General features: G+C 39.4%; 1 protein-coding gene and 1 non-coding gene across 2 annotated transcripts; one reads left to right on the top strand and one right to left on the bottom strand.

The window, feature by feature from the left end:
- Positions 1–18483: 18483 nt before the first annotated feature.
- Positions 18484–18590, bottom strand: LOC140818913 (small nucleolar RNA R71). The gene has a single exon (XR_012115141.1). It is a non-coding gene; the product is annotated as a small nucleolar RNA R71 (small nucleolar RNA).
- A 14723-nt stretch (positions 18591–33313) lies between these two features.
- LOC140817957 (serine/threonine-protein phosphatase 7 long form homolog) lies at positions 33314–34265 on the top strand. The gene is made up of 3 exons (XM_073177749.1): positions 33314–33423; positions 33472–34072; positions 34149–34265. Exons 1-3 carry the CDS (start codon positions 33314–33316, stop codon positions 34263–34265), a joined length of 828 nt encoding a protein of 275 aa, XP_073033850.1.
- The last annotated feature ends 37824 nt before the right edge of the window (positions 34266–72089 follow it).

Genomic DNA, 72089 nt, shown 5'->3' with positions numbered 1-72089 from the left:
TTGGGGCGACCAGGATGATCATAGGCGTCATCGTGAGCATCGTCATCGTCGGGATGGTCCTAGGCGTTTTGATTTGCATCGTTTTATTCAGATGGGGCCTAAGCCTCTAGTCGGTGGAGAGACTCCCGATGATGCTGAGGACTGGTTAGAGCGCATGGAGAGTTGTTTCCGTGCATTTCAGTGCACCGAGGAGCAGAAGATAGAGACCCTTAGCTTTCTTCTCGAGGGCCGTGCGCGCAAGTGGTGGCGATCGACTTCTGCGCCGATAGTCCAGTCCCAGGGTAGGGTGACTTGGGCCGATTTCCGTGCAGCTTTCATGCAGCTGTATTTTCCTCCAGCCCTTCGCCAGGCGAAGACGATTGAGCTCCTGAATCTTAAGCAGGGGAGTATGTCTGTTGATGAGTATCAGCAGAAATTCTTCGAGTTGTTACCCTTCGCTCCTCATATCAGTGGCAGTTCTGAGGCCAAGTATGACCATTTTCTCCAGGGTCTTAACCAGGAGATCTTTGACCGAGTCACTGTCTGTGATAATCCTACTTCTTATGATGGGTTAGTGAACCGGTGTCGCCAGGCAGAGATCAGTCTCCAGCGTGGTAGGGCTATTCTTTCTTCTAGACCTCCGAGTACTTTGAGGCCTCGATCTCAGTCGTTCAAGAAATCTGGTTCGTCTTCTTCTGGATCTGGATCTCGATCTAGCGGTGTTTTCCGTTTTGGTAAGAAGAAGGAATCTTGTGCGCATTGTGGGAAGAACCATCCATCGGAGCAATGCCGAGCAGCCGCAGGAGCTTGTTATCAGTGCGGAGAGATGGGGCATATTAAGAAGAATTGTCCTCAGTTGCGAGGTGGAGCAGGATCCAGTTCTGGATCTCAGACGACTGTTCAGCAGAGGAGGCAGGGTCAGGCAGTGGGTAGTTCGAATCTTCGACCTCGTGCCCAAGGTCAGGTGTTTGCGCTGAACCAGGATCAGGCTGCAGATGAGACCGGGAGAGTCATAGCAGGTACTTTTTGTTTATGCGGTATTCCTGCTTTTGTTCTTATAGATACCGGAGCATCTCATTCATTCATTTCTGCACGATTTGTTAAGCGTCATAAGTTACCGTATGTTTCTCTAGACGTTATTCTTTCTGTTTCTACCCCGATGGGTCATTCGGTTTTAGCCAAGCGTCTAGTGATGGGTTGTCCTTTAGATTTCGAGGGTAACAAATTGACTGCGAATCTTATGATTCTGGAGATGGAAGACTTTGATTGTATTTTGGGTATAGACATTTTGACTACCTACCGAGCTACTGTGGATTGTTACCAGAAGCTTGTTCAGTTCCGTACGACTGAGAGCTCTAGTTGGTTTTTCTATGGTGAGGGAGCGCGACCTCCGATGCCAGTGGTATCTGCTCTGAAAGCCTGTCGTGCTTTAGAGGCGGGCGGGGAAGGCTACCTCATCTATGCGATTGATACATCCACAGGTAGTGTTGGTATAGAGGATATTCCAGTGGTTTGTGAATTTCCTGATGTTTTTCCAGATGAGATTCCTGGTTTTCCTCCGGTTAGAGAGGTGGAATTTGGCATTGAGTTAATGCCAGGGACTGCACCGATTTCTCGTGCCCCCTATCGTCTTGCTCCGTCAGAGATGAGAGAATTGAAGCAGCAATTACAGGATCTTCTTGATAAAGGTTATATTCGTCCGAGTGTTTCACCTTGGGGAGCTCCAGTTTTGTTTGTCAAGAAGAAGGATGGATCGATGCGATTGTGTATTGATTATCGCCAGCTGAATCGTGTGACGATCAAAAACAAGTATCCATTACCTCGTATCGATGACTTGTTCGATCAGCTTCAGGGTACCTCTGTTTACTCCAAGATTGACTTGCGATCGGGTTATCATCAGATGAGAGTCAGAGATGATGATATTTCCAAGACTGCATTTCGTACTCGATACGGGCATTACGAGTTTCTAGTTATGCCATTCGGATTGACGAATGCGCCAGCGGTATTCATGGATCTGATGAACCGAGTCTTTCGTGATTTTCTAGATCAGTTCGTTGTGGTTTTCATCGACGATATCTTGATTTATTCTCACAGTGTGGAGGAGCATGTCCAGCACTTGAGGATTGTGTTGCAGATTCTTCGCGAGAAACAATTGTATGCTAAGCTGAGTAAGTGCGAGTTCTGGATTGATCGTGTAGTATTCCTTGGTCATGTGATTTCCAAGGAAGGAATTTCTGTGGATCCCAACAAGATTGAAGCAGTGCTGAATTGGTCACGTCCTACGACGGTGGCCGAGATCCGTAGTTTTCTAGGTCTGGCCGGGTATTATCGTCGCTTCATCGTGAATTTCTCCCAGGTAGCTAGACCTTTGACGCAACTTACTCGGAAGGATGTTCCATTTGAGTGGTCATCTGAGTGCGAAGATAGTTTCAGAGAGCTTCGTCGACTTCTGACTTCTGCACCTGTTTTGGCGTTACCGTCAGGATCTGATGGTTTCAGTGTTTACACCGATGCCTCTTTCCAAGGCTTAGGGTGTGTGTTGACACAGAATGGTCATGTGATCGCTTACGCTTCCAGGCAGCTGAAATCTCACGAGGAAAAGTACCCTATTCATGATCTAGAGTTGGCAGCTATAGTGTTCGCACTGAAGATCTGGCGTCATTACTTGTACGGGGTTAAGTTTGAAATCTTTACTGATCACAAGAGTCTGAAGTATCTGTTCACTCAGGCTGAGTTGAACATGAGACAACGTCGTTGGATGGATCTACTGAAAGATTATGACTGCGAGATCAAGTACCATCCAGGCTCTGCGAATCTCACAGCCGATGCTCTTAGTCGTAAGGTGAGAGCCTCTGCACTTCAGACCAGTGCTATGATTAGTACTATTCAAGATTGTTGTTCGTTGGGATTTAACTTCAAACATCGGAAAGGTATGGAGAGCATTCGTGTTGCTACCATTTTATCTGAGCCAGTTTTGTTCGCTCAGATTCGAGATGCTCAGATGTCTGATCTGAAGACTCAGAGATTAGCTCGGTTAGCGGGTGGAGATAGCGGTTTCCATTATCAGTCTAATGGTCTTCTATGTTTGTCTAATCGGGTTGTAGTACCAGAGGATGATAATTTGAGGGAAAAGATCTTGTCTCAGGCTCATCGAAGCAAGTTGAGTGTCCATCCAGGAAGCAATAAGATGTATAAAGACTTGAGGACACGATTTTGGTGGAAAGGGATGAAGCGCAGTGTTTATCAGTTTGTTTCCAAGTGTCTTGTTTGTCAGCAGGTTAAGGCAGAGCACCGTCGACCTGGAGGATTATTGTTGAATCTACCTATTCCTGAATGGAAGTGGGAGCATATCACGATGGATTTCATTACTCACTTGCCATTGTCTTCGAGGAATAGTGATGCTATTTGGGTAGTGGTGGATCGACTCACCAAGTCTGCTCATTTTCTGCCTTATAACTGTGACTTCACTTTCGATCGGATGGCTCGCTTGTACATTCAAGAGATTGTACGTTTGCATGGAGTGCCAGTCAGTATTGTTAGTGACAGGGATCCTCGTTTTACCTCACGATTTTGGGGTAGTTTCCAGTCAGCATTGGGCACTTCACTAAGTTTGAGTACGGCTTATCATCCAGAGACCGACGGTCAAATAGAGAGGACTATCCGTACACTTGAGGATATGTTGCGAGCTTGTGTTATGGATTTCGGACCCGCTTGGCAGGATCATTTGCCTTTGATTGAGTTCGCGTACAACAACAGCTATCATCGTAGTATTGGTATGGCACCATTTGAGGCGTTGTATGGGCGACGTTGTCGTACTCCATTATTCTGGGACGAAGTTGGGGAACGACATGTTGAGGGACCGGAGTTAGTCCAGCAGGCTATTGATATAGTTGCAGTAATCAAGAAACGGATTAAAATCGCTCAGGATCGACAGGCTAGTTATGCGAACACCAAGCGGCGACCTCTTTATTTTCAGCCAGGTGAGAAAGTGTTTCTCCGAGTTTCGCCTTTTCGCAGGATTTTGAGATTTGGTCTCAAGGGTAAGCTATCTCCGAGATTTATTGGTCCTTTTGAGATTCTGGAATGTGTGGGAGATTTGGCTTACAGGTTAGCATTACCTCCGTATCTGTCTGGGATTCATGACGTGTTTCACGTATCCCTTTTGCGACGATATGTGGCAGATGAATCACATATTTTACATCCATCTGAAGTTCAACTTGAATCGGATTTGTCTTACGTGGAGCGACCAGTTCAGATTCTCGATCGCAAAGATAAGGTGTTGCGGAATAAGATCATTCCTCTTGTCTTAGTTCAGTGGCAGCGTAGAGGCACTGAAGAAGCCACTTGGGAGCTAGAGAGTCGTATGCGTTCGGAGCATCCAGAGCTCTTTTGAGTTGTACTGTAGTTGTACTATGGATGTAAGCATGTTTTCCGTTGTAATCCAATTATCAGTTGTGTTTGGCAACAATTGAGATGTAATAACAATGTTGTTATTTCAGTTTTGTTCATCCTATAAACTTGATTTCGAGGACGAAATCTTTTAAGGGGGGGAGAATGTAGTAACCCGATTCCTAATTTGAGTTAATTATCGGATTAATTATATTTTCGGTGGGATCGGAAGGACCGAACAAGTGCGGATCGTCCGATGAGTTCGGATCGTCCGATGAGTTCGGATCGTCCGAGCCAGTGTCGGACCGTCCGGGACAGGTGGCTGGACACGTGGAAGGGTTCTGGACACGTGGTAAGGTTCGGATCATCCGATTGGGGTTCGGATCGTCCGAGACAGGTGGCTGTACTCGTGGAAGTCATGCAAGGATCGGATCGTCCGATCAGAGTTCGGACCGTCCGAAGTGTGCCGGATCGGAGCTTCCGAAATGGTTCGGATCGTCCGAACATTAGCTATAAATAGAGGCGCGAGGCTTCATTTGTGACTCGCCAATTCAGAGAGTTCCATAGCATTTCAGTCGTTTCTGTGAGATTCTAGTCTTTTTCCGAGGTTCGTGCACTAGCGGGGAGCTGCTGGTCTTGTAGCGGAGCTGTGCTCTAGTTGGGAGCTAGCGGCATCAGTGGGCTAGCGACGGACGAAGGTTTGGAATTGTATCAGTATTATCTCAGGATTATCTAGTTAAGTGTGGTAGATAAGTTTTAGTGATGGTTTTCACTTGATGCATAGGCTTGGACTAGACCTGTTGTCTGGTTATTCCAGTGGATTAGGATTGCTGTGATAGAGGTACGAAAGTACTATCCGAGATATCCTGGTTGAGTATACATTCTTATATGTGTTGCATGATTATGTGGTGCATTGATATATGTCATATGATGCATGCTATTATGTCACGTTTATTACTGCACGTTGCATTTCATGTTGAGCCGTATCTCCTTCGAGATAGCCTTTACTGTTGAGCTGTATCTCTTTCGAGATAAGCTATATATCTTGTGGGGCCGCTCAGCCCTGTCTTGTCTTGTGGACGCATGGACACCGAGAGTACACAGTGGCCGACGGGTCCGGAGGGCTTCGGTGATCCGGGACATTTTAGGTCCACGTCTGTTCTTGCAGTGGATGCAGTGACCCAGAGGTAGGACCGCGCGGCACTATCCACTTGGCGCCTCTAGACTGAGCATTTTGAGATCTTTTGTGATTCCTGTTTCTTGACTACCCTGGTATCATATCATAGCATGTGCATTTCATATAGGTTTGTATACTCATGCTTTTGTACTGGGCGTTCTTATCGCTCACGTCCTCGGTTTTGTTTATCTTGGACACCCCATTTCCACGGGGCAGGCCTCAGGTTGGATGGCTCAGGAGGAGGAGGAGGACGTTGAGTAGCCGGTGGAGTTATTTATTCAGTACTCTTTGATTCGATATGGTTGTACCGTATACTTTCTTTTCATTCTGAGTTGTTATGGATTTTCGATGGGGTTGTATAACTATCATTTGTTGACCTTTTCCGCTATTATCTCTGATTGTTATTAATTAAGTTAAGTTGCATGCTTAGTTCTTGATTAGTAGGTGATTCTGGAACGGGTCACTACATTGATTGTGGCTCCAACTAAGGTGTAAACACCTTAGCTCTTGACGGTAGACAATCTACAAGCTTCACCTTTCTTTTGGACTCCTTTCTTCCAATCAAGCCCACCACCAACTAGGTAGATCCACCTTACACTTGCACTAGAAAATGTATGGCATTTTTCTTTGAGAAGTGAGTGTTTTTCTCCAACAATTGAAGAACAAAATTAGAGAGAAAAATGGAGAGAAAAAATGCAAGGAATTTCGGCCATGTAGAGGTTGAAGGAATAGGAGGGAGACTTGTCTTGGTCCTTGAAAAAGTTGAGGCATTAAGTTGCATGCCATGCCTTGAAAACACAAAAAGTAGTCTCCCAACCCTTCACCTCCCATGCATGCATATTATATGGTTTTTAATCAAATTAAAAACTTTGGACTAAATTTTAATTATCTCAAACATATTTGAGACTAATTAAACATTATTTGAATTTACCCAAGTCCCACTAGTTAAATAATTATTTTAATTGAGCTCTACAAGACTCAATATTATTTAATTAATTCAACACTTGAATTAATTTAATTATTTGGACTCTACTAGGTCCACTAGTGTTTAATTAATTCAACACTTGAATTAATTTAATTTAGTCCATAATAATGTCTATGAAAATCACAATTTTCAAATACATTATTTATTTGGCCAAATTTTAATTTAGGAACACTTCCATAAATTAAATTTACATTTCTCTCATAGAAGTCATACTTCTATTTTTCTTTACACTTATAAACTCATTTATAAGTCGTTCAACACATTGAACTATTTTCTCCTTTATAGAAGTCATACTTCTAATTTTCCTTACGCTTATAAACTCCTTTATAAGCCGTTCAACACATTGAACTATTTTTACTTCTCAACGGGATCTAGAAAGCTAGTACTTGTGTGGCCCTCAATGGTTCATTGATACAACTAGCTGTGGGTTCACATCTCCATGTGATTCGGACTAAACATGTCCTTATATGAGCATACCCCAATTGCTCCATTCTTATTTATCAACACCTTGATAATAAGAACGTCAGAACTCAAGTCTGATAGTACCCAACCAATCATGTTAAACGCCTAGCAGCATCGCTTACATAATTCCCTAGGTATCAAATGATAGTGCCTGCAAGAACCATTCAATTATGGTTAGCGTACAGTACGGTCCCTTCAACTCATATACCCCGACCGATTCGACAACCATTGGTTTATCGAGAGTTGTCAATGAATCGATACTATGTGTCATGTCGTAGTTGCATCGATGGTGTAATCTATGAAACACCTTTCATAATTACAACCATACTCTGGCCAGAGATTTCAACCTACATACACATGATAACACATAGGATATCCATACCCGAAGGTAAGCGGTGAATCCCCGACTACAATGCATCGACTCCTATGTGTTTCGACAGAACACCCAACCTTGCCACCTGATGACCCCATGAGAGTCGGTAAACAAGTCAAAGTGTAATTCTAGCACATAGAGTCTCAATGTTGTCCCGGGTCATAAGGACTAATGGTGTACAACCATAAACCAGGACTTTTCCACTCGATAAGTGAGAACTACTTGGAAAGTCCTTTTATGGAGGGTTGTTCAGTGCACTCTACCAGGAGCACCTATCTGCATGCTCGGACATCACAATGTCCCCTACCAATGAAACATGGTACTCACATCGCAGATACTAGTCTCGAACTCGAGCGGCCTATATCCTTCTTAACGGCGGCTGAATCGACCAGGAACTGTTTAGAATATACAGTATTCCAAATATGAGTTTCATGATACTCATCATATGAGCATCTCATATTCTTTCTACTATTTGTATATTCAAGGGCTTTATCTATGCAACTAGCATGGGTATACAGATAAAGATGTGCCAAAATAATAATTTCAAATATTATTAAAATAAAGATTACTTATACATAGAGTTTCATTGTGAACACTCGGCCAACACTTGGCTCGACGTGCACCTACTCTAACACCTTTTTCCCTAAATGAGTTCTCTCGGTGGCCTTTCCCGTAAATGGGTTCTCTCTGAGGCCTTTTCCCCTGACAACATCCCCATAAAATTGTAAGTTCACCGCCCTCAACATAAACGGATCCCACAAAAATCATATATCATATGTCATAGTCAATTCACATCTCTCAAAATATATTTCCTTTTCTTTTAAAAATCATAAAATAACATAACTTTTCAAAAATAACATTTTAAATAGTAGAAATTGGCCAATTTTACCATAAATCTTAAAAATACATATTATCATCAAAATCATCATTTTAATCATAAAATATAATTTAACTTGATGATCCTTCGGGAAGTTGCCAAACGTTTACGTACTTTCCTAAATGTAAAATTACCGTTTTGCCCCTGTACGTAAAAATTCTCGGTTTTATCTTTTTATAACTTTTAAAGACATGGGATTATGATAAATAATTATTTAAGTTTAAATATAATTTTCCATAATTTTATGAAGCTTAAACTAGGCTTTTCAATCAATTATTTAATTAACGATTTGTGCGGCGATTAAATCCCGGATAAATCCAAAACTCATTATTTTGATCCCAAATTTTAAACATAACATTTTTAATATTTATTCTACCCTTCCAAGTCACGAGCCACCCCCGTGGACCCATAGATTCAATTTTAGTTATTAAAATCTCATTTTTGACCTTTCGAGGAGCACACCGAGCCATCTCCCAAAATATTCGAGCCAAGCCCGAGCCACCTTGAGCCAAACCCGAGCTAACCCATCTAGGCACCCTACTGACAAGCCCCAAGCCCATGAACCATCCTCTTGCCCTCGACAATGCCCCAATCCCTGAACCCAAGTGCATGCGTGTGTCTGTGTGTGTGAAGTCTCCTAGGTGCACTAGGATTCCTTACCTTACTAGGAACCTTACAGCCCCTGAAACATCTTAAAGAAAGAAACCACACTTACACTAGAAGAGATTCCGATAGTACAAAAATTTTCGGATATCTTTCTTGAAGAAATCCCTGCGAACTTCCCGATCGCGAAGTGGAATTTGAGATTAATTTAGTGTCCAATGCTACACCAATCTCAAAAGTACCGTACCGAATGGCTCCAGCAGAGTTGAAAAAACTCAAGGAGCAACTTCAAGAGTTGTTGGATAAGAAGCAGATACGACCAAGCACATCTCTATGGGGAGCTCCTGTTCTATTTGTAAAGAATAAGGACAGAAGCATGAGATTGTGTATCGATTACAGAGAACTGAATAAGATAACAATCAAGAATAAGTACCCACTCCCAAGGATAGATGACCTGTTTGACTAACTCAAGGGAGCTACAGTCTTTTCCAAGCTCGACTTAAGGTCAGGCTACCACCAACTAAAGGTCAAAATAGACGATGTTCCGAAGACAGCCTACAGAACAAGGTATGGACACTATGAGTTCATGGTGATGCCGTTAGGAAAACAAACACTCCGGCAGTATTCATGGACCTCATTAACAGGGTGCTCAGTTGGATGTCTTCCGCCACAAGTTCTGCAATAAGCCCTGGTATAACTCTGTCAGGAAGCACTAGAGCTAAAAGAACTGCTGCCAGACTTGTTAAACTGTTTTCCTCTGGCTTTCAACTGATCTTTCTTCCCGCTGCTGCTACTGCCACTCTCAAATCTGGGAGGGGGTTGGTGAGACGGAGTCGAAATTTTTTGCTGTGGTCTCGGTGCTGGGGCAACATACGAAGCTCATTTCTGCCTCATCAGACCCACTTCTGCTCCTTTGGCTCTATTCAGGGCATCAGCAAAATTATTTGGTCGCCTGGTATTCACCAATGTAAAAATCTCAGGATTCAACCCATTGATGAACTGATCAGCAACAGCTTCGTCATTTTCATCCACATGTGGAGCAAATCGTAGCAAGGTAGAGAACTTGGCTACATATTTTCTATATTCAACTGACCATGTCTCAAATTTTCAAACTCTTCACCCTTGTCTTTTCTGTACGACACTGAAAAGAATCTTTGGTAAAATTCAGTCTTAAAGGTATTCAAAGTAATAGTCGTACCTCGATGCTCCAACGCTCTCTTTGTCGTGATCTACCAATTTTTTGCAACATCATGCAATTGGTGCCCAATCAATCTGACTCGGCGCTCATCACTGTAATCCAAGGAATCAAACAACATTTCTATGTCATCTAACCAACTCTCACAGTCAACAGAAGTCTCTGTTCCTTTCACGGTTGGCGGTTTAAAAGACTGAAACCTCTTCAATAGCGTTTCCATCGGTGTTGCTGTAACATCCATCGGATTAGCTGAGGTACTGCCCTGTTCTGGGACTCTTCGAGGAGGCATATATGATTATCAAAAGGATTAGTAACCCAATACAACAAATCTATTTCTGTCCTCCTCCGATCATCTTACTGCTGATCAAGAATCGGTTCTGATTCATTCTAGCAACACATGTTTTCAATCAAATCAGATATTTAGATAAACATGCATTACAAAGCAGTAAAACATGCTTGCAATCAAAATCAAGGAAGAAAATTCAATCTACCCCGCTCACTAGCTTTTATCTCAGTCTAAGGAACCTACAGTTCTAGAACCTACTGCTCTGATACCACCTGCTGTGGAAATCCCGACGCTAATTCATTTCTTAATCATTCTTGAGAATAATTGGATCAATTAAATAAACTTGGGTCTAATTATTTTTTTAGATACAAGTGCAGAACATAATAAAATCAATCTGATACAAACATCAACATAAAAGTACAAGTCTTGTACAATTACATTAAAATCAAACTAGGGTTCAACTATTATATATCAAGTACTGAATCCTATTCTAATTCTTGGCCCGGATCTCCACTTAAAATGTAATCTCTCATCCTCATCTTGACCATGATCCTGTCCCGCTTGTTGTCATGCACACATACAAACACAACAACAACCGGATAACTCCGGTGAGAATAATATTCTCAGTATAAACAACATATACATGCAATCATATAAAAACATATATAAAAGCATATAACAATCATCAATCACATGTAATCAATTCTGAAAACATGAAATGATATAAAACTGTAAATCAACTCATATCTCTGACACGAAGTCGAAGTCTCAAATTCGAAGCATGTCAATACTCAATCTGACAATGACACTATCGAGGAGTACAATATCAATATACCACTCAAATCAATACTGGATATAATCGACTCTCAATCTAATTCTGTTTAAGCGGTATAACTGCACAATCTCAATATACCTATTAATACAAATATTAACAAATATCCATCTCAACTCATAATCGTTCAACAAACATAATCTGATATCAAATCTGCCTAATCTCAATCAAATCAACTCTGAAAATTCATAACAATTTCATACGGTATCTGTTCTTCAATCGGTTTCGATTATATGATGTTTAATATATCAAGAACACCATATATGAATCATATCTGATTCTTTCAATATCATACTGAAATCATATCAAAATGTAGTAAAAATTATGTCCGTATGAATCTCTTGTTGAAAAGATCACAGTACTGCCCTCGGCTTGACAATCAAACGGTCGGTTTTCTCGCAAATTGAATTCTAGTATATAAAAGCTTGACAATTTCCCTGGAGAAGCTCTCTGTTCTTCCTTCAAATCTGATGGACAATTGAAGATTTTATATATATATATATATATATATATATATATATATATATATATATATATATATATATATATTGCATGGCATTAATAGGTGGCTGCCTCTTGGTGCAGCACGTCTCGCGCATATGCGCGAGACCTATAGGTCTCGGCACTTATGCTCTCGGCAGCTCGCGCATATGCGCGTACCATCGCCGCACATATGCGTGAGACCTACTGTCTCGGCTGCACATGCTCGCGCATATGCGCGCACACCCTTCGCGCATATGTGCGAGGTTCTCTACCCATCTCGCGCATACGCGCTTCCTGGTCGCGCATATGCGCGAGGGGTTCTGTCCTCGCACATATCTCGTGTCTTCCCTCGTCTTTCCCGGTCTGATCTTTTCCGTCTGTAATCACATCAATTATAAATAAATCATTTCAAATTACGATAACAAAATTCTCGGGCATTAAAATTAGAGAGGGGTGAGTCATGTCCCATAAACACAAAATATGCATCCCTGGTCGGACAGAACGACCCCATCTTGCACCCGAGGGATATCATACCTTCTATGTTGACAAGGTAGAGATGGACCTTAGGTTTCATGTGCCCAAGATCATCAAAACCACCTGTAATTACTTCTAAATATGCCCGAGCCAGTTAAACTCTAACTCTATTAGCTCACTCATAGCATTAGGTGTTTTATTTAAGTTTTTCCCGGTTCATATTGGGATCGAGAACCAACCTACAAAGGTTTATTCAAATAAAGAAAACTGCTCAGGGACGTTTCTATGTGTCCATCCACCTAGCACAAATTTTTCAAAAAAAAGCCAGACTCCGATAAGGGATGGCATAACAGATACTTCTTCGTTAATTCCCGTAGGACATGGCACTGTGGCATCGATTGGGTCACGAACTTCACCCTTTTCGACCAATTAGCCGAGTTGAGACCCATAACTTTACTAAATTTTTGGCGAACATGAGTGTTAAGTGTTTTATCATTAAGAACTTGGTAGATGACAAGGTGCTCTTCAAATTTGGGTTCCGCTAGAAAAAAAATGGAGCTGAATGGGGACATAGGTAGAGCACTCCAACACCTATATTTATTATTATTATATTTTCTTGTTTTTATGAACACTTACCCATCCTTGTAATGTCTGCAAACGACACCATAATGAAGGCTGAGATGAAAGCTGAAATGGACAAGCTGAAGAGAAAGAGGTCTGAGCCCTCTTCTAGGGATGCTGCACCCAAGACCACCCTTTCCCAGCCTTCTTAGAAACTTATTACTTACCTCTATATCAGAATCGCTGTCAAACTTTTGATCATTTGAAGTTATAGAATCTAATAAGACAAAAAAATTAAAAAATATTATAAATTAAAAAAAAGAAATAAAATATCGTAAACAAATTTTTTTTGAAACTATTTAATACCTTGAATTTCACTTCATAACCAATCTCAAGCACACGTAAAAGCCTCCACAGTTTTAGGATGAAGTCAATTACAGTGAGCACTTAAAATCCGCCACTAGTACTGAATGTTGATTTAGAAGCAACATTCGTCACAGAAATGGCCAACATATCCTTTGTAATATCATGCAAAATTGGATATTTGATCTCATTCGTCTTCCACCAACATAATATATCAAAGTCACTTGTATTTCTAGGCAAAAGAGACTCTTCTAAATAATAATCCAACTCCGACTTCTCTGGTTTAGTATTAGTGTTAGAATCCATGAATATCTTAATTTATCAGCATAACTACCACGCTTAGGAAATGGAGGCCTTAAATATGAAGATCGTGAATCTTTCACTTCCTGAGATTGTTTGGATTTCATCTTGTACTCTTCAACAACGTCATACAACTTTTTCTTTATTTTTTCAATCTCAAATGAAGACATATCACCATAAACAAGAGGATAATAAATTTTATTGTCTTCATCTTGTACCTAGGATCTAAAATACTCTCGATTTCCAATAAAAAAAAGGATAATAAATTGAATTGTCTTCATCTTGCACCTCGGATCTAAAATGCTCCCAATTTCCAATAAACAATTGATCACCTCCCAATACTTTTCAAACTTTAATTTCATATTTTTTGCCATTGTATTAACCAAATTATCAATTGTATTAACCAAATTATCATCCAAAAGAATCCAATCATCAATTCAATATCACAAATAGTTGAGAAGAAAATATTTATAGTGGGATACTTGGTCACGAAAACAACTCTGTGGCATCATAAAAAATCTCCAATTTACAATAAATCTCTCTCAGTTTTGACCAATCTTCTTCTGTGCGAACTCTTTTTTTATAAACTCTCACAGTGTTTCAAACGAGCAAATACATATTTATCAATTTCAAATTTTTTAGTGCTTAGAACCTTCAACTGTCGAGTAGTTTCAATAAAAAATTTCATCTCTTTTTGGCGTTGTTGTCCAAAATCCGACACTATACCGAATTGTTTCAATACTACCAAGGATTAATTACAGTCCATCCCTCACATCCAAATTCAAAATATGGGCACAACATCGCATGTGAAATAATTTACCTTCTAAAATAAGTGAACTCGGAGAAGCTTATCTAGAATAAACTCAATCATAGCATAATTAGTTAAGCAATTATCAATAGTTAAAGTAGATAACTTACTAACCACATTCAAATCCAAGAACCACATTCAAATCCAAGAGGCAATCAACAAGGGAATTTGCAAGGACCTCAATAGTATGTAGACACGACATATGTAAACAAAGTAGAAAAAGAAATAAAACAAATTTTAACAATGATAGTAATATTATTAATAGTAAATACAAGTACAAAGTTAAAGAAAGAAGACAAAATTTACCTTACAAGTCGACTTTGTAGTTTCCACGAAGCATCGATGAAGTGTGAAGTGATTGCCGTGGATCCTATTTTTTTAGTTATTTGACGTCCAAATATCAGTAGTCAATGCAATCCGACTAGTATTTGAATCTAATAATTTCATTTTTTTTATCTCTTTCATGCTCAAATATCTTTATGATGTCGTTCTTAATTGTGTACTAGGAAACAACTTCAAAGTACATTTTTAAGGCATAAAAATACTTTCTAAAGCCCACATGATCAACCATATTTGAAATAGTATGTCCCAAACATCGTTTTGTCGTCATTAGATTTTGTTGGTTGCAATAGAGATTCTTTTACAGTCTTCTGTTTGTTTGTGCGAACATGTTTTTATGTGGTCAAGTAAATGTCTGGTATCATTCTTAATTTCACCACCTAAAAAGCTCATACAGTATGATTATGAAGCCTTCCTTGCTCTAACCCAAAATAACACAGAAATATTCAATTGAAAAGAGGAACATAACAAGTCGAGAGGAAGGAAAGAAAAATAGATACTCTCCAAATGCCAAGGGGAGTTTGAGATAGTTACTTTTTTGTGAGTTGTAATACTAGTGATAGTTGATTTTAAAACAAATACTATATTTGTCAATACGAAATAAAAGAAAATCTTGTAATACAAATTGCAGCTGATCATTTTTACCATTTTTCGTATGGATAGCTAAAATAACCACACCAGCAAAGAGATAAACACATCTTAGTGAATTAGAGACGGCGTTATTAAATAATCACTAAATATTATTAAAGCAACTTCTTATTGTCTTGTGAATCTAAGAGCCCATAATTGGAACCAATGTTATTCCAAATCAAAAGGAAACACTCAAGCTGCCATATTATTGAACAATCCCATGATGCACTACTTCCTTAACCTCTTGTCATTTACCTCACTTTTTATTTTAATTTTAACAAAGCCATGTCCTAATAATGAAACGAAATCATTATTTGTGTACGTAGATTCCTTTTGAACCTAATGATAGAAAAAATTGAGAAAACAAAATCCCAGAAATCACAATTTTATTTCAAACTCGTGGTTTAGACATGAAATACTGTGAATGAGGTTTGTGTACGTGGCATAGTAAATGCTATTGGTGGTTTAAACATGAAATACTGAGAAATTTCAATCTTATTTCAAACTCATGGTTTAAACAATAATAACTCAAATCGTTATACAAATGACAACAATCGAACCTGGTTTACGTTGTGTTGAGGCCCAACATTCTTTGAAAGTGAGAAATCGTCGGAAATCATAAGGATATGTCGTGAAAGGTTGGAGTGTTGTACCCTGGGCGTGGAGGCGTGGATCGGTGGATGGGAATTGAGGGGTTAGGTTAGAGATTTTGGTTATTTTGTTCTCATATGTATTATTATTATTATTATTATTATTATTATTATTATTATTAGGGCGATTTTAGGGATGGGGATATCATCTCCATACCTGCCCCCGAATCACTACGAGGATCTTAAAAATCTCCGAAACTGAAACTGAACCAGATAGCTCTCCCTCAAACCCTCCCAACTTTGGGTTTTCGTCGTAGGGAAAATTGCCTTCCATGGATGGATCCATTCCTTCCTGCCTGGCCAACACTTGTTCCATTGTGGGCTAATGAATTGTGTCAGCTCAGCCACAATGAGGCTCTGGTTGCCGTTATTGTTTCATTCGCTCTCATGGGCAATATCTTCAGTATTCATCATCATATCTCTTTTCTTCAAATTCTCACAGACGACGCCAATTGATGAAACCAAAATTTTACCTCGGGTTCGGTCTGGAGAGTAGATCTTCAAATTATTCGTAAGTGAGTATATCGGGTCAGGGCTCTGAGTTCTGCACATACAGAAATAGGTTTAGGGGGCGTCAGAAAGTTTTTCGGCGTGACCCCTCCGATGCTTAAGTTAGTCCAGAGAGAAAACTTAAAAGAGAGATATAGTAACACTAAGTGGGTGATAGGACTCGTTTTTGCGTGTTTTTAGTGTTGGTTTTGAGTCGCATTCATGCATCATATTAGTTTGTTTTAGTTTAATTTAGCAATTATTTAGCATATGACTGATCTCGTGTATTTTGTGGTTGTTTTGTAGGATTGGACCAAAAAGTGGGATTTTTTATGTCAAAGCAGCGAAGAGGTCTCGCTAGGGCGGTCAAAAGTGACCGCCCCAGCGAGAATGTTGGTCTAGCCGAGGAGTTTTTGCGCGAACCTCTCTCTAGGGCCGTCAAAAGTGACCGCCCCAGCGAGACCAGAGACATGGCCGAGGATTTTTATTCGAGAACCACTCGCCCCAACGGTCAAAAGTGACCGCCCTAGCGAGCGACAAGATCCAAGAAGATTTGTTTCCAAGTTTTGTGGACTCTATCCTACACCATAGACCTAATACACGATAGGGGAGCCGTTTTGGAGGCGGAGATCATTATTTTCATCATATTTTCGTGGAGAAAGGCTAGGAGCAAGGGAGATTTCGAAGACCTCGAGATTTCCACGCGTCGTGGCCGTCATCCGTCGTCATCTTTAGTATTTTCATTATTCAGTTTTTAATTCTTAGATTATTGTTGGTTTTTATTATGAATTTGAGTAGCTAAACTCTAGATTTGTTGGGATTTGAGGGGATCCTACCCCGTACTCGTTGTTTAAGCATTATTTATCGACGGTTTTATTCGTGATTTGTTTATGCTATTGTTTTTTGTTTCAATCGAAGTCTAGCTAACTTCCTTTGATTATTTCATGTTGTTAATGATTTCGATAGAATAATTAACAGTAGGATCGAATAGTATAGACCACGGATTTACAATTTTAGTAGATATACGGAATTGGATACGTGTCGATAGCGATAATTCACCCGGATGAAAGCTAGTGTACTCCATAGAACGTAATGCAATCTTGAACTGTTAAATAATTGAGGATACTTGATTACTGCATGTTTATGATTAGTATTAATATAACTCGACAGAGTATATTAATTAGTCTAGGGAATTCCGTCGAATGCACGAGTAAAAGTCGAGTGTAATTATTTAAACACGAGTGGTAGGTGAACTGAAAATTCCCAACAGATTCGTTTCTCATTTGATTTTTAATCCAAATTAATCATTGCTCTTTTGAACACATTTTCTTTGCATTTTAATTATTTGAATTGTTTAATCTACATTAGTTTAATTATCAACTCAATTTATCGTTGCTAAAGAGATTTTATCTGAAAATAAAAAGAGTGTGACGCAGTCCTCGTGGATCGATACTCGTATAAACTTACGTTTATTATAACTTGACTATCGTGCACTTGCGATATTTAAATCGAGCTTTCATTTATAAAATAAAATTTGGGACTATTCACTGTGCAAGTTTTGCTCGACCAAGTTTTTGGCGCCGTTGCCGGGGACTGTTGATTCACGATCTTTTTTATTTCTCATTTAAATTCTTTAGTATTACTTATTTTATTGCTATTTGATACTCTCCTTGTGTTGCAGATTTTTCTTGTGGTGCATGCGAAGATCACTCGAGTTTAAGCTTGAGCCTTTTGACCCCGAGATTGAACGCACAGCTAAACGTCGAAGACAACAACAAAGACTCAAAGAATAGATGGAAAGACACGAGCAAGAACGTGGAGAGGAACAGCGTGACAATAGACAAGTTGAGATACCACGTCGCATTCCAATGTTGGATTATGCACAGCCGTCTCTTGATGGAGCACGTCCAAGCATCGTAAGACCAGTCATCCGAGCTAATCAGTTTGAGATCAAGCCAGCTATCATCCAGATGATTCAGAACACTGTTCAATTTAGGGGAAGTGCACTTGACGACCCTAATTCTCATATAGCTGACTTTCTTGAAATTTGTGATACTTTTAAGTTTAATGGCGTGTCTGATGATGCTGTTAGTTTGCGCTTATTTCCATTTTCACTGAGAGATAAAGCTAAGTCATGGTTAAACTGTTTGCCTGTAGGGTCTATCACTACATGGGAGGATATGGCAAAGGCATTCCTGATCAAGTACTTTCCTCCGTCGAAGACTATGAAGCTTAGAGCCGACATTACTACGTTTGCTCAATATGAGAACGAGTCACTTTACGAGGCATGGGAGCGCTACAAGGACTTGTTGAGGAGATGTCCACACCATGAGCTACCGCTTGGGTTAGTTGTTCTAACTTTCTACTATGGTCTGATTACTCCTAACCGTACTATAATAGATGCTGCTGCATGTGGTAACTTACTGAGAAAGACGGCTGAGGAAGGATATGAGTTATTGGAGGAGATGGCTGCGAGTAGCTATCATCCTCAGTCTGATAGGCAGAGACGAGGTGCTGGAGTTCATCAAGTTAATGATTTGTCTGCGGTTTCAGCACAGTTAGAGGCGTTGAATAAAAATATTGATGGGATGAGCATGAGTGGGTCGGCTATGCGTCTGCAAGAAATTTTCTGTGACAAGTGTTGGGGTGAGCATGACGTGCAGGATTGCCAAGATGGCAATCCATTCTATGTACCTGAGGGAGCACCGGTAAAACAAGTGGGATTCCAGAACCGTCCCAGAAATGACCCTTATTCGAATACATATAATCCGGGATGGAGGAACCACCCAAACTTTTCGTGGGGAGGTCAAAATAACCAAAATCGCCAACAAAGAGGTCCACCATATGGGATGCACCAAGGATTCAAGCCAGAGCCGCCTCGGGAGGAGAAGTCCAATTTAGAGCAAATGATGACTAAATTCATTTCTGCAACAGAGACGAGATTTCAGAATCAAGATGCATCCATAAAGGGGTTAGAGAATCAAATCGGACAATTGGCTAAGTTGATTTCTAATAGGGAGCAAGGAGCTTTGCCAAGCAACACGGAAACTAACCCAAGAGAACATGTGAAGGCTGTGGAATTGCGTAGTGGAAAAGCACTCGAGTCTAATGAGGAAAAGACCAAGCACGGTGAGGATGAGGTGGAAACTCGAGGAGGTAAGTCTTCTAACTCTACATCTACACCTATTGCACAAAACAAAATTGTTATCCCTCCACTTTTTCCTGCAGCAATGAAGAAAGCTAAATTAGATGCACAATTTGGTAAATTTCTTGAGATATTTAAAAAATTGCATATTAACATCCCTTTTGCTGATGCTTTATTGAATATGTCAAGTTATGCAAAATTCTTGAAAGATATCTTAGCGAATAAGCGGAAGCTAGAAGATCATATGACGATGAATTTGACCGAAAATTGCTCTGCTTTAGTTCAAAACAAGATGCCTCCTAAGCAAAAAGATCCAGGGAGTTTCTCTATACCTTGCAGTATTGGTGACATTAATTTTCATAAAGCTCTATGTGATCTTGGTGCGAGTATTAATATGATGCCTTTTTCTGTGTTTAGGAGACTGGGATTAGGCGAGCCCAAGCCAACTAGGATGTCGTTGCAGCTGGCTGACAGATCTGTCAAGTATCCACGTGGGATTGTCGAAGATGTTCTGGTGAAAGTGGATAATTTTATTTTTCCTGCAGACTTTGTGGTACTTGACATGGAGGAAGATTTAGAGATGCCTTTAATCCTAGGGAGACCGTTTCTGGCTACAGGGAAAGCACTGATTGATGTTGAGGAGGGGAAATTGAGACTGAGAGTTGGAGAAGAAGAAATTATTTTTGATGTTTTCAATACTCTCAAGCACACAATGCACAATGATAGTTGCTTTCGTATTGATGTCTTGGATTCTCTTGTTTGTGATTTTGTGCAGGATGGATTGAAAGAACCATTGGAGGCCACTCTCACTACTGAAAAGCAGGAGGACGAGCTAGACGAGGAAAAGATGGTAATGGTAGCTTATTTGAATGCCATTCTACCTTGGAGAAAGCAAGTGAGGCTTAGACTAGAGGAATTGGGAGACAGAAAAGATTTAATGCCTCAAAAGTCAAGCCTAGAGGAGCCACCTACTTTGGAGCTCAAACCACTACCTCCACATCTCAAGTACGTAATTTAGGAGAAGATAATAAACTGCCTGTTATTATTTCCTCTTCTTTGACAGATGATATGGAGAGTAAGCTCTTGGGAGTCCTTAAGGAGCATAGAGGAGCATTTGCTTGGAAGGTTTCGGACATAAAAGGGATAAGTCCTTCGATCTGCATGCATAAAATTCTGATGGAAGATAAATACTCACCTCTAGCACAACCACAAAGGAGACTCAATCCAAAGATGCAAGAGGTAGTAAAAGCTGAAACAATCAAACTTCTGGATGCAGGTATTATCTATCATATCTCTGATAGTGCGTGGGTAAGTCCTATACAATGTGTACCTAAAAAGGGTGGGATTACTGTTATTACTAATGAAAAAAATGAGTTGATTCCCACTCGAACTATTACGGGTTGGCGTGTGTGCATAGATTATAGGAAGTTGAATGATGCAACCCGTAAAGATCACTTCCCTTTGCCATTTATCGATCAAATGATTGAACGACTAGCAGGTCATGAATTTTATTGCTTTTTAGATGGATATTCGGGATACAATCAAATCACAATTGCACCTGAGGACTAAGAGAAAACTACTTTCACTTGCCCTTATGGTACTTTTGCGTTTAGACGTATGCCCTTTGGTTTGTGCAATGCACCTGCAACATTTCAAAGATGCATGACCGCTATCTTTCATGACATGACTGAAAATTTCCTTGAAATCTTTATGGATGACTTCTCTATTTTTGGCTCCTCATTTAATGAATGTTTAGAGAATTTGAACTCGATGTTAGTTAGATATGAGGAGAGCAATTTGGTGTTAAATTGGGAGTAGTGTCATTTTATGGTTCAAGAGGGGATTGTGTTAGGACACAAGGTATCGGAGAATGGAATTGAGGTCGACAAAGCCAAGGTGGAGGTAATCAAAAACTTACCCCCACCTTCATCAATAAAAGGAGTTAGAAGTTTCCTAGGGCATGCCGGTTTTTATAGGCGTTTCATTAAAGATTTTTGCTAAACCTTTATCCTCTTTGTTGATGAAAGATGCTGAATTTAATTTTGATTCTACTTTTCTGCAGGCATTCGAGATACTCAAGGAAAGCTTGGTGACAGCACCTGTTCTGACTGCCCCTGATTGGGAGTTACCGTTTGAGGTGATGTGCGATGCTAGTGATACAGCTGTGGGTGCGGTGCTGGGTCAAAGGAAGAACAAGGTATTTCATACCATCTACTATGCAAGTAAGACTTTAAATGATGCTCAATTGAATTACGCTACTACGGAAAAGGAATTGCTTGCTATAGTATTTGCTTTCGACAAATTTCATTCATACCTTATTCTGTCCAAAGTAACCGTGTATACAGATCATTCTGCCCTGAAATACTTGCTTGCTAAGAAGGATGCGAAACCTAGGTTAATTAGGTGGATTTTATTACTGCAAGAATTTGATCTCGAGATTCGAGATAAAAAGGGTGTGGAAAATGTAGTTGTTGACCACCTATCTAGGCTTGAGCATGTTAGAATTAAGGGCAGTGACGATGATATAGATGACTGGTTTCCTGATGAACAATTGCTTGAGGTAAATGCGTACCCTTGGTATGCCGATTTTGCAAATTTTCTTGTCACTGGCACACCTCCACCTAATTTATTGTTTCACCAAAGAAAGAAATTCTTTTCAGACGTGAAATATTATTTTTGGGAGGAACCGTTTTTGTTTAAGATCTGTGCAGATTTTATGATAAGAAGATGTGTGGCGGAGGAGGAAACCAATCAAATTCTGAACCATTGTCATGACCGTGAGGTAGGTGGTCACTTTGGACCCATACGGACGGCATCTAAGGTATTTAATGTGGCTTCTATTGGCCAACTCTTTTTAAGGATGCTCGTTTGTATGTTCTCAATTGTGATAGATGCCAACGCACAGGTAATATTTCCAACCGTCATGAGATGCCCTTAAATAATATTGTTGAGTGTGAGATATTTGATGTGTGGGGGATTGATTTTATGGGTCCTTTTCCTGCATCTTTTACAAAGAAATTTATTTTGGTGGCCGTGGAGTATGTATCGAAATGGGTGGAGGCGGAGGCTTGTGCCACTAATGATGCACAAGTGGTGTTAAAATTTTTGAAGAAACATATTTTTAATCGATTTGGTGCACCACGTGCAATCATAAGTGATGGTGGCACCCATTTTTGCAACAAAATTTTTGATAAACTGTTGGGCAAATATGGTGTCACCCACAAGGTTTCCACTCCATACCATCCCCAAACTAGTGGACAAGTTGAAGTGTCCAATCGAGAGATTAAGAGGGTTCTAGAGAAGACGGTAAATGTGAATAGGAAGGACTGGTCCATTCGGTTAGATGATGCTTTGTGGGCTTATCGTACTGCTTTTAAAACACCTATAGGCACTACACCATATAGGTTACTTTTTGGTAAAACGTGTCATCTACCAGTAGAATTAGAGCATCGAGCATATTGGGCGACCAAAGCGCTAAACTTTGATTTTGCTCTTGCAGGTGAGAAACGATGTCTGCAGTTGAATCAGTTGGATGAGTTTCGAGGACATGCTTATGATCTGGCACTATCTTACAAGGAACGCACCAAACGAGCCCATGATAAACGCATCATAAGAAGGAAATTCAAAGTGGGTGAAGCGGTGTTGTTATACAATTCTCGCTTACGACTCTTTCCGGGAAAGCTAAAGTCAAGGTGGTCAGGACCTTTCACTATAGCCAAGGTGTTCCCATCAGGTGCAGTGGTGTTGCATGATGGAAAGGAAGGGACGTTCACTGTGAACGCTCAACGATTGAAGCACTATATTGGTGGCACAATTGAGCCACAAATTGGGGTCACTCGGCTCCATGACAGTCATTGAGGACATGGGTGAAAAGTCGAGCTCTAGACTGTAAATTGAGAACTACTTCTACTCCCTATGTTGAGTTTATCTTTTTCCCTTATTCCTTAATCGCATCATTTGCATTTAGGTAGTTGCATGGCATGGCATTCATTGTTTTTATTTTTATTTTTTTATTTATTTCTTTGTTTTCGAGAATGTCTCGCTAGGGCGGTCAAAACCGACCGCCCCAGCGAGCCCTCATTTTTTTTCAAAAACATAGCCACCGAAAACGCCTCGCTAGGGCGGTCACTTTTCACCGCCCCAGTGAGCGAAATTTTTTAAATTGGTTTACTGGCGAGAACCGCTCGCTAGGGCGGTCAAAAGTGACCGCCCCAGCGAGCACTCATATTTTTCAAATTAGTTTTCGGCGAGAACCACTCGCTAGGGCGGACACTTTTGACCGCCCTAGCGAGCCCTCATATTTTTCAAATAGTCTGTCACCGAAAACCACTCGCTAGGGCGGACACTTTTGACCGCCCTAGCGAGTCGCGCAGATATAAAAACCTTTCCCCTTCCCCTTTCTTCCCCACTTCGAACCCTACCCCTTTCCTCTCAAATAATCGGCGCCCCCTCCATATTTTGTGCTTAATCCTTCTTCTTTGTTGATTTTTCAGGGAAAAGACTCCATCTTGGTCCATACTTTCCACAAAGAAGCACTTAGATTACAAGATTTTCTGCTCCGGTCATCTTCCACAAATTCCGGCGAGCTTCTCCGGCGACCTTCAACAATTTTCTGGCGGTTGGATATTTTGTGCACTCCACTCTCTACATGGCACCCAAAAGATCTAAGGTAACTCACGGTGCCTCTAGTTCTCGGTCTCCTCCGTCTATGTTTGTGAATGATAATGCTAGAGAGAGATATGAAAATGCTAGACTACATAGGAAGCCAATCCCTGAGCGAGGATTTAGCTCGTTTATTATCGGTCAAATTGCGGAGTTCCTAGTAGCAGGAAGAGGGTGGACTGCCTTTGTGGCACAACCGAACGCAGCAGTGGTTTCGGTTGTGCGTGAATTCTATGCCAACGCTCCGGAGGGGAATGAACATAAGGCATTTGTGAGGGGACATCTAGTCCCGTATGATTCCCATACGATCAATGACATGTTGGGTTTACAGTCGATTGATGATTCGGTGTTTCAGGCGTGGGTGCTGAACCCGGATTATGATTTGATTATTCGCACACTCTGTTATCCGGGCACCACGTGGAAACAACCTGGGACGTATACGGTTTTTCTTGAAAAATTTTTGAAAGTGGACGAGGCATTGTGGTATGCGTTTTTATCTAAGAGATTGATGCCAGTCGGTCATACGAGTGACGTGCAGCGTGAGCGGGCGGTTGTTCTGTATGCCATCTGTACTGGGATGGTGATTGATGTGGGCAGGCTCATCTTTGGACAGCTCAACATGTGTATAAACAGCAGCAATTTGGCGTTTTACTTTCCGACGATCGTGACTGAGCTATGTGCCCGAGCGGGGGTGATATTTGCCGATGATGATGAGTGGCTACCGTCGATGAGAGTCATTGATGAGGCTCTTTATCGATCCAAGAGGGAGAAAAGACAGGCTGAGCTGCCCGAGGAGGTATTTTTCGATTATGGGAGAGCAGCTCAACCACCTCCGGCCTTAGGATACGCACCACCACCTCCGCAGCCACGCCGCCGTGCCATGCGAGATCGCATCAACAAATTGGGCACTTGGGCCACTTATCAGACTGAGTATCAGGCCGTTAATCAAGCTCATATTCAGAACATCGAGTACTTGGTGCAGGGGATCTCCACTCATTTGGGCATCGACACGTCCGGACGGCCACCTGCACCCGCATACCCGCCACCCTTCCAGTTTCAGTACCAGTATCCTATACCCCCAGCAGCTGACGAGGAAGTTGCCCCGCCTGAGCATGACGAGGAGGATGATTTCTGACCAGGGGAGTTTACTGTTTCCCCTTTCTTTTTATTTATTCTGTCATTACATTTGCATTCATGATTTTTTTTTTGTTTTTAGTGTTTGTTTAGTTTTGTGCACTGAGGGCATTGCACATCTCTAGTATGAGGGGGGGTTGATTGTTTTGGCTGTTTAGTTAATTGGTTATTGTTTTGGGTTGTTTAGGGAATTGGTTTAGTTTCATTGCATTTCTTTTGGTTGGTGTCGTTAATGGTGAGAAAACATAGTTTATGAGCCAATGATGATTTGAATTGATAGTTTACAAAAGTATTGATTGGATCACTTCGTGAATGGTACTCTTTATTGTTAAAGCATGAATTTTGGTACAAAATTTGAACTTTTTGAGCACACATGTGTGGGGACTAGAATTTTGTAGGAATAATGGTGAAAGTTGAAAGTTTTGTGTGGTTAACTTGAAAGGCACCATTTATGAGTTGATTTAGCATGCAAACCCGTGAAAATAAGTCGCTAATTGGGACCTTGAATGAGAAAATTTGATTTGCCTTGAACTTTACATTTACCTCCTTTCCAATGCACTGAATTAAAATGTCATACTCCTAACCAGCTGTAATCCAAAGTATTATATTCTTAGCCTAGGGAGTACATGTGTGAAAATTGTGCATTAAAAATTAAAAAAAAAAAAGAAAAAGAGAAGAAAGAAGGAGATGTAAGGTGAGGGGGAGCCGAAATAAAAGGAATGAAATTCTATTCCTAGGCTAAAAGTTGGAGATGTAAGGAGACGAAGAAAGTCAGACGAAAAGTCTTGACGATTGCACAATGAAAATGATCGGTGTACTCCCAACTTTTAGCCACTTGAGCTTATTTTCCTTCTTTTCGACACCCTTATCTGCACTTAAAAGTTGAATAAAGTTCAATTTATGGCTAGTGATAAATGGACACGGGGATGCATGCTAGTGAGACTTGTATTAAAGTGTTAATTGAGTGACTCGCATGATTTGATAATCGATCTATTTGAAGTACGAATGACTAGACCCATCATGACACACACACACGTTCAAATTAGTGTCGAGATTTATGTGTAGATAAGAATGAGTATTCGGTTGCGATTTGATTTGATTAGTAGTGGGAAAGTAAACTGAGGCATGAACATAAACGTTGTTAACTCACCATTGACATTTACCCGTGTTAGTTATTTCTTGTTTGAGTAATTTTGTGGTTGTTGAGTTTGTTTAGTATCTCGTGCTTTAACCTATTTTACTCGAGGGCGAGCAAAAGGTTAGTATGAGGGGGTTGATAGGACTCGTTTTTACGTGTTTTTAGTGTTGGTTTTGAGTCGCATTCATGCATCGTATTAGTTTGTTTTAGTTTAATTTAGCAATTATTTAGCATTATTTAGCATATGACTGATCTCGTGTATTTTGTGGTTGTTTTGTAGGAATTGGACCAAAAAGTGGGATTTTTTATGTCAAAGCAGCGAAGAGGTCTCGCTAGGGCGGTCAAAAGTGACCGCCCCAGCGAGAATGTTGGTCTAGCCGAGGAGTTTTTGCGCGAACCTCTCGCTAGGGCGGTCAAAAGTGACCGCCCCAGCGAGACCAGAGACATGGCCGAGGATTTTTATTCGAGAACCACTCGCCCCAGCGGTCAAAAGTGACCGCCCTAGCGAGCGACGAGATCCAAGAAGATTTGTTTCCAAGTTTTGTGGACTCTATCCTACACCATAGACCTAATACACGAGAGGGGCGCCGTTTTGGAGGCGGAGATCATTATTTTCATCATATTTTCGTGGAGAAAGGCTAAGAGCAAGGGAGATTTCGAAGACCTCGAGATTTCCACGCGTCGTGGCCGTCATCCGTCGTCATCTTTAGTATTTTCATTATTCAGTTTTTAATTCTTAGATTATTGTTGGTTTTTATTATGAATTTGAGTAGCTAAACTCTAGATTTGTTGGGATTTGAGGGGATCCTACCCCGTACTCGTTGTTTGAGCATTATTTATCGACGGTTTTATTCGTGATTTGTTTATGCTATTGTTTTTTGTTTCAATCGAAGTCTAGCTAACTTCCTTTGATTATTTCATGTTGTTAATGATTTCGATAGAATAATTAACAATAGGATCGAATAGTATAGACCACGGATTTACAATTTTAGTAGATATACGGAATTGGATACGTGTCGATAGCGATAATTCACCCGGATGAAAGCTAGTGGACTCCATAGAACGTAATGCAATCTTGAACTGTTAAATATTTGAGGATACTTGATTACTGCATGTTTATGATTAGTATTAATATAGCTCGACAGAGTATATTAATTAGTCTAGGGAATTCCGTCGAATGCACGAGTAAAAGTCGAGTGTAATTATTTAAACACGAGTGGTAGGTGAACTGAAAATTCCCAACAGATTCGTTTCTCATTTGATTTTTAATCCAAATTAATCATTGCTATTTTGAACACATTTTCTTTGCATTTTAATTATTTGAATTGTTTAATCTACATTAGTTTAATTATCAACTCAATTTATCGTTGCTAAAGAGATTTTATCTGAAAATAAAAAGAGTGTGACGCAGTCCTCGTGGATCGATACTCGTATTCACTTACGTTTATTATAACTTGACTATCGTGCACTTGCGATATTTAAATCGAGCTTTCATTTATAAAATAAAATTTGGGACTATTCACTGTGCAAGTTTTGCTCGACCAGTGGGCAAGAGAATGTGAGAGTTAAAACCATGACCAATACCTTGTATTTACAGAGATAGGATATGCTAGTTACCTTTCTAGAGTAGGACTCTTGCTGGGGTTGAATTCTACTGAAATAGGAAATTCTAGACAAGAGGGTTCCTTAACCACGGCGGCTGGGAATCTTGATGGCACCAAGGACTCTTGCCTTATCTTGATGAGATTTGATTGAATCTTGTATTTATCGGGGCCTCTTATCTATTAGCGAGAAAATATTCCCATTCCCTCATTGCGTCAGGGCTCGGATTTCCTGGCCCCTTGGTTGGCTCGGAATTTTAGTAAGCAGGATTGAGGAGATCGGCCCTATCGGAGATACATGGGCTCTCACATATGTGTTATAGCTTTTAAATGTATGGTTGGGCTCAGTATCCGGGCGCTTGATCAACAATAGGGTCTGGGCCTTAAAGATCTAGTGTTAATTTTATAATGTACTTGGATCGCCCCAGATGAGTCAATTTTGGGGGCATCAAATATCTTGACACCTTATACGTCATACATGCATATATATAAATTTATTGCTTCGATTTCCTTCTCTCTCATTGGAAATATCTTCAGTATTCACCATTTATTTCTTTTTCTTCAAATTCCCACAAAAGGCACCAACTGATGATACCAAAATTCTACCCCGGTTCGGTCTAGAGAGCGAATCTTCAAATCTTTACAGCTGAGCTGATCGGGTCGGAGCTCTGAGTTCTGTACAGACAGAAATAGGGTTAGGGGTGCTATAGAGTTTTACGGCATGACCCCTTCAATTCTTTAGTCAGTTTAGAGAGTAAACTTAAGAGAGATATATAGTAATGCTAAGTGAGGAAAATAATATGAAGGTGTTAAAACTATGACCAATACCTGATATTTATAGAGGCAAGAGATTCATAGGCTTGGACATATGGGTTCGGACTTCCAACTGTATGGTTGAGCTCGGTATCCGGGCACTTGATCAACAATAGGGTATGGGCCTTAAATGCCTACTGCTAATTTTGAAATGGGCTTGAGTCTGCTCAGATGTGTTGATTTTGGGGCATCAGATATCTTAAACCTTATACGTCATACGTGCCATATATATATATATAAATATATATATATATATATATTTATATATATATATATATATATATATATATATATATATATGTTTGTGTAGTTATTATTATTCTATTTTATTTTTCTTAAATATAACAGTACTACAAAGAGTTGTATTTAATTTAAGGGAAAACTTTAGTATATTTATAAAAATAAATTAAAATCAGTTACTCTATAACTTCCAATTTCACACTTATAATACAATATAAATTCTTCATAACAATAGGGATTTTAAGTATAGAATAACAGAAATATATATAAAAAAAAAAATTTGGGTGGGTGGGGTTTGCTGCATTCCAACTAAAGTATTTTAAAGAATTTCTTCCAAAATAAAATAAAAGTCATTCGTAGAAGAAAGGGAAAGCATGATAGGATCGGTTGATTGGTTAAGATATGTTTAGAGGGGGGTACAATAAATACTCACGATTATATAATCTTTTCGAATGAAGTATCAGTTTTGTGACAAACTGAAAACTAAGAATCTTTTCAGTCAATGACAATCAGTTTAACTGATAACAGTTGCTGAAATAAACTAACTGAAAGATAGAATAAATAACTGAAGTAAAAACACACAAAGATTTATGGATGTTCGGAGGTTTGAATTACTCCTATGTCACCCCTTCAATCACAAGCATATGATATGCACTAAAAGACTTTGATCGATACAAAACTTGTACAGACCCACTTCAGTTTGGACTTAACACTGCCAAAGCTGAAACTCTTAGTTTACAAAATATTTTACAGTTCTTCGACTGAACTTAGCACAACTGATCTAGTAAAAGATCAAATACACAATAAAACAGTTTGGGCTTATATGCTCGAAAAGTAGCCTCAAATACTACAAATAAATCTGATAAGCGTGAGCTTTATGATTCTTGAGTAAAAGCGATAATTTCAGCAGGGTAACAGTAAGCTTAAGACAATAGATAGATCTATTCATTTCTTAACTGTTCTTCTCACCTATTTATAGGCTTCTCTTCAACGGTAACATTAAATATAATTTGAATCTTTATACCCGTTGATTGCCACGTCGATATTCCTCTGACATTCGTACACTGTAAGCTCTGAAATGCGGCGTTCCATTATGAGTTGCAGTCTGCTTTGTACTATTGTCGGTTAAATGTTCTTTTCGACAACTGATGATGTGTATAGCTGAATGATCAGCTGATAAGCAATCGCTGGTAAGCTGACAACTTAATATATCAACTGATAAGTTTCCAACTGATCAGTCAGTTGTCTTCGTAAGATCAGTTCAGCTGGTTTCAGTTGCCTTCGATAAACTGCGCATTAATCTTCAGTTAGGCAACTGTCAGTTGATTTAAGTATGATCAGTTAGTCCAATAAATTAAACACTTAGTTTGTCAAACAACCGAAATTATGTTTCCAACCATTTCCCTCTTTTTAGTGTTTGACAAACCTTGTAAAGTATGAACTGATCAACTGAACTCAAAAATATTCTTCGAACTCATTGTAGATTAAATAATTCTTCTAATGTACAGATTCGTACAAAGAATGAAAATTGGGAACTAATCTATATACATATTCGTACAAAGAATAAAGATTTCCTATCTAGTCTTCAACCAATAACTGAAGTCAGTTGATCCTCATTCGTTCTTCTTTTCTTTGTCTTCTTTTAACTCTTTTGTCTCTCTAATTTCTCCTTTTTTGTCAAGCACATAAACTTTCTTTGATAAGATTCGAACATCTGCTGCGATATCTGATATATCATTCATCACAATGTTTTGCAGTATATCAATCCTTTTGGTGACTGTACTCTCCAGAAAATCAAAGCGTCTGCCGACTAATGCTGGAGTTTGGAAATGAGATTCAGTCGACAGTCTATCTTTCTTGATTTCTTCCATTTGGAGAAAGAGAGAAGTCACACTCTAATTGATTTGATTTAGTTTGTTCGAGGTAAACTCATTGTTGGAGTTCAGCTTCAATGAGTGTACAAGCTGAGTTGATTGTATTGCAAAAATATCATTCATCATACTGACGAGGTTGAACTGAACAGTCTGAATTTCTTCAAATAGGATATCAGTAGCTGAAATACCAAAAGACATGGCTCCGGAAGCTTCTGGAATCTGCACCCTTTCCTGTTGAGTAATGACAACCATAACACTGTCAGTTGCTTCTGTTTCATGCGTCACTATTCCTGAAATATTTTCAGTTGTAAGTTCCTGTTGAGGCTGGGGAGGAGAAGAGATAGTTGGATGAAAAAAAGTAGTAGAAGGTTCTTCAGTTGATTCCAAAACTGGTTCTTCAGGTTGTTGATTAACTGGCTCTTCAGCTGACACTTTTTCAGTTGAAACTGAGTGCAGCTGAGCCTCTTCAATTTGTTGAAAAACTGTCTGGATCTTCAGCTTCTTCAAAAATAGCCTTCTCGACCGGTTCTTCAAACTAACAACTTAATCTGCTGGTTTCTCAGTCAAGTCATCTTCAACTGATGTTCCAGCTGAATATCAGAAGTTACTGATTTGATGACCTCATAAAGATTGGCCAATGATAATTCAGCTTCAGAATAAAGCATTAGATCAGCAGTTGAAGAGGGAGGTGCTGAAGATGATATTGGTTGAGCAATTGATGTGGAAGTGGTAGTTTCTTGTTGAGTAGATTCAGCAACTGTGTCTTTGGATGGCTCTTGAACTCATTGTTCAGCTGGCTCTTCTGATGAAAATTTTTGGCAGGCTGCTGGAATGATCAGTTCTTGATCCATTTCCCAATTTTTGATTTCTATCTGCAACGAGATAAGATCCGAGTCCAGTTGGCCATGCACAGCTCTGTCATTGTATGCAGTTGGACTGGTAGGATCATAGTTCAGTTGCAGTTGAGCAACGATCTGCTGTAGTTTCTTTGCTCTCAGTTGATTGAAAAAATAATTCTTTCGCTCCAGAGCCTGAACAATGGTAGATGCCTTGACTACCTTCATAACAACAGTCTCTAGATCAAAAAATTTCTTCAGTTTCGACTTCTTCTAAAGCTGCTTGGCAATGACTCAGTTATGAAATTTACTCATTCATTATAAGCCTTGAGCTTGTTTTCTGAAAATTCATTAATCTCTTGCCAAATGAGATCAATGTGCGTTTGGATTGCATTGGTTGGCCTGGTCTTGGGTCAGATGAATTACCTATCACTAATTCTGGAGGATGTGATTTCTTCCATCTGAGCTCAGTATTTTTTGCTTCCATATCAACAATTACTACTGTTGGCAACTGAATTTTTTCAGTTTCAGTTGAAGCTGTATCAGTTGGTAATTGAATATCATCTTTTTGCTCCACCAACTGATTACAGGAGCATGTTCCTGTTCAACTGATTGATATAGTATTTCTGGTTCATGTGTTTGAAGGATATTTCTATTGATATGATTTTCTTCCTCACTATCATCCTCCAAACTGATATCTGTAAAATGATCAACTGGATCAGTTGGCTTATCAGTTATCATAGTTTCATTATTTTATTCATTATGTTATCACGATATCTTAGCCAAAATATTCATTATATCCTTCAGTTCTTTTTCACATTATTACTATTAGTTAACTGGTCGTTATTGACACACAAGATCTTGAAACCAGCTCCTTAAAAAACTGATTCATATCCGAAAAGATTTCAAAAACCGAAGTGTTAATTCAACTTTCTTCTAAACACATCATCTAGATTATTCGATTCTAACAAAGACGTTGTATAGATCAAAGTCTTCTAGGTTATTAAGGAGTTTCAATAAGCAAGAGTAAGTCCTATTTGAGAAGATTTATATGAGGGGTGCAATTGTAATAAGTCTTCTAACGGATTCCTTCCTATGTGGAAGTAGGCGTAACATAGGAGTATTGATCGAACTGAACATCCATAGAAGTATCTGTGTCATTTACTTTGAGTCTTTACTTATTTGATATCTAAGCCGCTCACAACGTATCTCACCACTCAATAATTTCTGGCCGTTCATACACAATATCTTGATGCAGAAATTAAATTGTATATATATACATATATCACTAGTCCAGCTAGTCCAGCCGGAACATTTTCTCACTCAAAGATATTAATGGGTTTTTATTAAAAATAATTTAAATTTTAATGTTTTTTCAAAAATAATTTTAAAAAAAAATTATTTCAAAACTACTTCAATCCACTCATGGGAAGCGCGGACGCTGCCTACGTGGACACGTGCTCCGCATTGATTCGTCCAAGTGATTCTTATCTTCTTCCTCCTCCTCTTCTTTCCTCCAATTATTTTTCTCCTCTCGTTCTCTCGTTTATCAATTTTTCATTTCCTCATCACAATTTTTTTGACGAAGTTGAGAAGATCTACGGCATTTTTCGAAATGGCAGATAATAGAAATCCAGAAGATCTTAGTGTCCTCTATTTACAAGCGACCCATATTTCATCAAGAGTATCTTCGTTAACCGTTGATGATATTATCAAAGTGAAAAGGTCAGACAATTTGATTTGAAAGTTATATACTGATAATTACTTACACAGGCGTGTATTGTCATATTTAAATCATATGGGTTTTTATGGAGTTTTAGAATGTGGCTCGCAAGTTATTGATAATCATTTGATTACCGCGCTTGTTGAACGTTGGAGACGTGAGACACACGCGTTTCATTTTCCATGTGGTGAACCAACAGTTACATTACAAGATGTTTCAATAATTTGGGGTCTGACAATTGATGGTGAAGCAGTAACCGGAGTAGAAGTGTCGCATAAAGTTGAGGAATGGCAACACATATGTTTCGATATGTTGGGATTTTTGCCAGCATCAAAATATTTGAAAGGTGGTCATCTGTCTATGACAGCATTACATGATCATTGTATATCTAACCTTGTCAATGATGAAACTTCAGAGGTAGATGTTGTGAAATTTACTCGTTGTGTTGCGTTAATGATTATTGGAGGAATAATGTTCCCTGATTATCAAGGAGGGTCAGCTAGACTAATATTTTTGCAACTGTTACGAGATGTTGATAACGTGAAGTCTTATAGTTGGGGTAGTGTAGTTTTAGCATTTCTATATCGTGAGTTGTGTAACGCGACACGTATAGAGAAGAATACAATGGCTGGACCTTTATATATCCTGCAGGTATCATTAATGTGATGTGATGATTTAACACGATATTTTGGTTATATTTGTTAAATTTTTTTATTATTACAAGCAGAAATGGGCATGGAGCAGGATTAAATGTGTTAATCCCGATCGAGATGGGTTAACATTAGTTGTACCTCCCGTTGATCTGGATGCTTTAATTCCAGTTTCTCCGTATGGTGCACGGTAATATTTAAAAATTATTGTTGTAAATATCATATTTATCTTGTATATTTTCTTGATATGTAAATTTTATTTTGTAAATGTAGGTGGACGTATGGGTTTAGTTACACACATTCGCCAACACATTCTGTAAGAATTATAATGGATTCGCTAGATCGTATGAATAATAATGAGGTATTATAAAATATTAATACGTAATAGTGATTAGAAGAAAACTATTTTGTTTTGATTGATGAAATTAATATTCAATTTTAATAATTGTTTTGCAGTTTAATTGGAGCGTATACCAGAAAAATGACATAGATGTGAAGACGATTATTGATTCATACGACAACAAAATATGGCGATGTGTTTGTCCCCTTATATGCTTTGACATCGTGGAGATGCATCGTCCTAATCGGGTAATGCGACAATTTCGAAGACGGAAATCAATTCCAGGGTCTGCCGTCGACAATGACGATATGCATAATATCACGAGAATAAGACATCGCAACACCAATTGGAGAGATTATCATAGGAATTCAATTGAGTTGTGGAATAATAGGCTGAGATATGTTTGTAAAAGGGTGCGACACGGGCGAACGACGCAAACTGATGAAGATTACTTTGAATGGTACAATCGAATAACTGTGCGCACCATCTCACCTGCAGTTACTGTCGTTGGTTTTCAACCACAACCGTACAATACTTTTGTTGGAGAATTTAATGTTCAACAAAATTTTAGTACGCCTTCTCCGTTTTCGCATCAGTCTTCATTTGGAGGGATAAGTGACATGGTTGGGCAACCAAGTGGGTTTGCAGGAGACTCTACGATTTTTACGTCAGCTGAAATGAATATTGCAGGAACCTCTAATACTCAGCATGATTTTTTCGGTGATTCAGGGTTTGGTGACTTTCGTCAGTTTGGTCAGACAGATTTTCAGACTCCTTATTAGTCGAACACACAAAGTTTCACGAATTTGCTTAACGTCGGACCTCAGCATATTGTGAATGATACTCGACCGCAGAGGAATGTTATATCCTCTATCACTTATCCAGCTTATTCTAATGAAGAAATTCCTGAAAATATAGGATTGCGTAGAGGGACGAGAAGACGCAATCAACCTGACTCTGGAACAGGGAGCCATTTGTATCATTTTAACTATGACGATGATTCTGCTAATTAATTGTGACTATAAAATTTCAATTGTTGTACAGTTTGCGTTGTTGCATCGTGTGAATTTTATGATTTCATAAGTATAGTGTTAATTACCTGATTGTAAATTTTTTTATTTCATCAGTATCATTTTAATTACGAAAGATAAGATTAATAAAAGTGCAGGAAACAAAACACAAGTAAACAAAACTGAAATAAAAAATAAAAACAAACACGTTACAATATTTTTTTTTACATCTTACACACCTGTAATGAAGAAAATACACAATCGAAAAATAAGATGAAAAAACATAATTGACGTCCATATCCTCGAATTAGTTGTTCTTCTTTTTAACCTGTTTATCTGGGATAAGTAAATTGTAATTAAAGAACCATAAAATATAGTACATTAATTCTATCCAATGTACAGTAAAAAACAAAGAAGAACAAAAGATCACATACCTCACTCATCCTCGTCATTATCTGGTGGTGGCATTCCTGATGCATTCCTCTGTGGCTGATAGTCATACTGAAAATTGAACGGAGAAATGAACGGCGGAGGTGGAGGAATGGTCCCTGGGTCAACACCTCTATGGGCCATCATTGTATGCATCATGGACTCGATATATGATATATGTTCATTGTGGTTCAAGTTAACTTGTTCCTGATGCGACATGAAGGCAAGAGTCTCATCTACTTTCTCGTTTAGGGACCGTCTGTGGGGTTGTTGGCGACGCGGGGAGGCGGTGATCGATCCACCTGTATCTCCCTCATCCGTCCTGAATTCTAAATGTCGTTTAGCATACTTACGCTGCCAATCCTGTATACAAATGGGCTTCATTGATTGCAGCCACTCTTCATCATCATGGAACACAACGCCTGTCATCGCACACAACTCTGATATGATACAGGGAAAGAAAAGGCCGATATGTCTATTATGAACGCTTATCAAAATTTGAGAATTTATAAGCTTTCCCACATTGATTGTGTAACCCTGAGATATAGCGTATAGCACCACGGCTCGCTCCTTTTGAACTTCACTTTTGTGTGACACCGGCATCATTCTCCTTGCCAAAAACAAATACCAAAGAGCATTATCGGCCGTCAGAAATTTTTCATCAAAACAACTCGGTGATCCTCCTACTGGTTTCCAGATCGCCCCTGGATGACACAGGGTGTCGATTATCACAGTATAATCAGGGTTAGCAACCAAAGTCTGGAAGGCGGAATCGTCGACCTCGGGCGTTTCTAAAAAAGCATTGATTATACCAGAATCAAATGACACTAGTTTACCCCAAACAAAAGCTTTGTTATCCGTCCTCTCACCCACATTTGCGTAAAATTCTCGCACGATCGATACCACCGCCGCTCTCGGTTGAGCTCCAAATTTTTCCCAGCTGCGCCTCTCCAACCCCACAAGAGGCCCAACGTATCGATCCTCCCATTGTCTACGAAATCCCTGCTCGGTAATCGGGTTTCTATTGATTTTGGCATGTTCATACCGAGCCTGCGCCGCATCACTAACAAATCGCGTTCTATCAAACGAAGAAGAAGACCCGAGATTACCTTTCACCTTCTTGGGAGCCATTGTTTGATAATTAGATGAGGATGTTATAATTTTTTACGAGAAATATATAAGGAAAAGGGGAAGAATAAAAAGAAAAATGAGTGATATTTGGAGAGTTTAAGGAATTTTGCTAAGGAGATAAGTAAAAGGGTGGAGAGAAGAGAATTGAGAGAGATTTGGAGAGTTAAAAGGATATGAGATAAAGAGATAAGAGAAAGGAGTGGAGGAAATATAAAGGAAAGAGAAAGAGAAAGGGGAATGGAAGTGAGGATACAGAAATGCTCGCGCTCGAGTGGTTAATTGTTACCGCTCGAGCGCGAGCTGTGTGCTGGAACAAGTTACTGCTCGGACGCGAGGGGCTATGGAAAAATTCCAGAGCCCCTCGCGCTCGGGCGGTAAGAATTTACCGCACGAGCGCGAGCAGTGCGCGGAATGATGTTCCAACGCACTGCGCGCGCTCGAGCGGTACTTGTTACCGCCCGAGCGCGAGGAGCTCTGGATATTTTCCAGAGCCCCTCGCGCCCGAGCGGTAACAATATCCAGAGCTCCTCGCGCTCGGGCGGTAACTTGTCACCGCTCGGGCGCCGGACGTGCACTTGAATTCTTTCACCTTGCGATAGAATTTTTTTAATTATTCAAAATTAATTTTAATTGTGAATATAACGTAAAAACAAATAAAACATAAAATTTCTCATTTACCATATCAACAATTATTATAATTTCAGAAAATAATTCATCAATGATGTCTCTGTCTAGAAACACTTGTGTCCATCTCATTTCGCAATCGAGTTGTTCTATCTCTACCAACTCTTCTTCTTTCACGTCTAACAGGATTGTTCAGCAACTCGAAAGGTGGAGGATCCCAGTAACGCTCATCTGCAAGAGGTTGAAATCTGCCTTCGTAAGTCGCTAAGTACTCAAATATGTTATACCATGGTTGCACTAGTTTCATGGGATCCAACGAGTGCCACTTCGCGGTACAAATAGCATGAGAACATGGTATGCCAAAAATCGTCCATTTACCACACGAACAATCACTCGTTGATAACTTCACCACATGCATATGTTGGCCACGACTTGGCCTTCCTACAGTTGCAACCGAAGCAGTTTGCTCACGTACATCATATTTGGCAACACGATGTTCACTAGATTTTCTCGCCCACTTGTCATACTTCCGACACGCATAATCTGACCACAGCTGATTTTCCTGAACCATTCGACCACCTCTAGTCACACGTTCAATAAAATATTGTACGCACCTCTGAAGTGTCAAGTGTACTATGGTAGATATAGGAAGTCTACGAGCACCCTTCAACACACTATTTAAACACTCCGACATATTGGTTGTCATCACCCCACGACGCCAACCATCATCATGTGCCAAACTCCATTTTTCTTTCTCAATTCCAGCCAAATATCGGTGCGCCAAAATGTTTTTTTACTTGATTGCCTCCATTATTGATTCAAACTTACAAATTTGATTCTGTGTGCCTGCCGCCCAGCATAAATCTTTTCAGATGCAAGTCTTTAAATTTAGCGTTGAAGTTTGAACACACGTGTCTCAAACAAAAACGATGTACACCGTGTGGAGGTTGAAAATATGGTAGATCTGCAGTTGCGCGCACGATTCCCTTATGTCTATCAGAAATAAGACACACGCCATTTTGACCACGAACAACATGTCTTCCTAGATTCTCCAAGAACCATTTCCAAGAATCTGTTGTTTCTTCATCCACAATAGCAAATGCTAGCGGTAGAACCTGATTGTTCGCATCCAAAGTGACACCGATCAACATTTTGTGCTTGTATTTGGTATACAAGTGTGTGCCATCAACACTAATTATTTTCCGACTTTGCCGAAACCCATCAACACATGGCCTAAATGCCCAAAAAACATAGTTCAGGGTCTTACTCATTTCATTGTTGGCTCTGAGATGATTCCACTCCACAACTGTTCCCGGATTGTATTTGGACAAAGCACACATATATTTCGGAAGTAATTGAACCGAGCTCTCCCATGTACCATAAGCAATTTCCATAGCACGTTTCAAACTTCGCCATGCCTTCAGGTACGAGATTTGATAACCATATTTATCTTTCACATTTTCGATGATATACTTAATCTCGTACGAAGGATCACAACGAACAACTCCCAATAGCGTATGTGCCACCATCTCACTGTTCAAATTCTTATGGTCTATACCAACAGAGGTAGATATACATGTATGAGGCCCGCCATATTTTGTTATTTTCCAATAACCAGTCTTGGCCTTCAATGAAGCGCGAAGTCCCCATCGACAAATGACCGTAGAAGAATTATTTTTACAACGTAACTTCAACAAACTGCGTGTGCTATCCACGACACGGTACTCATGCCTGACAACTCTGACTGAATAATCCTTCACAGATGCAATAAGATCATTCTTATCTTTAAATAACATGTTGACGCATAATTCACCTCTATCCGGATTGTAATAGCTTGATTGCACTCCACAAGGAACATCGACAGAATCAGGATGCTCTTCCCCAAAAAATTTATTGAAAAATGATGGCATTTCAGAAGTGTTTGACAGAAATGGTACGGTCTGCCTCTGCAATGTGTAACGTGGTGGTTGTCGAGATGATGTCCCCTCATCAGGATTCGTAAAAATATTCACTTCATCATCAACATTCACATCGTCTTCTTCAGACTCGTTGTATGATATATCGGGTTCGGAATCAGTCCTCCAAATATAATCATTATTGGCCTCATCCGGACAACGAGCACTCGTATCTAATGTTGGATTCGGCCAATAAGGAACATTATTTTGTTCCAACGAGACATTTATAAATTGATCCCAAGGCCCACTTACATCATCGAAACTCATATTATCGAGTCCTTCAGTAACCTGTGGAACATAAGATTCTTGTTCCTGGAAACCACCATATATAGACGTACCGGGTTGGTTATAAAAACCTGAATTGGATGCATGTGGAACATACGATTCAGGATCATCAAATCCAACATTATTCTCAATTGAATTTGCTTCCACGTACAGATGCAAAACATGCATATTGTCACATTGCATTATAAACTGTAAAACATCGTCATCAACGAGATTGACTTGAATTTCATGCCAAGATGCTCTCTCCATGAATGAATACTTGGTTGACATCTTCAAAACAAAATTCGCTGGATCGATTGCTAACATTTTATGCACAACTTCAACTAACTCCATCAAATTAATGGATCGTGATACTCGTATCGGTCTAACAAATAGAATGTTATATTCAATCGATTCACTATCGCTAACTACATGACCACCAAAATATAAGAGTACGTCGATGTTAGACATTTTTTCGCTGAAATTGGAGAAAAAATCAAAGAGAAGTGAGGGAAATTTTAAGAGAATTGATAACTGATTCATTCGAAAAATTGTCAATTATATAGGAATCGTTTCTCGATTATTGGTCTTCACGTGAATTTTTCAGAGCCTCGTTTTCTCAGCTTTCACGTGAATTGTTCAGGAATATTTCGTACATAATAAAGAGATAAGAATGAGTCAAACGAAACGATTGGAGAAGAAAAATCGATATAATTTTAAAAACAAAATTATATATAAAATTTAGCGTCCGCGCTTGTCAAGCGCGGACGCTGCCTACGTGGAGCAGAGCGTCCGCGCTTGACAAGCGCGGACGCTCCTACGTGGAGCAGGGTCCGCGCTTGACAAGTGCGGACGCTGCTCCACGTAGGCAGCGTCCGCGCTTCCCATGAGCTGATTGAAGTAGTTTTGAAATAATTTTTTTTGTAACTATTTTTGAAAAAATAATTAAAATTTAAATTATTTTTAATAAAAACCCGATATTAATTCATTGATCCAGCAATTCTAGTCGTTGATAAAAAAAGTCTAAATAGCTAACACTATTCTGCCGACCCGAGTTGGCAAAAAGTTTAAAAGATCATATTCATTCAATCTATGCTCTTTTCGATCCTAACAATATTTATAAATATAATTTTATTGCACCGTCTAGTTTTTTTTTATGGTGTCGTGATGTACAAATGGTAAAAGAATTGCTACGCATTGTTGAATGGTATCGTGATGAAAAAATCGGGTTTTTAGTTGAATTATACATCAATTAAATTATTTATGATAGTTTATGTACCATTTATACTCGTTAATTTTTCTCAAAAAATTCTATGAGACGGTTTCACGGGGTCAATTTTGTGATACCTATCTCATATTCGACCCAACCCACGAAAAAATATTAGTTTTTATGTCAAAAATAAAACTTTTCATTGTAGATATGGACCGAATAAACTCGTATCACGAATATAAATTAATGAGACCGTCTCTTAATTTTTTGTATATGGATAACAATGTAGAAGTCATATTTGCTATCAAATATTATGTTCGAGGTCTTATTATGTTATATTTTATTTTTATAAATATAAATTAAAGATAAAATAGATATGGGTGAGGAGAAAAATATTTGGTATGTTTTGAAGACAAGAATAATTATTATTCTTAAAGGTTTACTTACGCTTAATGATATAATAATAATAAGTATAACCTTTGCATAAAACTGAGAATATTGATGAAGTAAATCCTTTAAAAAAATTGTATATTTTGATTTTGGGGATAAAATTATTGTTTTAAGAGCGCCATAATATAATAAAATATATTAATAAACAAAATTAAATTACTAAATTATAAAATCATTTACTTGTAACGTGGAACCTAGAGGGAAGCAAACGTGAAAAAGATTTGAGTGTTTTTGTTCACCGTCTTTATTCGAATAAAAAATCCTCAAAATTTATATAGAATATTTAAAAATAATAATAATAATAATAATAATAATAATAATAATAATAATAATAATAATAATAATAATAATAATAATAATAATAAATAAAAAAATCACCTTCCATCCTCCAGCCGACCAAAGAATAAAATCAGAGAGAAGACCGAGGTTGGTGGGGCCAAACGAAATCCGAGATGGCATATAAACAAACTAAAATTGGATATGAAATTGGTAATATTAACAATTAAAAGATGATGAGGCAGAAGGTAAAAAAATAATAATATTCATAGATGGTAGTGTATATTAAGAAGATAAAATTACAATTTCGATGTTATATATTTATTTTTTTCGATTATCTTTATTTATCTTGTTGAATTTCAGTCAATTTTGACGAAGTATTATATAGTTCATCAATCAATGTATAGCGTCTTATCTAAGATTTTCAAGACTGGATCGAAATTAAAAAATTGATATTCAAAACAATAAAATAAAATATGTTCATTTATTTTATATATATATAATAAAAACCTATATATATATATGCAAAAACTTGTATGAGACGGTCTCACGAGTCATATTTGTGAAACGGATCTCTTATTTGGGTCACCCATGAAAAAGTATTACTTTTAATGCATAGAGTATTAATTTTTATTGTGAATATGGGTAGGGTCGACTCGTCTCACGGATTATGACCCGTGAGACGGTCTCACATGAGACTAACTCATATATATATATATATATATATATATATATATATATATATATATATATATATATATATATATATATAATAAAATAGGTTTTTGAAAACTAAACTTATGATGTGTAAATATATATATCCTATTTTATTATATATATATATATATATATAATAAAATAGGTTTTTGAAAACTAAACTCATGATGTGTAAACTCAACTACTAACGCAAACAATGATTTAATGGCATTGTTTGGCTGTCGAATCAATAATGTTGACAAAATTTGCCAAGTCTACAATAATAATATTGTTAGAACACAATGTTGTCGGGCCACGTACGTGTGTAACATTTCAGTATAACATTTAATATTAATAAGATTTTACTATATGATGATAAGTTTCACATAACCATAAGTCATAAAGTATTTATTGATAACTTTTAGCACGTTGCGCGAATTAAAACATGGTTCCATACCAATAATATATAATAAAGTAGCCGACCAACTTTCTATAAAGACTATTTATACTCTTTCAATACGTATATATTTTCGGTCTTGACCAAACTTGTAGTAACAAACTTTTTATAAAAGGCACAATAACGTGAAGATCTTTGAAGAAGTGTGTGTGTGTTTATATATATATATATATACAGTTTTGTTATCCTGCACACCCACCGTGCACACCTCCGTGAGCACCTATGAGGTGTCACTCACCCATTGGATGCGCAATTTTTCTATATTCCATCACATCCAATAGGTGAGTGACACCTCATAGGTGCTCACGGAGGTGTGCACGGTGGGTGTGCAGGATAACAAAACTGTATATATATATATATATATATATATATATATATATATATATATATATATATAGATGTTGTCAGGTCCAAGATTTTAATTCACATAACCTGAATGCATGCAATCTAGGATTTTATTTAATTATGTGTTTAATTATTTTTGTGCATTTTATGCATAATTATTGCATGATAGGATTTATTTCACAAAATTTAAAATTTCATGCACTATGAATTTTAAGTTGCATTTCACGTCCGAACGAGGAACAAATACCAGTGAATTATCAGAAAAAATATTTTAATAACATGGTTAATTTTTATTAATTAATATAAGGAGTTTTAAATGTATTTTTCAATAAATGGGTTTTTTTGGGTATTTTCGCCAGAGCATATTTTTCAGCGGTATGCAAATTTTATCGAAACAGGAGATTTTTTTAGGGTTCGACTAATATTTTCAAAAACTTACCAAAACGAAATATTTTTCGGGAGTTTGTTTGGAATTAATGGGTCTACTTTTAAGCTTATTGGGCTTGGAACCTTTTTTAAAATTCCTAGGTCCCATTAGTGCATACATTAGTATTTTAAATAACTCATTAATCAGTCCCTTAACCTAAAATTATCTCACCAGCCGACACCTTCTGTGGGGACCCGGACGCTAATCATGTTCTTAATCGTCATTGGGACTAATTTAATCAAATAAACAGGGTCTAAATTTTTTTTAAAAAAAATGCGGAAGGTAATGGCATCAAACTCCTATACATATCAGTATAAAAGTATAAATCTGGTACAATATACAATCATACACATCTCAGGTTCAACAACTAACTGTCAAGTGTTAAACCCTATCTCTAGTCCAAGTCCGTAGTCTCCAATCTACTCGATCTTTCTTCACCTCTGTGACCCTGAACCTGTCCCACCTGTTGTCATGCACACATACAAACAAGACAACAGCCGGATAACTCCGGTGAGATATAAATATCTCAGTATAAACAATGTATACATGCAATCATATAAAACATATATAAAAGCATAAACAAACATCAAAACATGTATCTGATCTGACTACATGAATCAATGACTTGTTATCTGATCTTATCTTATTTCTAATCTAGGGATCCCGATCTAATTTAGACTTTGGTATGCTGTATCGAGTGTCTACAATAGACGTCGATCTACATCTAAGCTCATCGATACACCGTAAGTCTAGGGTCTTAGCAGTTCTGACAAAGACTTAGACTTGAGCATGCTATATCGAGTGTCTACAATAGACGTCGATCTACATATAAGCTCATCGATACACCACAAGTCTAGGGTCTTAGCAGTTCTGTCCAAGACTTGGCGGTTCTGTCCTAGCTAGGCTGATCTGTCCAAGACTCAAACTCTGGCTCTGCTATCATTCAATAGACTAAACATATCAATCTGATAATCTGCAAATATCAATGCAATAAAATATAGTATGTGATTTTGGGAAACTCAAGTCAAACCTAACTCGAGTTGTGCAATCCCGAATCAACATTTATTTATACCTTTGTCTTTCCGGTCTGACGAAGACAAAGTCTTGTATTCTGATATGTCCCTACCTAGTCTGGCAATGACAATCGTATAATTACAATATCAGTAAATAACTCAATTCAAAACCTGTTCTGATCAATACTCAAATCAGTATATAATCTGATCCATATCTGAACAAGGTACAATCTTATTCATCATATCAACAATATCACGATAAGATCCAGATCATTACTGAATCTGATCAATCTAAATCAGCTGATGTTTCGACGGCATAACAATAAAATCTGAATAACCCCGTCAATCTGAACATCACAGATATAATACCACAACTCATAATCGATATCAGTACTAATCATAGTCTTCAATAATAACAGATCGTGATACCAAATCTATACAATCTTAGTCATATTACTTCAGAAAATCATAACAATTACAGAAACAGTCTGTTCTTTACTCTGACTTCAATTATACGATGTCTATTATAGCAGAAACATTATATCTGATTCATATTCAATTCTGACAATATCATAAATTCAAATCATATCTAAACGTAACAAAACTTACATCCAGATGAAGCCTGCGTTGATAGGAACACAGTACTGTACTCGAATTCAAAAACAGACGGACGGATTCCTCGTAATCAATTTCTAAACTAGAACCGAAAGCTTCTCCCAAAACTTCTCGATTCTTTCTTCCATCAAATCTGAGAGGCACGTTTATTCTATATCTATATATATATATATATATATATATATATGTATATATATATATATATATATGTATATATATATATACTACATGCATGTCAAGAAACGTGGCACACTCCTTTGCGCAACACGTCTCGCACATATGCGCGACACAATCTGCGCATATGCACGAGACCTACGGGTCTCGGCTTTTAACCACTAGCGCATATGCGCGTTTCAACTCGCGCATATGCGCCAAAGTTTCTGGACGGGTCACGCATATGCGCACCTTATCTCGCGCATATGCGCGAGGGCTTCTGGTCCCTCGAGCATATGCGCGTGTTTCTTCGCGCATGTGCGTCGGCCGTTTGAGATGTTCGGTTGAACATCTTGGCTTATAATGTAACGATTCCCGGCTTCTTCATTCAAGTTCGTATAACCTCAATCATGTTAATTAATCAACGTCTGATTACAGTAATTAAGTCTCGTGCATTACACCTTCTCCCTCCACTTAGTATTCCCTCGGTTTCAGTAGCCAAACCCCGAGAAAGCTTCGGCCATAGCATCTCTTGCAAGATAAAATTCTCCGGCGCTTCCCCGACACTCGTTCTTCGACGTTCTTGCGTAGAATTCTCCAAGGTACGCTTGTATTTTCATTTTCTCTTCATACACGTCATAAATATCCTGACTTTAATATATATTTTTGGGAATTCTTCGATCCACATCATGGTTGCATGTTAGAAGAGTGTGACATGAAAAAATTTTGGTTTCTTGCATGATGCTCACGTTTTGTTTTATGTTGTGCAAGGGGCTGCGGTTTTTGGTTGTTAAGGGGCTGAACATGGTGACAAGGTGTTGTTTTGGGGATTAGAATTGGTTGCTGGTGGCTGCAGGTTGAAGAGCCGAGAGGAGTGTGTCTATAGGATGGCTCGGTTCTTAAGAAAAATGGCGTGCATGGGTCAACTAGCAACGCAAGGACCTAGCCGAACCTTAGATCAGACCCTGGTGGGTTTGAGACAAGGCTTGGAAGGGTTCAACATGTGCTGGAACTAGCCCCAAGCGCAGTTGATCGAGAGGGTAGGGGTTGGCTTCAGGTTGGTCGTTTTTTTTAGATTTGCGATCGGCGTAGAGCTGCGGGTTGCATGATGGTGCAGCCGTGGGTTCAACATGTCTAGAAAGAGCCTAGGGTGGCCTAGGTGTGGCTGGTTAGGGTTTGGTCACGTTTGGTGCAAGCTAGGACCGAATCTTGGAGCATGGGTTGCATTAGGGTCGAGCTTGTCAATGGTTGGAATTTCCAGCAGTCGTTCAGGGTATGATTGTTAGAGTAGGTGCCCGTCGAGCCAAGTGTTGGCCGAGTGTTCACAATGAAACTCTATGTATAAGCAATCTTTATTTTAGTAATATTTGATATTATTATTTTGGCACATCTTTATCTGTATACCCATGCTAGTTGCATAGATAAAGTCCTTGAATATACAAATAGTAGAAACAATATGAGATGCTCATATGATGAGTATCATGAAACTCATATTTGGAATACTGTATATTCTAAACGGTTCCTAGTCGATTCAGCCGCCACTAAGAAGGATATAGGTCGCTCGAGTTAGAGACTAGTATCTGCGATGTGAGTACCATGTTTCATTGGTAGGGGACATTGTGATGTCCGAGCATGCAGATAGGTGCTCCTAGTAGAGTGCACTGAACAATCCTCCATTAAAGGACTTTCCAAGTGGTTCTCACTTATCGAGTGGAAACGTCCTGGTTTATGGTTGTACACCATTAGTCCTTATGACTCGGGACAACATTGAGACTCTATGTGCTAGAATTACACTTTGACTTGTTTACCGACTCTCATGGGGTCATCAGGTGGCAAGGTTGGGTGTTCTGTCGAAACACATAGGATTCGATGCATTGTAGTCGGGGGATTCACCGCTTACCTTCGGGTATGGATATCCTATGTGTTATCATGTGTATGTAGGTTGAAATCTGTAGTAGCCCGAATTCCAAATTGGGTAATTAACGGAGTAATGGTGATTAAGAAGGTTTAATGTGTAATTTTGACCGAGTCATGATCGGACGGACCGAAGATGGTTCGGAAGCACCGAAGAGGTCGGAAGGTCCGAAGTGAGTTCGGTGGATCCGATCATTAGGTGTCAAGTGTTGATCGACACGTCATTTTCCGTGCATGTTCGGACGGTCCGAAGTGTATGATCGGAGGATCCGATCATGAGCTGTCAAGAGCCAATGGACACGTAGCGTTCGGACGTTCCGAAGTGTTGTTCGGAGGATCCGAACATGGCCTATAAATAGTGCTCGAATTCCTCATTTTGGTATTGCCATTTCTTGAGATTGAGTCTTTAGTGAGAGATTTGGAAGGTTCTAGGGTAGTTGTTGGTCGAGCGATAGCCAAGAGATGCCAGTAGTAGTAGCGTAGCGGCGCCTGAGTTTCGAGGCAATCGACATCAAAAGGCTGTCGACGGACGAAGGTAAACCCTAAACCTTTGGTAGTACTAGGGAGTACTGGTTTTGCTAGTCGAGCATGGTAGTATTGATTGAGTATGCTTTTGATGCGTAGGCTTGTTCTAGACCTGATTAGCGGTGTTGCGTAAGGCTAGGCTTGCTGTGATAGAGGTACGAAAGTACTATCCGAGATATCCTGGTTGAGTATACATTCTTATATGTGTTGCATGATTATGTGGTGCATTGATATATGTCATATGATGCATGCTATTATGTCACGTTTATTACTGCACGTTGCATTTCATGTTGAGCCGTATTCTCCTTTGAGATAGCCTTTACTGTTGAGCTGTATCTCTTTCGAGATAAGCTATATCTTGGGGCCGCTCAGCCCTGTCTTGTGGACGCATGGACACCGAGAGTACACAGTGGCCGACGGGTCGGGAGGGCTTCGGTGGTCCGAGACATTTTAGGTCCACGTCTGTCTTGTAGTGGATGCAGTGACCCAGAGGTGTACCGCGCGGCACTATCCACTTGGCGCCTCTAGACTGAGCATTGTTGAGATCCTTTTGTGACTCCTGTTTCTTGACTACCCCGGTATCATGATCATAGCATGTGCATTTCATATAGGTCTGTATACTCATACTTTTGTACTGGGCGTTCTTATCGCTCACGTCCTCGGTTTTGTTTATTCTTGGACACCCCATTCCCACGGGGCAGGCCTCAGGTTGGACAGCTCAGGAGGAGCAGGAGGAGGACGTTGAGTAGCTGGTTGGTTTAGTTTATCGGTATTGTTTTGATTCGATATGGTTGTATTGGGTATTTTTATTTTGAGTTATTCTAGACTTCGATTGGGTTGTATAACCATTATTTTGTTGACTATTTCCGCTGTTATCTCTGATTATTGTTAATTAGGTTAATTGCATGCTTAGTTCTTGCCTAGTAGGTGATTCTGGAACGGGTCACTACAAAATCTCTGGCCAGAGTATGGTTGTAATTATGAAAGGGGTTTCATCGATTACACCATCGATGCAACTACGACATGACACATAGTATCGATTCATTGACAACTCTCGATAAACCAATGATTGTCGAATCGATCGGGATATATGAGTTGAAGGGACCGTACTGTACGCTAACCATAATAGAATGGTTCTTGCAGGCACTATCATGATACCTAGGGAATCATGTAAGCGATGCTGCTAGGCGTTTAACATGATTGGATGGGAACTATCAGACTTGAGTTCTGACATTCTTGTTATCAAGGTGTTGATAAGTAAGAATGGAGCAATTGGGGTATGCTCGTATAAGGACATGTTTAGTCCGAATCACATGGAGATGTGAACCCACGGCTAGTTGTATCAATGAACCATTGAGGGCCACACAAGTACTAGCTTTCTAGATCCCGTTGAGAAGTAAAAATAGTTCAATGTGTTGAACGGCTTATAAAGGAGTTTATAAGCGTAAGGAAAATTAGAAGTATGACTTCTATAAAGGAGAAAATAATTCAATGTGTTGAACGACTTATAAATGAGTTTATAAGTGTAAAGAAAAATAGAAGTATGACTTCTATGAGAGAAATGTAAATTTTAATTTATGGAAGTGTTCCTAAATTAAAATTTGGCCAAGTGAATAATGTATTTGAAAATTGTGATTTTCATAAATATTATTATGGACTAAATTAAATTAGTTCAAGTGTTGAATTAATTAAACACTAGTGGACCTAGTAGAGTCCAAATAATTAAATTAATTCAAGTGTTGAATTAATTAAATATTATTGAGTCTTGTAGAGCTCAATTTAAATTAATTATTTAACTAGTGGGACTTGGGTAAATTCAAGTAATGTTTAATTAGTCTCAAATATATTTGAGATAATTAAATTTAGTCCATGGTTTTTATTTTGATAAAAACCATATAATATGCATGCATGGGAGGTGAAAGGTTGGGAGACTACTTTTTGAGTTTTCAAGGCATAGCATGCACCTTTTTGACACAAATTTTCCCACAACCAAAAAAATGTCTCTCCTTCTCTCCTAGGATGAATAGTGCCGAAAATACTATTCACTTTCTCTCCAAGTTTTCTCTCCATTTTTGTTCTTCAATTTGTTGAGGAACACCACACTTCTCTTTGAAAAATCCTCATATTTTTCTAGTGCAAAATATGAGGGGATCTACCTAGTTGGTGGTGGGCTTAATTTGAAGGAAAGATTCAAGGTAGGAGGAAGCTTGTAGATTTCTTCATGCCTTTCAAGAGCTTTGTTGTTTAACAACAAAGTTGGAGTCATACATCAATCCTTGTGATTGATAGGTAATTTTCTCAACACCCTATGCTTGAAAGTTGAGATTTTTGTATATGCTACACTAGTACACAAGGTGGCCGAATTTTTCATGTAAAAATCGAAATATTTTTGAGCTTCCGTTGTGCATTTCGGTCACCTAAATCGATTCCTTTCAATGATTTGAGTGTCTAAGGGTTAAGTTTGAAGTTTTTAGGACCTTTTAGATGTTTATAAGGTATGGGAAAAAGTTGTGAGAATTTCGGTTAAGTTTCGGGTTGATTCGTGCTATAAAACCGTGACCCCAATCCAAGTTTTAAAACGAATCGTTGAAGTTTTGTAACGGACTCGAGTTACGTCTATGAATGCTTAAAAATATGTTTTGGGACGTTTTAAGTAGTTTGGTAAGATTCGGGTCGAAATTTAGAGGTCTAGGGGTATAATGGTCATTTTGGGTTTCCAGAAGCAAAATGGTCATTTTGCACCCGGTGTGAGATTTTGGTCCTGGCAGCGCCCTGAGCACATCATTTTATCATGGTTTAAATTTTTATACATCACGTTTAAGATTTTTATGTAATTATGATAAATACGGTGCATGCTTGGTTTTAAGGAAAAAGTTATTTATATGCATGTTTTTATTAAGTGGTGAATATGATGATTTTTTTAAGGATGAGAATTAGTTATGACTGATGATGTATATGTATGCGATGACATGAAATATGATGAGCTTAGGCCAAGGCTCAGTGGACGGGTAATACTGTCGTTGATGTCCCCGCCGACCGGGACTGTGGTTATACGTAGATGGATCCATTGAATAGAGCTGATACGAAAGTCATAACTAATGAACTAAATTCAATTAAAAGAAAATGTATACATATATGATGACATGATGAGTATGCTTTGACATGTTTGTGCTTATAGGGCACGTTTATGTTCATGCTTTTAAGTTCACGAAGTACACGTTGATTATGGTATTTTTTTACTGCTGTGTACCATGTATATGTACTTGTTATTCCTGGTACAGGTGTGTTGATTTTTTAGACTCATTAGGCGTGTGTGATGCAGGTGAACTTGATGATGAGGGGACTGGAGGTGCCGAACTCTGAGTAGGCTAGCCTGGTGCGGTTACACGACCTGAGGACCGCATGTTTTCTGCATTATGATTTATGATATTTGAGAGGATATGAACAATTTTATACATTGGTGATTTTAGGAATTTTATTCGTTTATGTTAACGTATAATTTGGATGAGTTGGTTATTTTTAAACCGCACTAGTTTTACTGTCAACTATTTAAGATCATTTTTAAAATGTTATATTTTTCAGTAGGGCGCATGCATGCAAAACATTTGAATTTTATTTCGAAAATGCGAGCTTTTATTTTTTTATTTTTAAATATTTCTAAACTTTTAAATTAGTAGCCGTCACTGATGCGATCCAGGTGAATTGGGTGAGCGGATTCGGGGCAGTCCACTGGATCTGATATGAGTAATGTTTAAGGAAAATGAGCAAGGTGATATATCTTGTGGTGAAGGTATATCTCTGTATAATATGGTTTTGACTGTAACCTACAAACAAGAAGATGAACTCGTGAATGGGCACAGGAGAGGTGTCCGGCGTGGCCACTCCGATACTTAAGTCAGCAGGTGTTGTTGAAGGAATAAAAATTTGTATATGTGTGAATATACGTGAATGCTCAAGAACCAGAATCTTTCAAATGAAATACATACATGCTATTTATAGGAAAAAGATAAGGTGATAAGTACCTTGTTTTCAGTGCCTACTTGACACTTGTAGAATTAGATGTTGACTTCTTGTCATGTTGTCCTACTTTTACATCATGTCACATCAGTAGGATTTCGTCAGGAACGATTATCGAGACATTATCTTCAAACACTCGAGTGCGGCACTGTTATCGAGGTAGCACGAGTAGAAATCATCCATGAGTTTTATATTAGAGCCCAGGCTTCTGATAACCCGGGGAGAAAATGTCACGGGTAAGAAGATGTCCCGGGCATTCACCTGCCCGGCTTCTGTCTAACCCTTCCTACAGATTTACCCTGATTTGGGCTATCTATATAATATTCCAGGTCATCCAGGACCCGGTTCTAATGGGTGTATCACCACCCATTCCTGAATAATCGTGCTAGAGTCATACTCGCTATCCCGATCAGTCATGCTTCGACTTCCGCAGAAAGATAATCAATTTTTCTGTAAAAGCATCGGGGGGTTCATGTCTCCCAGCATAAATAGAATACTGGGGCCTCATGCCTCGTGGATTTATAAGAAGGTATCGAGGTCTCATTGATGCGACTTTGATTGTTGCACTCCCAAGAACAGGTTGTCCACAAGTAGTATAATTCGATGGGTCCAAATATCGTATCCACAAGGAAGTAAGGTAATTACAAGTCCACCCTCCCCCTCAAGGCCAGCAAGCTCGAGAGCCTTCTCAATCTGTCTCTTCTACTCGAGCCAGCCTTCTCTCGGAGGGGGCTACACCAAACGATGTCCAACTCATCAAAAAAATATTTTTTCCTGCTGCTATGAAAAGATTATCATGGAAAAGATGCCGAAATAAAATATTTTCATGTTTTTGGATGTGTATTCTATGTGTTAAGCGATCGAGATCACATAGCCAAGTTTGTTTCCAAGAGCGACAAGTGTTTGTTCCTTGGATATTCAACTAGCAGTCATGCCTATTGGATGTTTAATCTAAGAACTAGGACGACTATGGACTTTATTAATGTTGTATTTAATGATATTCTCAATCTGGCAGGAAAGACAATTGAGGATGACATTGATGATCTACTGAAAGCAGCTATGCCACTAGTAAATACGGATGATGTGTCTATTGCTGTAAAAACCAGGACAACACCTCCATGGAGATCGACAGAATCTGAGGATGATCAAGAAAGTAATGAAACGCTAAATGATGATGATGGTATGAACAATATTGGGAAGCAAAGTTTCAGCAAAATTTAGAAGAACCGGCCATCATCCCAAAGGAGATGTGCATAGAGACATGCAAACTTGACAGAAGGAGAAAGTGGATTATATGAATATGATTGTGTTAGTATGCATGAGTTTTGTATATTGTCAAGTAAGAAATACATGCTTTATTTCCAATATTAAGACAAAAAACGTTAATGAAACATTAAAATATTAATTATGGATTAATGTTATGTATTTTGAACTCGAACAATTTTTCTAGAACGATGTGTGGTATTTAGTTACAAGACTTGAACATAGTAATGTTATTGGAACCAAATGAATTTTTAAGAAAAAAATTGATGAGTCCTGTAATATTGTTAGAAATAAAGCTCGGTTGGTTTTTCATTGGTATACGCAGGTTGAGGTGGTTTATTTTGATGAGACATTCACTCATGTAGCTTGCATTGAATCATTTCGGTTGTTTCTTCCCATTGTATGTCACATGAGAATTAAGCTTGAACAATTGGATGTAAAAAAAGTGTTTTTAAATGACATTTTAAATAGGAAGTGTATGTGAAACAACAAAAGATATTTGAAGATCCACAACACTTGGTCCATGTCTACAAAATAAAAAAAGGCACTGTATGGACTGAAGAAGGCCTCACATTTATGGTATAGTAGGTTGACTGAATATCTACTCAAGATAGGCTTCAAACAAGGTGAAGTCGATAAAACCCTTTTAATTCAAAGGTTGAAGGATATATACTTAGGGATGTAAATGAGCCGAGCTGTTCGCGAGTTTTTCGGATCTAATCTCATTAAAAATCTCGTTCGGGCTCGTTCGTTAAGCTTATCGAGCCGAGCCCGAGCCTTATTTTGGGCTCGACAATTTTGTGGAGCCGAGCTTGAGATTAATGATGTTCGGCTCGTTAGCTCGTGAACATGTTCGATAATAGGTTCGTGAGCTCAAAATTGAGCTCGGCTCGTTTAGCTGGCTCGTGAGCTCGAGCTCGAGCTCGGCTCGTTTAAGTGGTTCACGAGCTCGGGTTCGAGCTCGGTTCGTTTAGGTAGATCGTGAGCTCGAATTTGAGATAATTAATGAGTTATAATATTAAAATAATTATGTATGATAAATAATAATAAATTAAAAATTAAAAATCTATACATATTATAAAAGTGTGAATTAAGCTCAAAGTTATTTGTTTTTATTTGCTTGTAGATGAAGTGAACATATATTTTTCACAAAATATTAAATTGAATATGATTTGTTTTATTTTGTAAATCTATAATCTTTTGAATGAGTTATATATGCAAGAAGTTTCTCAGAAAAAAATTAATATATAAAAATTTAATACTTTTCAATAATATAGTATGAAATATAAAAAAAATTATGTTATCTTAATTTTGAATTTTTGTATTTAAATAACATATTGCATAAATATGTTATATCATTAAAGAGTTGAACACTTTTTGATAAATATAATAAAATATTAATTAAATCATATTTTGTCAGTTGTCTAGAAGATAGAATAACCAAAATTCATTGATTTTATTTGCTTGTAGATTAAGTTAAAATATTGACAAAAAATAAATATAATTTGTAGAATACTGAAATAACAAAATTCTTTGATTTTATTTGCTTGATGAAACAACTTTTTTTTCTACAAAACACTTAATTATGTGGAGATTTGTAGAGGCATCAAATAGAGAAGAATATACATTTCTTCTCATAAGATTTGCTAATGAAGATGGCGAAAATATTGTTTTTCAAAGAGAAGAAAAAATTGATGACAAAAAAAATCGTGAAAGCAATATAAATTGAAAGTATAAAAGAAGAAAAAATTCGACGCAATAATTTAATTTAAGGTTTAGAATATATTATTTATATTATATTTTTATTTTTCATAAATCAATAACACGTGATAAAATAAGTGGTCAACGTTATGTATTATACTTTTTTCTTCTCTCAAATTTAATTTTAATACCTATTGTGATATCAATTTTATATTATATTTTCTTCAATGTCTAATTTATACAAAATTATAATATTTATTACTAATATGTTTTTCAACAATTATTAATTTATTTAGATTGTGCTTGGATAAATTGATTTCAAATTTATGGATTAGAATTATAATTTTATTGTTAACAATGAAACAATATATCAAATCTTGAATTTACACATTACTTATTTACATATTATTATTTATATAAAGTAGAATAAATTTCAAATAACATTATTATTTGGTGGACTTGAACAATATCATAACTAACATGAAATACTACTATATAAACATGAAATGAGTGGATTTGAAGTTTATGATGTTACATCTCTAAATAACAAAAATACATTTGAATGTATTGAAATCCATGGATTTGAAATCCTTCCAATCAAGAATAACCTTAGATTTATAACACATAAATTTTTTTAAACAAATATCTTTTGCAATCATTTTATAATACATATAGTATAAATTATATTACATTGAATTTCCTACGGATAATGCTAAAGGTACAACTAATATATAGTACTGCGATATTTACAACAATTATATCGTGAGATTTTGTTATTATCTAATGAGATTTTATATTTAATTTATCATGAGATTTTGATAAATGAAATTTCTATTGATTTTTTTGAATTGTGAGAATTATTGTACAAATTTGGTTGCACATAGCATTACTCATTTCTATCGACTAATATAACATGAAATCATTAATATATAATTTTTTGTAAATTAATCTCTTCTGATCTCATTTCTTTATGAACAATTATTGATAATAGAAATGTATTTTCACGTGCGTCGCACGTATCTTTACCTTGTTATATTAAAAATGTGAATGTTATGGCAATAATCACTAGTAGAAAAATCGGATTTTAATTCGGCAGGCTTTACTTCGGCAATAATAAATTACGAAGTAATAAATTACCAATAACTTCAGTAATAACACAAGCGAAGTAAAATAATATATTTTACTTCGGATGTTTAAAAACACGAGCTTCACTATATTTTTGTATTATATTTTACTTCGGTATATCAATGTTGACGAAGTAAAAAAATAAGAAAAATAATTTCATGCTGAAGTAATAAGATGAACCGCGCAGATTAACAAAGGAAACTAAACTATACTGAACATTTAGCGACGGTTTGTCGCTAAAACACCGTCGCTGATTTAATAAGCGACGGTTTGTCGCTTAAAAACCGTCGTTGATTTAATCAGCGATGGTGTGTCGCTTAAAAACCGTCGCTGATTTAATCAGCGACGGTGTTTCAAAAATCCGTCGCTAAATGTTCGAGCCGAGCTCGAACCGAGCCTGAGCTTCAAAACTTCCGAACGAGCCGAGCCCGAGCTTCAAACCAAAGGCTCGTAGCGAGCCCGAGCCGAGCCCGAGCCGAGAAAATAGTTTAAGGAGCCGAGCCCGAGCCTGATACTGCTCGGCTCGGCTCGGCTCGGCTCATTTACATCCCTATATATACTCATACGTCAAATCTATATAGATGATATCATTTTTGGTGTCTCTTCGCATAAACATGTCGATAACTTTGTTAAATGTATGTCTTCCACATTTAAAATGAGTATGACTGTAGTATCCCGATGCCTAATTTGAGTTAATTATTGGATTAATTATATTTCGGTGGGATCGGAAGGACCGAACAGGGTTCGGATCGTTCGATCAGGATTCGGATCGTCCGAGACAGGTGGCTGGACCCGTGGAAGACATGCAGGATTCGGATCGTCCGATCAGGGTTCGGATCGTCCGAGACAGGTGGCTGGACCCGTGGAAGACATGCAGGGTTCGGATCGTCCGATCATGGTTCGGAAGGTCCGAAGTGTACCGGATCGGATCTTCCGAAGTGGATCGGATCTTCCGATCGTTGACTATAAATAGAGGCGCGAGGCTTCACTTTTTACTCGCCAATTCCGAGTGTTCCAGAGCGTTTTAGTCGTTTCTGATGGGTTTCTAGTCTTTTCCCGAGGTTCAGGCACTAGCGGGGAGCTACTGGTTTTGTGACGGGGCTGTGCTCTAGTTGGGAGCTAGCGGTATCAGTGGGCTGACTACGGACGCAGGCTTGAGTCTAGGGCTGATTGCTAGGATCTACTGGTTTGAGGTACGAAAGTACTATCCGAGATATCCTGGTCGAGTATACATTCTTATATGTGTTGCATGATTATTTGCTGCATTGATATATGTCATATGATGCATGCTATTATGTCACGCTTATTGCTGCATGTTACATTTCATCTTGAGCCGTATCTCTTTCGAGATAGTCTTTATTGTTGAACTGTATCTCTTTCGAGATAAGCTATATCTTGTGGGGCAGCTCAGCCCTGTCTTGTGGACGCATGGACACCGAGAGTACACAGTGGCCGACGGGTCCGGAGGGCTTCGGTGATCCGGGACATTTTAGGTCCACGTCTGATCTTGTAGTGGATGCAGTGACCCAGAGGAGTACCGCGCGGCACTATCCACTTGGCGCCTCTAGACTGAGCATATTGAGATCTTTTGTGACTCCTGTTTCTTGACTACCCTGGTATCATATCATAGCATGTGCATTTCATATAGGCTTGTATACTCATGCTTTTGTACTGGGCGTTCTTATCGCTCACGCCCTCGGTTTTGTTTATCTTGGACACCCCATTCCCACGGGACAGGCCTCAGGTTGGATGGCTCAGGAGGAGGATGAGAAGGACGTGGAGTTACTGGTTGAGTTATTTCTTCAGTACTGCTTTGTTTCGATATGGTTGTACCGCATACTTTCATTTTAGTTTGAGTTGTTCTGGATTTCGATTGGATTGTATATCTATCATTTGTTGACCTTTTCCGCCATTATCTCTGATTGTATTAATTAAGTTAATTGCATGTTTAAATCTTGATTAGTAGGTGATTCTGGAACGGGTCACTACATTTATGGTATCAGAGCATGCATATGATTTTGGGATATAGATTCTGTTTTGGGATTTTCGTTGACCATTTTACCATTTTCCCCATTCTATCTTGTAGCGATGGCTGACCACTTTGGTGGTGAGAGTAGTCAGGGGAGTGTAGGTCGTTGGGGTGACCAGGACGATCGTAGGCGTCATCGTGAACATCGTCATCGTCGTGATGGCCCTAGGCGTTTTGAGATGCACCGTTTCATTCAGATGGGGCCTAAGCCTTTAGTCGGTGGTGAGACTCCCGATATTGCTGACGATTGGTTAGAGCGCATGGAGAGTTGTTTCCGTGCATTCCAGTGCACCGAAGAGCAGCAGATGGAGACCCTTAGTTTTCTTCTCGAGGGCCGTGCGCGCAAGTGGTGGTGATCGACTTCTGCGCCGATAGTCCAGTCTCAGGGTAGGGTGACTTGGGCCGATTTCCGTGCAGCTTTCATGCAGCTATATTTTCCTCCAGCCCTTCGCCAGGCAAAGACGATTGAACTTCTGAATCTTAAGCAGGGTAGTATGTCTGTTGATGCATATCAGCAGAAGTTCTTCGAGTTGTTACCCTTTGCTCCTCATATTAGTGGCAGTTCTGAGGCCAAGTATGACCATTTCCTTCAGGGTCTTAACCAGGAGATCTTTGATCGAGTCACTGTCTGCGATAATCCTACTTCTTATGATGGGTTAGTGAACCGGTGTCGCCAGGCAGAGATCAGTCTCCAGCGTGGTAGGTCTATTCTTTCTTCTAGACCTCCGAATACTTTGAGCCCTCGATCTCAGTCTTTCAAGAAATCTGGTTCTTCTTCTTCTGGATCTGGATCTCGGTCTAGCGGTGTTTTTCGCTTTGGTAAGAAGAAGGTTTCTTGTGTGCATTGTGGGAAGAACCATCCATCGGAGCAGTGCCGATCAGCCGCGGGAGCTTGTTTTCAGTGCGGAGAGATGGGTCATCTTAAGAAGAATTGTCCTCAGTTGCGAGGTGGAGCAGGATCTGGTTCCGGATCTCAGACGACTGTTCAGCAGAGGATGCAGGGTCAGGCAATGGGTAGTTCAAACCTTCGACCTCGTGCCCAAGGTCAGGTATTTGCGCTGAACCAGGATCAGGCTGCAGATGAGTCAGGGAGAGTCATAGCAGGTACTTTTTGTTTATGCGGTATTCCTGCTTTTGTTCTTATTGATACCGGAGCATCACATTCATTCATTTCTGCACGATTTGTTAAGCGTCATAAGTTACCGTATGTTTCTCTAGACGTCATTCTTTCCGTTTTTACTCCGATGGGTCATTCGGTGTTAGCAAAGCGTCTAGTGATGGGTTGTCCTTTAGATTTTGAGGGTAACGAGTTGACTGCGAATCTTATGATCTTAGAGATGGAAGATTTTGATTGTATTCTGGGTATAGATCTATTGACTACCTACCGAGCTACTGTGGATTGTTACCAGAAGCTTGTTCAGTTTCGTACGACTGAGAGCTCTAGTTGGTTTTTCTATGGTGAGGGAGCGCGACCTCCGATGCCAGTGGTATCTTCTCTGAAAGCCTGTCGTGCTTTAGAGTCGGGCGGGGAAGGCTACCTCATCTATGCGGTTGATTCGTCCACAGGTAGTGTTGGTATAGATGATATTCCAGTGGTTTGTGAGTTTCCTGATGTTTTCCCAGATGAGATTCCTGGTTTTCCTCCGATTAGAGAGGTGGAATTTGGCATCGAGTTAATGCCAGGGACTACACCGATTTCTCGTGCCCCCTATCGTCTTGCTCCGTCAGAGATGAGAGAATTGAAGCAGCAATTGCAGGATCTTCTTGATAAAGGTTATATTCGCCCGAGTGTTTCACCTTGGGGAGCTCCAGTCTTGTTTGTTAAGAAAAAGGATGGATCGATGCGATTGTGTATTGATTATCGCCAGCTGAATCGTGTGACGATCAAAAACAAGTATCCATTACCTCGTATTGATGACTTGTTCGATCAGCTTCAGGGTACCTCTATTTACTCCAAGATTGACTTGCGATCGGGTTATCATCAGATGAGAGTTAGAGATGATGATATTTCCAAGACTGCATTTCGTACTCGATATGGGCATTACGAGTTTCTAGTTATGCCATTCGGATTGACAAATGCGCCAGCGGTGTTCATGGATCTGATGAACCGAGTCTTTCGGGATTTTCTAGATCAGTTTGTTGTGGTTTTCATCGACGATATCTTGATTTATTCTCACAGTGTGGAAGAGCATACCCATCACTTGAGGATTGTGTTGCAGATTCTTCGCGAGAAGTAATTGTATGCTAAGCTGAGTAAGTGCGAGTTCTGGATTAATCGTGTAGTATTCCTTGGTCATGTGATTTCCAAGGAAGGAGTTTCTGTGGATCCTAGCAAGATTGAGGCAGTGCTGAATTGGTCACGTCCGACGACAGTGGCCGAGATCCGTAGTTTTCTAGGTCTGGCAGGGTATTATCGTCGCTTCATCGTGAATTTCTCTCAGGTAGCTAGACCATTGACGCAACTTACTCGGAAGGATGTTCCATTTGAATGGTCATCTGAGTGCGAAGATAGTTTCAGAGAGCTTCGTCGACTTCTGACTTCTGCACCTGTTTTGGCGTTACCGTCAGGATCTGATGGTTTCAGTGTTTACACCGATGCCTCTTTTCAAGGCTTAGGGTGTGTGTTGACGCAGAATGGTCATGTGATCGCTTATGCTTCTAGACAGTTAAAATCTCACGAGGAGAAGTACCCTATTCATGATCTAGAATTAGCTGCTATTGTGTTTGCGCTAAAGATCTGGCGTCATTATTTGTACGGTGTTCAGTTTGAAATCTTTACTGATCATAAGAGTCTGAAGTATCTGTTCACTCAGGCTGAGTTGAACATGAGACAACGTCGTTGGATGGATCTACTTAAAGATTATGATTGTGTGATCAAGTACCATCCAGGTTCTGCGAATCTCACAGCTGATGCTCTTAGTCGCAAGGTGAGAGCCTCTGCACTTCAGACCAGTGCTATGTCTAGTACTGTCCAGGATTGTTGTTCGTTGGGGTTTAAGTTCAAACATCGGAAAGGTATGGAGAGCATTCGTGTTGCTACTATTTTATCTGAGCCAACTTTGTTCACTCGGATTCGAGATGCTCAGATGTCTGATCTCAAGACTCAGAGATTAGCTCGGTTGGTTGGTGGAGATAGCAATTTCCATTATCAGTCTAATGGTCTTCTGTGTTTGTCTAATCGGGTTGTAGTACCAGAGGATGATAATTTGAGGGAAGAGATCTTGTCTCAGGCTCATCGAAGCAAGTTGAGTGTTCATCCGGGAAGCAACAAGATGTATAAAGATTTGGGGACACGATTTTGGTGGAAAGGGATGAAGTGCGGCATTTATCAGTTTGTCTCCAAGTGTCTAGTTTGTCAGCAGGTTAAGGCAGAGCACCGTCGACCGGGAGGATTATTGTTGAACTTACCTATTCCTGAATGGAAGTGGGAGCATATCGCGATGGACTTCATTACTCACTTGCCATTGTCTTCGAGGAACAGTGATGCTATTTGGGTAGTGGTGGATCGACTCACCAAGTCTGCTCATTTTCTGCCATATAACCGTGATTTCACTTTCGATCGTATGGCTCGATTGTATATTCAAGAGATTTTACGTTTGCATGGAGTGCCAGTCAGTATTGTTAGTGACAGAGATCCTCGTTTTACCTCACGATTTTGGGGTAGTTTCCAGTCAGCATTGGGTACTTCACTAAGTTTGAGTACGGCTTATCATCCAGAGACCGACGGTCAGTCAGAGAGGACTATCCGTACACTTGAGGATATGTTGCGAGCTTGTGTTATGGATTTCGGAACCGCTTGGCAGGATCATTTGCCTTTGATTGAGTTCGCGTACAACAACAGCTATCATCGTAGTATTGGTATGGCACCATTTGAGGCGTTGTATGGGCGACGTTGTCGTACTCCATTATTCTGGGACGAAGTTGGGGAACGACATGTTGAGGGACCGGAGTTAGTCCAGCAGGCTATTGATAAGGTTGCAGTAATCAAGAAGCAGATTAAGATTGCTCAGGATCGACAGGCTAGTTATGCGAACACCAAGCGTCGACCTCTGCAATTTCAGCCAGGTGAGAAAGTGTTTCTCCGAGTTTCGCCTTTTCGCAGGATTTTGAGATTTGGTCTCAAGGGTAAGCTGTCTCCGAGATTTATTGGTCCATTTGAAATATTGGAAAGTGTGGGAGATTTGGCCTACAGATTAGCTTTGTCACCGTATCTGTCTAGTGTTCACAATGTGTTTCATGTGTCCTTGTTGAGACGATACGTAGCGGATGAGTCTCATGTTTTGCATCCGACAGAAGTTCAGCTGAATCCGGATTTGTCTTTTGTGGAGAGACCGGTTTCGATCTTAGACCGGAAGGATAAGGTACTGCGGAATAAGACTATTCCTCTTGTCTTGGTGCAGTGGCAGCGCCGAGGTACTGAAGAAGCTACTTGGGAACTAGAGAGTCGTATGCGGTCAGAGCATCCAGAGTTGTTCTAGTTGTAGTATTTTCAGTTATGATTGTAATTTCAGTTGTACTTTCGGTTGTAATTCAGTCTTAAGTTGAATGTATTGTTGTTCAGAATTGTCATTCTTCAGACTCGATTTCGCGGACGAAATCCTTTTTAGGGGGGGAGAATGTAGTATCCCGATGCCTAATTTGAGTTAATTATTGGATTAATTATATTTCGGTGGGATCGGAAGGACCGAACAGGGTTCGGATCGTCCGATCAGGATTCGGATCGTCCGAGACAGGTGGCTGGACCCGTGGAAGACATGCAGGATTCGGATCGTCCGATCAGGGTTCGGATCGTCCGAGACAGGTGACTGGACCCGTGGAAGACATGCAGGGTTCGGATCGTCCGATCATGGTTCGGAAGGTCCGAAGTGTACCGGATCGGATCTTCCGAAGTGGATCGGATCTTCCGATCGTTGACTATAAATAGAGGCGCGAGGCTTCACTTTTTACTCGCCAATTCCGAGTGTTCCAGAGCGTTTTAGTCGTTTCTGATGGGTTTCTAGTCTTTTCCCGAGGTTCAGGCACTAGCGGGGAGCTACTGGTTTTGTGACGGGGCTGTGCTCTAGTTGGGAGCTAGCGGTATCAGTGGGCTGACTACGGACGCAGGCTTGAGTCTAGGGCTGATTGCTAGGATCTACTGGTTTGAGGTACGAAAGTACTATACGAGATATCCTGGTCGAATATACATTCTTATATGTGTTGCATGATTATTTGCTGCATTGATATATGTCATATGATGCATGCTATTATGTCACGCTTATTGCTGCATGTTACATTTCATCTTGAGCCGTATCTCTTTCGAGATAGTCTTTATTGTTGAACTGTATCTCTTTCGAGATAAGCTATATCTTGTGGGGCCGCTCAGCCCTGTCTTGTGGACGCATGAACACCGAGAGTACACAGTGGCCGACGGGTCCGGAGGGCTTCGGTGATCCGGGACATTTTAGGTCCACGTCTGATCTTGTAGTGGATGCAGTGACCCAGAGGAGTACCGCGCGGCACTATCCACTTGGCGCCTCTAGACTGAGCATATTGAGATCTTTTGTGACTCCTGTTTCTTGACTACCCTGGTATCATATCATAGCATGTGCATTTCATATAGGCTTGTATACTCATGCTTTTGTACTGGGCGTTCTTATCGCTCACGCCCTCGGTTTTGTTTATCTTGGACACCCCATTCCCACGGGGCAGGCCTCAGGTTGGATGGCTCAGGAGGAGGATGAGGAGGACGTGGAGTTACTGGTTGAGTTATTTCTTCAGTACTGCTTTGTTTCGATATGGTTGTACCGCATACTTTCATTTTAGTTTGAGTTGTTCTGGATTTCGATTGGGTTGTATATCTATCATTTGTTGACCTTTTCCGTCATTATCTCTGATTGTATTAATTAAGTTAATTGCATGTTTAAATCTTGATTAGTAGGTGATTCTGGAACGGGTCACTACAATGACACTGGAATTAAGATTCATTCTTACACTACAAATCAAACAATTGTATGATGAAATATTTTTGTGCAAAAGCATGTATGCAAAAGGCCTAGTAAAGAAATTATATAATGAATAGAATAAGCACATGAAAAACCCATGTTTTTAGTGAAAAACTGTGTAAGGAATGTGCTGCCAAAAGTGTTAACAACACCATGTATCGTAGCATCATTGGTGGTATTCTCTTTTTAACTGTCGGTCATCCTGGCATAATGTTTGGTGTATGTTTATCTGCAAAGTATCAAGCAAATCATATATCCCTCACTTGAAGGCTGTGAATCGAATCATGAAGTACATAACAAGAACTTTAGGTTTAGAATTATTGTATACTAAGGAAACAAACATCAACTTAGTAGGATTTAGTGATGCTAATTGGGCCAGAGATTTAGATGATAGGAAAAGGACCACTGTAAGATACTTCTACATAGAAAATAACTTGGTGTCATGGTACATTAGAAATCAAAATTGTTTCTCTCTCTCAACTATTGAATCACAGTATGCGACAGTCGGGAGCTAATATTCACAAATCTTGTGGATGAACCAAATGATAGGGGTCTACGGCTTCCATAGTAAGACTCTCAATGTATATTATGGCATTTCGAGTATGGCTGATGTTTCAAAGAACTCGGTAAAACAATCTAGCACAAAACACGTGGACATTATACATCATTTTATTCGAGACTTTTTTTATAAGGGAATAATACGCATGGAATTTGTTAGAATTAATAATCAATTGGTTAATATTTTCAAAAAAAGCAATAGAATTTGAAATATTTTCCAATCTTTGGAAGTTTCTCAATTTGTGAGCATACTAATCACTCACCAATGTTGTCTTGGATGTTGGAGCGGCCATTACAACTTACAACGTGCATATGTATTGGTAGGACATTAGAAATCGAACATTATCTATTCATCATGTCTTGTGTGATGGTTGTACTGTGGTGGCTAGCATCTGGTGTGCTTTCAGTTTTCTGCTAAACCACAATCAACGCACTTGGTCATTGTATATGCTTTGACTAAATCACAAAGTTGTCGAGGGATGTTCGAGTATTCTATGATCTTGTCCCATGTGAAAAGTGACTTAGAAATATTTGAGCTAAATCTGATGTGGGAAGCTTGTTGATTAATCTATCAAAAATCTCAAGCTTAAAAAATTAGAATAAAATGGAAAAAGATACCTAGACGAGTCCAACGAAGACCGTTCTTTTAACATGAGAGCTAACACTTCTGAGTAAAAATGCAATTTAAGTGTCCTCTAAGTTTGCAGGACAAAATAATCAAAATTTGAAGTGTCGTTGGGAGATATTGCTAACATCAAGTATAAAAAACTCACAATTTGATCACACGTCATTTTTTTTTGTTGTTACATCTTTTCTTTAGACATAACTAGGACATGCATTTAAATGACTTTTTGAATCTCTCTTTCTCAGTATATTATTAGCTTTTAATCAGTGACATATTGAGAAAACCTCATTTGCCGAAATCAAATATTCGTAATTTCTAATGTATTAGTGGTGTTAAGTATAATAGAGGTTTAAATCTTGTTGATTACATTGACTGTAAATTGCATCGTGTTTTTTTTCATTTTCATGTAGTATGAAAATTTTTTAGGAGACGAATGGTTTTCGGATTTTGAATTTTTTATCGTTGTACGAATGTGTTTCCTTTTTACTCTCTTGCCTTCTTTACACAAATTCTCTCTGTGATCCTCAATTTTATCTTTCAAATGGTAGGTACTACATATGATCTTCGAGATATTAGAAATGATATGGGGTGTTCCACCTAATGTGGCAACACCGTTTGATAACCTTCAATCTTCAGAAAAGTCTCATCATCTTCAATTGGTCATGGTATATGATGAAGAACCAGTACATGTTGAGTAAATTGCCCAAGAAACCGGACAATGAAATTGATGTTTAAAATTTTCATGATTTTGTGTTTATCAGTTGAGTCGTCATTTCTCCTCAGCTGCGGAGATACAAAAAAAGATGTCGGATATGACCTTGATCTTGTTCCATTGAAGAAATTCAAACACAAAGGAGAATATCCTTCCACTCCCTCTCTACTAGACCCAGATTTTACCTCTGTTGATGATTTGGAGGACGAATATTTTGAGCTGTTTGTGTGAAAAAAGGTTGTCACAGATCCAGAGGATATAGGTCCTACTCAGAAATAAAAAAGCTCCAGATCTAAGGAAGAAGATGTGGATACTGAAGGACCGAGGAGTAATGTTGAAGAGGAACTATCCCTTGCCCAGTTTATCCCTCAAGTTGAAAGAGACAAAAGCTTTGAAGAAAGTCATTACTCATGAGGATGATGAGCCTGATGCTGAAATTCCAGTATGCTCTGATTACTCCATATCCAAATATGACTATGGAGTATATTGAGGAAAGTGATGCTGATGAGAATAGAGATGGTGTTGAGGATGATGATGACATCAACAACATCGATGTCATAGAATATGACTTGAGTAAGTCATTCTTTCATAAGTTCAATTCTGAACTCTTTTTTGCTCATTGGCGCCTCTATACAAATTTTGGGATGATTTATTAGAAAAGTGTGGATGTCAATGTCTATGGTAGGAAAATTTGATAAAGTTCCATAAGACTAGGGAAATTCCTTCGACTATCTTTGCAGTGGCTCCATATTGTCCTAAGCCTATCCTTGAGTTGTGAACCTCTCATCTAACGTTGGTGATGAGAGATCGGGGAAATATGGACAAGTGTTTGTGAGCAATCATGAGAATAAGTTTAAACATACAATGATCGATGAATACTATAAAACACCGGTTGGTAAAGAGGAAGGTTTGCTCCCAGAAAATCACGACATAACCTCTCTTATCACGAGATGTTTGATTCGACGTTTTATAGATCATCCAAAAAGACTATTGGCCGCAATTTGACTTATTTTTACTCTGTGTTGCACAAGACGACAACCTAGAATTGGACTCCTTCCACTAACACCATGGTGGTTACAAGACCATAGGCACATGTTCTCTTTTCCATTGGTACTGGGAGTACATTAAATTTTGTAAAGCTAGTATTCAAAACAGTATTGTAGTTTGTTGTTGTTAGGTTAAAGTCCACAAAGATGCCCTTGTCTTCTCTGATCTATGGGATCTGATGATACCCCGAGATGTCCCGGGTCATGGATGGGCCCCAGGACTCCCTGGGCTATGGAGCATACCCATGAATAGTGCCCGGCTCAGGATGGGATGCTCTCGGGCAGGTAGCATGACAAGACAGATTAACGATCCGAGTCATATAACTGCCCGGGACGAGGAGAATACCATGTAGAGAAACCTCGGAATGAACAGTCAATCAAGAGGCCGGGCCATTGGACCACCCGGGATGTGATGTCCCTGAGACGGGGAATGTCCGAGCTCTTCTATAATTGCCCGGGAAGCATCCTGCCCAGCCACCTCGATATGAGTGAAGCATTTAATGGCGCCGAATTGATAGGGTACGCATAGCCGACCTATCTCTAACAACAACATAAATGGTTGACAAAATCAGGTGGGCTGGATGTGACTAGAATAAGATTTGACATGTCAGAACAATAGGGTATAATCAGCCACCATACTACAATTAATGTTCGAACACAACAAACGAGGTCATCATTACTTCTCCTACTATAAATACCTGGTTCTTTACTTGCATTTATTCCCTATTCAGTCATTACTTCTCACATTTAATACTCCCATTTACTCTCCACATCAAACACACAGCCATCATTTGGCTATATTGGTTTTATTATTTAAGTACCCTGCTGACTTAAGCATCGGAATGGCCATTCCGGACACCCCTCCGGCGCCCATTCACGTGGTTACTTTTCTGTTCACAGCTCTCTAATCGGATCGAGGAGTCACGAGATTCAAGAAACACCCAACTCACATTTCCTTCTATATTTGATAGTATACCCGGCAGAGTTCTCGACCCGACTCGTCAGTTTCTCCCGGATTGCATCATTGGCGTCGTCTGTGGGAAGTTTGAGTTCAAAGACGTTGATATGGCTCCTACTAGAAGAGCAAATCAAGACGCTTCCCGAGATCAGGGAGAAAACAACACCCATGTTTCTGGTGCAGGTGGTCCGCCCCCCAATGGACGCCCGCCTACCTTCAATCTGACAAGCGAAGAGTTGGCCAGAATGATAACCCAGGCAGTAGAAGAAGCCTTGGCAAAAAAGAAAGATCATCCCCACCATTCTGCTCAACTAGAAGAGGAGCAAGAGCAAGGTCAAGGAAATCGAGAAGAGGAAAGAAGGGAGGAGAGAAGGGAAGAAGAAAGGGAATCCATTGCTGGTTCTAAGTCCTCTAACGTAGCGGAAGAATTGGAAGAATTGAGAAAGAAAGTGAAGGTATTGGATGGGCAGGTTGGTTCCAAAATCAGTTATCGGGTTGCTAAAGGTTGTCCTTTTGATGATAACATCGTCCGGGAACCACTTCCCCAAATTTCAAATCGTCCAGGGTCAAGGAATATGATGGTAGCTCTGATCCCGAAGAACACCTTGCTAGGTTTGAAAACATGGCTATGCTGCATTGTTATGGAGACCAGATCAAATGAAAGTGTTTCTAACCACCCTCGTCGGCTCGGCTCAGAGATGGTTCGAGGGGTTAGCTCCTCGGAGTATTCACTCTTTTGAAGATTTTCAGAAAGTGTTCTTACATCAGTTTAGCAGTAGCAAAAAATATAAAAAGACTGCATTCAGTTTATTCGAGGTGAAGCAGCGACAGGACGAAACTCTCAGAGCTTATATCAAAAGATTCAACTGGGTGGCTTTAGATGTGCCCACTTGTGCGCCCGAAACAAAGACTACTGCTTTCACTCAAGGATTGTTGGAGGGGGATTTCTTCCGTTCCCTCACCAAAAAAATGCTTGAGGATTTCGAAGATCTTTTGTCCCGGGCAGAAAAATACATCAATATGGAAGAGGCCCAACATCAGAAGAGAGAGGAATTGAAGAGTGCAAGGGGAGATCGGGTTGGCAGGCCTGAGGAGAGAGGTAACAAGAGAAATGGTTTCGGGCATCTTTCTCACGTTCCCCTGAGAAATGCCCGGGATAGGGAGGTCCAAGAATGCAGCTCGGACGTGTCCCCACCTCCTAATCTTGCAACCCGACAAATCCAACCAGAGAAGATAGGATATTGCACTATCCATAAAGAATGCTCCCACAATACAAATGAATGCCGAACCCTGAGGAAAGGATTTAAAAAGCATTCTGAGCCGAATCTCGTCCTTCCCGGGACGAGCCCAGGTCACCGGCTTGGGTATCTCGGCGACCTGGACCAAACGTTCCCCAAAGATCAGTCGACATCCCGAATGGAAGTAGGAGAACAGAATGGAGTTCTCGGGAAGAAAGGGGCCGACAAGAAGAAAGGAAGGACCCTCCCCCCAGCCGAGAAGTAATCAAAATGATTTCGGGAGGATCTACTGATGGTGATTCTAACCGGGCCAGAAAATCAAGGGGTAGAAGAGTGTGTTTAAAAGTTGATGGGAGGAGGCAGAATGAGCCGATTATTAGCTGTGGCCCAGAAGACCTCAGAGGAGTAAGCCTACCTCACAATGATGCTCTGGTCATTCAGGCCCTGGTCGCTAATTATGATGTGTTGAGAGTTTTTGTAGATAACGGAAGTTCTGTGAATGTCATTTTCAAAGAAGCCCTGGTCCAAATGGATTTGCATGAATACCAGCTGGAGGCAGTTGAGACTGCTCTGTTCGGCTTTGCAGGCCACGCTGTATATCCTGAAGGAGAGATCACTCTACCCCTAACACTGGGGAGTGGAGACTTGAGAAAAACGGTTATGACGGTTTTCACCATAGTAGATGCCCCATCTTCTTATAACATAATCCTTGGAAGGCCAGCCATGAATGAGATGAGAGCTGTAGCTTCCACTTATCACCAAAAGATTAAGTTCCCAGTACAAGGACAAGTTGGAGAAGTTAAGGGAGATCAACCCTCCTCCCGGAAATGCTATGGTGAAACAGTCCGAGTAGACCAGAAGAAGGCGAGAAGGGAGGAAAAAGGAAAAAAGATGGCTCAGGAAGCAAGAGAGGTAGAGGAGAAGGAAGTACATTTTGTTGCGGAAGATGAGCAGGAGGTGGTTGAAGTAGGACCAGGGAAAAGTATCCGGGTGGCCCGAGACCTTGAATTTTCCGCCCGGGTAAAGCTCCTAACTTTTTTAAAAGCTAATATCTCTGTTTTTGCATGGTCACAACAGGAACTCGCGGGGATATCATCCAGAGTAGCTGAGCACAAATTAAACATCATCCCTGGATATCGACCTGTGAAACAGAAGAAAAGACATTTTGGACCTGACAAAGACAAAATCATTGAAGGACAGGTGAAGGAAATGCTGAAGGCCGGCCACATCAGTGAAGTCCAATTTCCCACGTGGCTTTCTAAGTGGTCCTTGTTCCCAAAGCCACAGGGAAGTGGAGAATATGTGTGGATTTCCGGTATTTGAATAAAGCTTGCCCGAAAGATTGTTACCCACTCCCTTAGATCGACCAGTTTGTGGATTCAACTTCTGGCTTCGAGTTGTTAAGCTTCATGGATGCGTATCAGGGATATCACCAAATCCCCATGGCCCGAGAAGATCAAGATAAGGCCAGCTTCATCACTTCTGGAGGCACCTTTTGCTATGTGGTCATGCCGTTTGGATTGAAAAATGCTGGGGCCACATACCAGCGCTTAATGAATCAAGTCTTCCAGGAGCAGATAGGTAGAAATATCGAGGTATATGTGGATGATATTTTGGTCAAAACTCGAGAAATATCTTGTTTATTGATGACTTGGCAGAAACCTTTGCCACATTAAAAAAATATGAAATAAAGCTCAACCCGGCCAAGTGTGTGTTCGGGGTTAAAAGTGGTAAGTTTTTGGCTTTCATGGTCACGGACTGAGGAATTGAAGTCAACCCGGAAAAAATAAAACTGTGATCGATATGCCCTCCCCTCAATCTGTTCGGGAGGTACAAAAGTTGACCGGGAGGATTGCTACTTTATCACCGATTCATTTCTCGATCTGCTCACCGGAGTTATCTTTTTTTTCAAATCCTCAGGAAGGCTCAGAAGTTTGGTTGGGATGAAGGGTGTGAACAGGCTTTTCAAGATTTTAAGAATCACTTAGCCGAGTTGCCTGATTTAGTAAAGCCGAAATCGGGGGAAAAGCTGTGGGTTTATCTGTCTGCAACTGGACATGATGTTAGCTCTGTCCTCATCAAGGAAGAAGGAATGGATCAAAAGCCCGTGTACTATGTTAGTCATGCCCTCCGAGGAGCAGAGTTAAAGTATAGTGAATTGGAGAAAATAGCTCTAGCCCTAGTGGTGACTGCTCGGAAATTGAGGTCATACTTTCTGTCCCATCCAATAGTGGTCCTCACCAATTCTCCGCTCGGGAGAATAATGACACATACGGAAGTCTCAGGAAGAATGGTCAAATGGACAATAGAGCTGGGAGAATATGACATTGAATATCAACACCGAACTGCTATCAAAGCCCAGGCTTTAACAGATTTCTTAATAGAAATGATCCAGCCGATAGAAGAAGAGGTATGGAGAGTTTTTGTTGATGGCGCTTCCAATCTATCCGGATGCGGGGTTGGGGTGGTCGTGGTTGCCCCATCAGGAGAGAAGATCAAATTGGCCCTGAGAATTGATTCTCGGGTCACGAATAATGAGGCTGAGTATGAAGCTGTTCTATCCGGATTGCAGGCCGCCCGGGAAGTTGGGGCCTCTCGAGTATTCATCTATTCTGATTCTCAGTTGGTAGCACAGCAAATTAAGGGCGCTTACGAGACCAAAGATGAAAAAATGCTCAAATACCTGAGACTTATCACAGCCCGGGCTGCCACTTTTACCGATTGGAGCATCGAACAAATTCCCCGAGGAGAGAATGGGGAAGCTGATAATCTCGCCAAGTTGGCCACCTCTATTTCCGAAATAAGCACCCGGGAAATCATGTGTTTCACTCATTTGATGCTATCTGTTGATGAAGCATCGCCTACTCAAGTAAATTCATGGATGACTCCCCTAATTGAATATATAGTCCAAGCCAAGCTTCTAAGTGATCG

The sequence above is a fragment of the Primulina eburnea genome, chromosome 17 (genome assembly GCF_022965805.1).
Source record: "Primulina eburnea isolate SZY01 chromosome 17, ASM2296580v1, whole genome shotgun sequence".
NCBI lineage: Eukaryota > Viridiplantae > Streptophyta > Magnoliopsida > Lamiales > Gesneriaceae > Primulina > Primulina eburnea.
This window is presented reverse-complemented; position numbering and strand designations above follow the sequence as displayed.

Coding starts and splice junctions, on each gene's coding strand:
- LOC140817957 (XM_073177749.1), top strand. CDS start 33,314: ATGGCAGATAATAGAAATCCAGAAGATCTTAGTGTCCTCTATTTACAA. Junction 33,424..33,471: donor GATATTATCAAAGTGAAAAG/GTCAGACAATTT, acceptor TTACTTACACAG/GCGTGTATTGTCATATTTAA. Junction 34,073..34,148: donor GACCTTTATATATCCTGCAG/GTATCATTAATG, acceptor TATTACAAGCAG/AAATGGGCATGGAGCAGGAT.